Source organism: Corvus kubaryi, unplaced genomic scaffold, assembly GCF_017639235.1.
Source record: "Corvus kubaryi isolate FWS band 111438036 unplaced genomic scaffold, C.kubaryi_AGA036_p1.0 37354, whole genome shotgun sequence".
Classification (NCBI taxonomy): Eukaryota; Metazoa; Chordata; class Aves; order Passeriformes; family Corvidae; genus Corvus; species Corvus kubaryi.
In genome coordinates, this window is record NW_024581116.1 from 2,180,107 (window position 1) to 2,252,195 (window position 72,089).

The window sequence follows — 72,089 nt, forward strand, 5'->3', positions numbered from 1 at the left end:
CTTTAACCAAAGGTAGTGTGGATACAAAAATGCTGCTAGCAAGGATTTTCTTGCTATTTTCTAAGTCCATGAGAGACTTTTCTCTCTCACAGAAGAGGTAGCAGAGTTCTGTAAACAACCAAATACCTGCAACTTTGAGAAGTCTTGTTTATTGTATAGTAGAAAAATATTTTGACAATGGATGTTTTAGGATTTTAGCCAATCACCCCAAGGGGTGGCTGATCCTTTGTCCAATTAGGCTATGAAGAAAAAAGTCTATCAAAGAGTTTGTAAAATGATTAAATAAATCAATCTTGCTGCACAATTTCTGCCTGTTGGATCTTCTCTCCTCCTCCCTACGGCTGTGGGACACGGTAATATACGCTAGGGCATTTTTTAATAAGACAGAATTAAAAGAAGAAGAGAAACAAGGGATGGAAGGAGGGAAGGAAGGAAGGAAGGAAGGAAGGAAGGAAGGAAGGAAGGAAGGAAGGAAGGACGGAAGGAAGGAAGGAAGGAATTCGGAAGGAAGGAAGGAAGGAAGGAAGGAAGGAAGGAAGGAAGGAAGGAAGGAAGGAAGGAATTCGGAAGGAAGGAAGGAAGGAATTCGGAAGGAAGGAATTCGGAAGGAAGGAATTCGGAAGGAAGGAAGGAATTCGGAAGGAAGGAAGGAAGGAATTCGGAAGGAAGGAATTCGGAAGGAAGGAATTCGGAAGGAAGGAAGGAAGGAAGGAAGGAAGGAAGGAAGGAAGGAAGGAAGGAAGGAAGGAAGGAAGGGAGAGAAAAACTGAATCCAAGTGAAGTTGTCTAGGAGCGGTGCCAGGACAGAACCTCTGTGAGCAGCAGGTTCTGTGCTGCAGGAGTAGCTGATCCCTCAGCCTGGGAGACCAAGGCAGGTAGTTAAAGGAACAAGAGGAGCCACAGCTTCCTCTCCTAATGCCCCAAGAGGGACTGCCCTGGCCTAAGGGATCGCCATTTCCCCAGGACAAGTCAGAAGTTTCCTGGGGTTTGTAAAAACCTCATTTTAAGTCCCTCAGTCTCAATAATCTCATCCTTTGGTGTGAGAACACTTCTTGGGGAATCCAAACTGGATCACCTGGTGATCCATGTCCAGCCCTGGAGGTGAATTTCTATCACCCTGAGCTGGTGCAGCTCTGTCTTAGCGTGTGTCCTGCTCCCTCCTCCTGCCCTGCTCAGCACTAATCCTCTCCAGAACTCTAACTAGAGGGGTGCCCTTCATGATCCAAAGTCCACTTGAAATAGCAATGATCAAAATGACTTTATCTTGCCTTAAACAATCTCACGTGGGTTCTCACAATCCAGCTCTGTTTTCATTGTTCAAATCCATAATATCGGGCTGGAGCAACTCCTCAACAAAGCTGCTCTTTCCTGACCCCTTGACATCTTGGGCAAGAAATATAATGGCCCCCATTGATTCAGCTGCTGGTAGCAAGAGTGAAGGGGAAGAGGTTTCCCATTTCCTCCCCAGCGAGGCTTCTAGGTTGGTGGAATTGTTAAAGGATTTTGTTTTCTGTCCAAGAGAGTCTTTGCTGGTGCCAGGGTTGCGTGCCGGAATAAAAACAAGGAACAGAGACGAGGGGGAGACGAGTAATTTAGATGAGGGAAGGATTTGCTCCATGCAGGATGTCTGTCTGTTTGGAGACAGATAGAGCTGGAATGAATCTCATTTTGTGGAATCGCTACAGCAAACACAGGCTATAAGGGCAGAGCGCAGCACAGAGAGAGGAAATTTGCGTTCGGTCTGATAACTCAAAGTTTACTCTGGAGGTTAAAGAGAGGTGGAAATTGCATCCAAGAACTTTAATGGCAGAGCTGGGAGAACAGGCACCCTTCAGGTTAATCTGCAGGAGGTTTGGATATGGAGTCCTCAACAAAAAGGTCTCTGCACTACGTGAAGGACCTCTCTAGAAGGTACTAGAACCTGCTCAGACCCATCTGTGTTGTCACAGCAAACACTCCCAGCATCTACACCCTCACAACACCCCTGTGAGCACAACTCACATTCAGGTAACAACACCTATTTGGTGGAAACATAGAAGGGAAGATTAATAAAACATAACTAGTGGAGGAGCTGGGTATAGTCTCACTTTATATGTTTTAGCAGCTAAAAATAAAACCACTTTAAAATAGGTGATACATTTTTATAGCCTTTTAAAAGAAGTGTCAGACAGACTGAATCAAATAAGGGAATCTTGCTGTAAATGCAAAGCAGGTCCACAGTTTTACTTTTTTTTTCCCTTTTTTTTTTCTGGTTTGTTTTTGTATCTCTACTTTTAAGAAATACTTAGGAATACCTGAGAAGATCAAAAGGCTTCTATAGCCTCCTCAAATGTTTAGCAAACAAAGTGTAACTGGAAAGAATTTCTACTTCCTTTATTCTTCCTTTCATTACTTTGTCTCCTGCTCAGTAGTGACAGCTATTTATGCATTCCATAGTGTAGTGTTGCAAGGATATCTTCTCTGAGTTTACTTATTATTCCCATAGTGTAACTAATACATATTGATAGATGTATTTGTGATCAGATACACAGTGTGTGGTGTAAAAATACAGCTAGACAGGTGTGCATGGGAGGAAAAGAGGAGCATCTGCCTTGCCTGCTGTGAAGTGCACAAAAGAAAGAAACTCTGGGATCACAGAATCATGGAATGGTTTGGGTTGGAAAGGACCTTAGAGATCATCCAGTTCTAACCCCCTGCCATGGGAAGGGACATCTTCCACCACGTTGCTCTGAGCCCCATCCAACCTGGCCTCGAACACTTCCAGGGATGGGGCAGCCACAGCTTCTCTGGGCAGCCTGTGCCAGGGCCTCACCACCCTCATAGGGAAGAGTTCCTTCCTCATATCTAATCTTAACCTGCTTTTTCAGTTTAAAGCCATTCTGCACAGGATCACAAGAAGATATTTGGACAAAGTTAGACCTGATGAGCACTATTAGAGGTTTTTATGGTTTTAGCTTGTGAGATGCTTTGAGACTTGTGACATTTCTTCCTAGGTTGGGATGGGATTATTTTTAAAGGCTGCATATTTCTGCAGCCTGGAAAAGCTGCACAGCTCCGCAGTAGTGCAATCAATACAAGTTAAAGTCAGTGTGAAACATTATGTGTTTGTGAGTCAATTAGATTCATCCACCAGAGGTCATTAGATGATCAAATGACACTTTCCTACAGTCTTTATAAGTAAAAATATCAGCATTCTGTGCTATAAAAAAATGCATTCTCATTAATAATAAAAACCTTAAAGGAGAAATAAAAGTGTTATGAAGTAAATGATCACATGGTGAAGTTCATGATTTTAAATAGCTTTGATAAGAAAACAAAAATAGGTTCTGAATAATATTACAAAGAGAAAATAGAATTCTCATGAATTCTTATTCCAAAATGATGGGAGTCACTTAAAAGGTAAGTTTGACTTTCCATTATTCAAATGACATATTTCTAATTGTATGGTCTGAATGGCATAAACTCTGCCAAGAATGGCCCACGACAATATAAAATAAGAGGCAATATGAGAGAGGTGCCTAATTGTGCTTGTAATGAGGTGGAATGAATCTCCCAGGCTTTTGTTGCATACCTTTACACCAGTGGAAAACAGAAGTCCTTCTGCCAAGTAAAATGAAGCTGATTTAGAAACAGAGAAAAGCTTTCTGGTTTCTCCCTGTCTAGTTTCTCCCTATCCTCACTTTGACTTTTTCCTTCCCTTAGTTTCTCTACTTGTGATAGAACCTTTTTCTTTCTTCTCAAATATCCTCTCATTTCATTTCACATAACATCCTTCTGTTCTGGCTTATGCTCTTCAGCTCCTCCATTTCTCATTTTGTCTTTACAATTTCATTAATTTGAGGCCTGATCTTGCAGTCACTGCTGAAAGAAATGAGCTTCATGCAGGTTTATTAATGTATCTGAGGATTTCAGGTCTTTTGGGATCACTTGGGATTGCTTCCCAGTTACAGTTGTCCTCTTCAGTGTATTAAAATTGGTAGAAGATAATAGCAGATACTTGTGATGGAGAAATTCATAATCTGTCAAATCCCTTTCATCCAGGTTTTCCTCAACATATTCTCCTTCCCTTCCCACCAAATACCAGGTATATTGTTCACAAGGGAAGCAATATTTTAATTTTTTTAATATTTTAATCAAAGAGTGAAGTCAAAGCAGCTCAGAGGGATCTGGCAGCTGTGATTTGGGTTTGTAGCCAGATCTCAGGCAGTGGGACAAGCAATGAAGTAAAAATGAGCAGAGTCCTTCTTCTGTCCCAGGCAGATAAATGATACTGGTGCTTGGGATCTCCATCTTGCCTTAGAGATCATGGTTCTTCTTGACTCTCATTTGGGAGCCTAGTTAGAAATGTCAAATTTTAGCCACTTTAGCCCAGATAATTTTTCACTTTTAGTCTCCATATGCCATCTACTCTCCTACAGGGGTTAAAACTATCTGGGTACAGAGTCCCATCTGTTGCTGTGCAAAGAAGTGACTAACTTTGCAGAGCAGAGAACAGAAATTCTGGGAAGGGGTGGGAGGCCAGGGTGTGCTGAGGCTTCATATCCAAGAATGATCCTGAGATGACAAAGGGTTATGGGAAGAAGGACTCTGGGATTGAAAATTTAGCAACTTCTGGTGGGCTCCTGGAATTTCTGTAGTGGACTTGTAATTTTTGCACAGGGAAAGTAAACCTACTACCAGAAAGTGAAATGTTCTGATTTACCTCCATAATTCTTCCAGAAGGAGTCCTTGATTCCCAAAGGTGCAGGATACCACCAATAGAAGAGATGCAAGTCCACCTATAATATCATATTTAAATTAAAGAGCAGTGGGAAAAAATATAATTTGTGGGGGGGGGGAAAGGAAGATGGAAATCTGGACGTGAGGAAAAAGCCACTCTGGATTCCGTAACTTAAACTTTTATTTGTTTAAATGTATAAAAGAAGGGGGAGGGAAATAGAATCTCCTTACTGGTTAGTCATGCCTGAGGCTGCTGGTGAGAAGTTTAGGATCATGAACAGTCCAATTAGCTGCAGGAGAATGATTCAAATTAGCATCATCTGTACCTGGTAACAGGGAGTTGAGCTGAGCTCGGTCTGAGAAATAAAACAAAAGTTGAACGTATATATACATATGTACAGTGTTTTATTCTTTTGAATGTTTAGAATAATAGAATTGTTAAGGTTGGAAAAAGCCTCTAAAAGTGTCAGGTTCAAGCACTCACCCAGCACTGCTAAAGCCACCTCTAGCCCATGTCCCCAGATGCCACCTCCACACACATTTTGAACACTTCCAGAGATGGTGATTCTACCCTGGACAGCCCCTTGCAGTGTCAGATTCTTTCATTACCCACCCAAAGTATTCCTGTACCGCTCTACTTTCCCAATCACAAAGAGTCACTGCCCTTTCTCTTCAAATTTGGCTGCAAACTGAAAAATTTGGAAATTATCAATTCAGATTTTGTCCCCTATAACCTCTTAGCAGTGAGTGCCTGCAGCAATGAGCCTCAGTGCATGTCCAGGCAGTCTGGATTGTTTTCTCTATTTTTGAGCATTCCTTAAGCTGTATGCCTTTATCTTGTTACTAACTGTACAGAGGAGTGCTGGAGATCTGTTCTCTATAGTTTTTATTGGTGTCTAGGAAAAAAAAATAAGGCTTATAAAATATGACCATCTTTAAACTCCAAACTAAACTCAGTCAAGTCTTACAGTAAAGGCTCATTTCTGCCTCTGGCCAATATTAAAACCACTCAGCGAATAAAATAAAACATTTATATTTTTACCTTCTAAAGGTGCAATTATAGTAGAACTTCACTAATGGCAGCTTGTCCAGTCTGCACCATTTGTGGTGGACGGACTCACAACCTCCCTCCACTTAATCTTTTACCCCCATGGAAACCCCAGCCCTCCCCATTCCTCTGTGGGTGCTCAAAGATGACCTCTCCAAATACTTTGCTAGTGACGTTCTAGGTGTAGTAGATAGAGTATGATAACCTGGCTTGGCCCACTTGAGGCTTAACAGGTAGTTTAGGCTATGAATTTGTATTAAATTTTCAGAATTGGATCGTCCAAAGACAGAGAATGTAAAAGTAAATCTCTAATTTCAGTTAGAAACTCACACATTGCTCAACAGCATCATCTTCTCCAGTGACCAGATTCTAACTGGAATCAGAGTAAGATGTTTCAGAAGGAGACTGCAAAGTGGATGATTTTAAGATTAATCTCCTACAACAAGTGTGGGATATTAGTTTATCTGTGTGTTTCTGGCTTGTTGGTTACATGTTATTTTTTGGTTGGTTTCTACACTGAAAAAAAAAGAGGGTTAAACCAAAATCTCACCTCACTCTAACGAGCTCTCTCGGGACCTCCAGAAATGTGTGTTATGTCATTTTAATGGGGCAGAGCAATTTGCTGTATCAGAATAATGAAACATAGACTCCTAAGGCTGGAAGGGACCTCAAGAGGTCACCTCTTCCATGGCCCAGCCCTAGGGCAGGATCAGCTCTACCTGTGTTGATTCTCAGAGCTCATCCTCTAACCTGTTTGGAAAGGCTTTTAATGAAGGAGATGCCACAGAAGGTCTAGTTTGAACACCATCACACAGCATTATTTCATCTTGAAAAACACTTAAGTGACATTTCTTAAATAAAGTATGCTAGCAGAAGCCAAAAAGACGTGTACAATTTTAATATTATGGGTACATGGTAAAAAGAAAAAGAAAAAAATAAAAAAATAGGATTGTGAAATCCAGGAAAATATTAAGAACTCATCAAAATAATCTAGTGATTGGTGAATGAAACTGATTACGAACTGTTAGAATAGCTTCAAGTGCAGTTTGACATAAGCAGTGTTTATGGGAATGGAGTTTATCATTGAAACACAGAACCACAGAATGCTTTGGGTTGGAAGGGACCTTGAAGATCATCTCATTCCAACCCCCTGCTATGGGCAGGGACACCTTCCACTATCCCAGGTTGCTCCAAGCCCTATCCAACCTGGCTTTGAACATTTCCAGGGATGGGTCATCCATAAAGTAGCCCTATATATGCAGAGGTATTTTGCTGCAGTAATGGAAAGTGACAGCAAATGCCATGGATTAATTACATGTCAAATTCCTTCTTTTGTTAATTAAACAGTTTTGCCCTTAAAACCCATTAAAAAGTCTCATTTCTACTCTTTCTTCAAAAATGAAAGACCGATGTATGTGTCTGATTTACCTCCCTTATTTATATACCATTTTTTATCCTTTTATTATTTGTAGTCATATTTGTTAGCTCTGTTTCCATCTTTTCCATTCTTCTCTATTTTCCCTGAGACAAGGATCAAAACTGAAATTTGGCTGAAGGAATGGTGGGGACTCTTGTAGTCATGTCAAATGTGTGGGGTTATGCTCCCTTCATACCTCTATGTAAGTGGCAGTCGCATTTTACCAATTTTTCATTAAAAAAAAATTGATTGGGTTATTTATTTTGCCCTTGAAAAGCTTAAATAATCATGATTGTCCTTAGTCCCATTGGTGGTGTATTGATACAGGCTATTTCCCATCTGCTTTTTTCCCCTCCCTGCTAACAGTTTTCCCATTTACCTCATGTCTTGTCTTTAAATATTAAAGATACTCCCCCTTTGATTTTAAACCTTCATTTACTACTTTCACCTGAACAAGCTTTATTTTGTGGCTCTGAGAATGCTTAATTCTGTGGCCTGTATAATAAACAACATTCAGAGATGCCAGAAGATCCATCTTTTTCTGGGAGACGTTACATTTGTCTCTCCTGTGCAGTTTTTTTTCCTGGTTAGATTCAGCTTAGGGAAATCAGTCTTCCTGCAGGCAGGGAGGGTATGGGCAAGGAGCGAGGAGCACATCCTGCCTGCAAATCACAAGCAGAATTAGGTCAGGAGGCCACATGCACCCGGGCAAGCATCAGTTTTAGCTTTGCGATCAATTCAGCATCATCCACCCTCACTGGGCTTGTTACAGCTTCGTGGTAGTGATGAAGGATGGGAATTTCAAACTGCTTCCATGCAGGGAAGGGTGAACTGTTCCCTGGGATGGTGAGAGCAAGAGCAAGAAGCAATGTGACTCATGAGTTTATCACATGAGGAGGGTGTGGGCTCCTGCCCCTGTTCAAAGGATTCTTTATTTTGCATTAAACAGTTATTTCGTATAACAGAGAAACAATGCTGGGAGCAAGGGCTGGAGCAAAGGCCTCTGTGCTGAAAATGTCATCCCCAGTGTCAAAACTTTCCTTCCCTCTGCACTTCTGAGTTAGCAGGGTAAAAACAAGAACAGAGCTTTTCTGTGATATTTGAAGGAGGAAACACTTTAACACATCTTTACAAAAACCGAGTTGAGATATTGGCTAACGACTTAATTGGCAACTGAAACTGGTTTGTTAGCAATGAAATTCTCTTGGGAGTATGAGGTGGGATACACCTGCAAGGACTTTCTTGATACAGGTCACTGTGGGATTGAAAGGGCCACGGGCTATATAGACAAGATGTAGGGTCTTTTGGAGGAGAGGAGTAAGGCAGAGTGAGGGGGAAAGAAGTAAAAGCAGTTTGCAGGAGGGCAAGAAAGGTAAAATGAGATCCTCACTTACCTACAAGCACAGACCTGTATGTACCTCTTGTATCATATACCCTGATGTATCTCTCTTCAGAAGCATCCCTGCCCATGGCAGGGGGTTGGAACTAGATGAATTTTAGGGTCCCTTCCAACCCAAACCATTCTGTGATTCTATGATGGACTTTTCTGTGCAAAAAATATGATGATAAAGTGTTATTTTAACTTCTTATTCCACTAAATATAGGGGTAATTACATTTCACAGGGATGTGTGGTGACTCTACCTCTCTCATACTTAGAATGCAAACTCTCTGAAATATCTGCAATTTGGGACAGGAGATTACAAGGTCATTCAAAAACAGGAACTCAAGGAAACAGCATGAAGGTGTGTTAGGGGAGATTTAGACTGGATATTAGGAAAAGGTTCTTTGCCCAGAGGGTGCTGGGGCACTGAACAGGCTCCCCAGGGAATGGTCACAGCCCCAAGGCTGCCAGAGCTCCAGGAGCATATGCTCAACTCTCTCAGGCACGGGGTGGGGTTGTTGGGTTTGTCCTGTGCAGGGCCTGGAGTGGAACTCAATGATCCTTGTGGATCTCTTCCAACTCAGGACTTTCTATGATTCTTTAAAGGAGCAAAGCCTGAAAAAATTGTGTTAAAGAAATGCAATTTTTTTTCTTTCAGACTTTTCAAAACCATCAAATTGCAAAGGCAAGACATGACCTATTCAGTCTCACCACTGCTCCTTCATCTTCAAGGCACTCCTGTTGCAGAAAGCTTGTTCTGATTAGAATAATAATAATAACAATAATAATAATAATAACCACAATAATTCTTATTTATCAGGAATAATTTGCAGAAGCAATGAAATTTGCTTGGTGCAGGGCTGCACTTGACTTCAGGCAGACAAGAAAGCAGACCCTTAATTCTGACACAAAAACCATCTCTCTTCCCTGTTAAATCAGAAGCCTGGAGCTGCTGAAGGGTATTTACACCTATTTGAACAGAAACACTATCTTATCACCATATGAAGATAGATAGTAAATAATGGTAACCACGTGTGATAAGGATGTTTTCCTATATGTATATATATAATATATATACCTCTGTATACCTATAGAGTAGGTATATACCTATATAATCCCTAAAATCTTACATGTATATATATGTATATGTATATGTATATATGTATATATATATATGTACCTATATAGTACTTCAAATCTTACACATAAATCTGTGCAATTCTGCATCTTTACATGCATATCATGTACGTGTATATATATATATGTGCAGATCTATATATACCTGCAACTATCCAGCTGCAAATACATACACTCAGTGGCAGACACACGTATGCAATTTACATATTAACAACAGATTCTACTCTGTGAAACATCTGTGTAAACACTGAGTTACTTACTGACCTCATAGAAAAGCCAGAGAACAAACTCTGGCCAAATATATTCAACAGACACGAAAAGAACCCGAAATGACAGGTCTAAACTCAGCACCATTAAAATACAAAAACTGAGGGGGTTAAAAGAAGTCAGATGGTCGGCACCTGAGATGGGTTATGTATTATGCATGTGCTTCATACACTTCTGTGTGTCGGTGGAGTGGTATCCAAAGAAATAAGTTAAAGTTGCGACCTGTCCGTTTTTGATTTACTGAGGTCAAAGAGAGCGGATACCTCTTCTTCACGGAGAGTTATACATGTAAATCACTGCCCAGATAAGCCCAGTGCGGGCAGTACCTCCTTGTTACTTGGGAAAAAATTCCTGCTTGGCTCCCGATTGCTGCTGCTCTGATGCAAAGTTGGATTTGCTGGACTTTTCCCTTTTTTTTTTTTTTCCAGGTGGAGTTTTGCTAAAGGTTTATTCATGGAAAGCCTGGATGGGCTGTGAGTGTTTCATCTTCCTGAGCAGGGGCATTGCTCAAAGGGACAGAAAACGAGCTCCATGTGAGTGTCAGCCGAATTCTCAGAACAGCTCTGCCACAGTGAATGAGAGTCCTGGGAAATGTTTGTAGCCTAACACAAACGCAAAAAAAAAAAAGAAAAGAGAAAGGGGGTTGGTATCTGGGCCAGAGGGTGAGAGCTGTTACATGTGTCCCTGTCTCCTGCTGCTTGGGGCCACCGGAGTTCAGGGAATAACAATAAGGAATTAGAGAGCAAGAGGCACGTGTGCTGCAGCTGATTCCGCCTGCTCCGAGCCGAGCCATTCGTCGTGCCCCGTGCAAATGAGTTATCGGGACCCAGCAGATGGGACTCCGGGTGTGCATGTGCCTGGCAGACAAGGGGACTTTGGTGTCACTTAACTTCTGCTTTATTGTCACAGCAGCTCTTTCTATGGGATCGTCTCACTCATGGTTTTTTAAATACATCAAGCTTTTTCTGGAGAAGTAAACGTGAGAGCTGAAAGAAGAAAACAAACAAAAAAGCCCAAGCCCCAAACATTAACCAGACGCTGGTAATTGCATTTACTGTGACACTTTTGGCATTTCCTCTTCTTATAAGGGGAAAGCTGCATCTAGAGTGACAGTGGGAAATAAAGAAAGGGTTTAAGTGTTGATCTTTTGTTTTAATGGTGGCTGTGGAGGAAAATGCAAGGCAAAGCCTGTGGGTGTCACTGGAATAACTCCAAGCTTGAGTTCAGACTCAACCCAGAATAAAGAAATAATGTAGGATTAATCCTTTCAACATTAGCTAGGCAGAAGTTAAATATATCAAATATTCCTAGATGTTAAGAAGAAATTCCTTCTCCCCTGTGAGGGTGGTGAGGCCCTGGCACAGGTTGCCCAGAGAAGCTGGGGTTGTCCCATCCCTGGAAATGTCCAAAGCCAGTTTGGACAGGGCTTGGAGCAACCTGGGATAGTGGACAGTGTCCCTGCCTGTAGTAGGGGGCTGGAACTGGATGATCTTTCAAGTCTCTTTGAACCCAAACCATTCCATCATCCAAGCCAAGCTGGTTGTTCTCTACAGTCATGGAGGACACAGGGACAGAAGGGAGAAGGTTCAGTGCCCTCAGGAGGCAGCTCTCACTCTCACAGCTGGTCCTGAAGTGAAGCTGTGAGCTCAGGGCACTCACCTGGCATGTACATCCCAAACTTTAGGGACAAAGGAGTCACATTTGATGCTGGCTCCCATTTAAGTCAGGTTATTAGCCAAGTTTTCCTTTTCTGTTAGCAGGATGAGCACTGGGAACAAAGGCCGGGAGCAGTGGGCACCGTGGCACATGCCTGTGAATGCTTTTATTGGGGTTAATGGTGCCACTTGCAGATTAAAAGGCTGCAGGAGCTTGGACATGTGCACATTCCCATGGGCTTTGTGTCTATCCTGAGAAAAACTGCCCCTGTGTCAGGATTACAGAGGAGCAAGGCATTAGCATAGCAGGGCAGTGAATAAACAGACCAGGGCTGAAAAGTTTCAAAAAAATCTCTGGAAGCGGTTGGCTGTTTGTTGAATCCACAGGTTTTCTCAGAAAAAAGATATTTTAGCTAGTTTAATATTAAAGAAATATGAAAATAGGGATGTCAAGAAGTACAAAACCAGTCCAGTTGGAAATTACTAAATTTTAAAAATAGGGTTTTTTTTTTTTGGTCAGCAGACATTTTCAGTTTTGAGTTTCAAAGCAATTTATGGTAAAAGGAAAGACTGAAAAGAAGAAATAATTTATATCCATTAAAATGAAACGGTTCAACACACTAATCCATATCCATTCCTGGAACCACTGGCATTTATGTTTTTCCCTGTAAGTTTCAGAAGGGTCAAAGACCTATGGTTTTATTTAGCCTTCTGAAGAATTGCCCTGCATCTTGGTTAATAACCAGGCAGGTCAGGATCTTCAATATATTCATGGATTAAAGAAATTGAGCAGACTGAATTATTTCTGGTTTTGTGTTTGATAGATACATGGGCATACTTGTATATGTATGTAGTGTGAGGTTGGGCAAAAAGACAACAAATCTATTATAAAATAAAGTAAAATAAAATAAAAAATAAAATATAAAATAAAATAAAGATACTTTGCATTATTCAAGCCACTTCCCCGAACACTTACTGACAAAATGTCCATCTACTCAAAAAAACTTATCTTCACTCTGAAGCACTTTCAAAACATATTCTTCAAGCCATCATAATTATTCATGCTATCTACCCTCTTTTCATATCAGCTTCTGCAGGAAAAGGAAATGGCTATTTCTTTGTGGTTAAACCTGCAAACTCATCCTATTGTAAAACTACTGGTTCTACCCTATCTGCTTTGGAAAATTAGTTTGGTTGGCAAATTGTTGCATTTATTCTCAGGATCAAGAGAATCATCTAAATTTGAAGAAAGTACAGACTTTTCTCTTTTTCAGTTTTATTAAAAATTACCTTGAATATTGTATTTACTTCTCTTATCTCCATTTCTTTAGCCCTAAGGAGGAATATCATCAGTTTGATTCTAATAATGCCTAGTGGGTCTGCTGTAAAAACTCTTTGTAAAAATGATCTCTCTACCCAAAAGACAGCAGCTTAAAAAGGAGAAGCAGATAAAGTGTGATTAGAGCTGGTTCTCCTTTTCCTGAAATATAAACAAACCTTGATATCAAACACCACCTTCTCCTTAAAATGCTGACTTTTTGGAGCAATCCTATTTAAATCTCATGAAAGGTATTATCAGAATATTTTACAAAATTTTGTTGCATATTGAAAAGCAACTGTCAGGGATTTTTTTTCTGTACCTTTTTGGGAAAGAAAGTGTTCCCATGGACAATTAAAAGCTTGCATTTGGGTGACCAATCCCTGGAAGTGTCCAAGGCCAGGTTGGATGGGGCTCTGAGCAACCTGGTTTAGTGGAAGGTGTCTCTGCCCATGGCAGGGGGTTAGAACTGGATGAACATTAAGGCCCCTTCCAACCCAAACCATGCTGTGCTTCTGTGATGATTCCATGAAAATTGTGTCTCACCCTCAGTGAGACAATAAAAGTAACAATAGAAAAATATGAGAAAAATTCTCTTTCCCCGCATCCTTGGGGAAGGATGAAAGAAATATTAACTTAATATGGGTAGTCAACATGTGGGACACCTTTGCAGTTTTCTTTTCCTTTCACCTACAAATCAGGAACTGAATGTTGCCAGCGGTGCTTGAGGGGTCACCGGTTCAGCCTGGTGAGACAAATCCTCACTTTTCTGTGTCTGCATTAAATGGTCACATTCAGGATGACCTGATGGCCCTGATACTCCCAGTTTCCCATGCACCTCACCTGCCACAAACTCCCAGCTTGAAGATGGGGACAGTGCTGTGTTCCCTAACTATGAGCACGAGTAAATCCAGGGAAGGCGTAGCACCATTTAACTGCAGAGAAATGCTTAGCTCTGACAGCTCATTAACGAAAGCACCATCTTTAAAGGAATTGATGCAAAAGAGAACATATGAAGCCTAACCCTGAGGTGGATTTGGCAAGGCAGAGCAATGCCAAATGTCCTTTATGGATTGCACTAAGAATCTGTGGCCTGTGGTAAATGCCAGGTCAGGTGTATGGAGTCTGTGGCCTGTGATGTGTTTGCAGTGGATGGCAACCAGCTTATGCAGAAACATTAAATAAACTGGAATTTCCCTGAATAAGGACAAAGCTGGTGCAGAGGAACATTAGGACACAGTAGGTCAGACAAATGATAAAGAAATTATAAAAATAAACATGCACTCATATCAAAAGTCCTCCTGATATTTCTCCGGTCTGTTGAGTAACTTTGGGCAAGACATTTTGATAGATAGAACCACATGACTTTACGTGAGACTTCTGCTCCCAAGTCATGTAGGTTCTTCTGAAAATCCTACTTTTATGTCTTTCTACTTGATTTCCCAACCATTTAAACTAATATCTGGGTATCTACTTTCCTTATGGGTTCTATTTTTTGAGTTTGGGGTTTTTGGTGTGTGTAATATAGAGCTTTCAAATCCAAACTTTATTTTATATAAAATAAAGACCACTTTAATACAAAAAATTGCTTAGAACAGGGAAATAAATATTTTAATCCAATAATTTTAAAATAACATGTTTTGACACGTCAGCATTATTTTCTCTTCTCTCTTTTTATTTATTTCTTTCTTACTTATTACAAAATGAGAATTGGTAAACATTGTAATTCTATTTAGAAAATAAATAATCAAAGTTTGTGTTATGAATAAGATTGTTCTTTAGGGGAGAACAACCAAGCAAATATCTGAGCTAACCCAGAAGATACACAGGTGAATTAAACACTTCATAACATTGTCAGGCACTAGAATTCAGTTTTGCCTACTGTTAAATATTTAGTGTTTCCTGGACATCTAGAACTGTTCCCCAAAGTGTTTGGGTCTGGCTCAGGAGATGGAACTGGACATGGATCCTTCCCATGGGAATTCTGGTTATGGTCATCCATGGTTTCAGATGTTCAGAAGATTAAAGAGTTTGGTGCAGGAATTTCCATGCCAGCTGGTCCCAGCACAAGACAACTGTCAAGTGCATCAAAGCACAGGCAGCACCAAAATTATTTTGGAAGCTGTATTTGCTGTTGTAAATACATTGGGGTGTTGGACTGCTTTCCATCCTGCAATCCTCTCAACTCTCAGCATAAGTTCATTAAACCACAAAGAAATGCAGCCCTGGCAAGTGGTCCTTGGCAGTGATCTGTACTTAAAGGCATCAAGGGTTAAAGTTTGATTTCAACTTAATTTTACTGCCTTGCAATAATTTTTAATTCCCTCCAACTTAGTTTTTCTCACTCTACATAAAGGGAGAAAATCAGTTTTGACCTGCAAGCTGTTCCAAGCTCTAGCACAGGCTTCCCCCTGGATTTTGGATGAATTGGCTAATCCTGTACAACAGCTCCTGCATATCACCAAGAAACAAGTGGTGAGCAGCCACTGTCAAGCCTGATTTTACGGATTTCCTACAAGTGTAATTAGGAAATGCACCGACTGACAGGTAGGCACGTACATAAAGTTTGAATTATAACACACACTGGTAGAGATTTGTTTCCTAAGAAAATCTGTCTGAAGAAGCTAATATAAAGGAACAGAGGTGGGGATATCTTAGAATCACAGAATCACTGAATCACAGAAGGGCTTGGGGTGGAAGGGACCTTGAAGATCGTCTTTTTCCAACCTCCTGCCATGGGCTGGGTCACCCTTCACTCTCCCAGCTTGCTCCAAGCCCCATCCAGCCTGGCCTTGGATACTTCCAGGGCAGCATCAGATTGCCTGAGCAGCCTGTTCTGGGGCCATCCAGTGCCCTCTCTCCCTGTGATGGTGCAGTAACTGAGGTTTTATTGGGGGTGCATATTCTAGTACATCAAATAATAATCTTACAGTAGCAGGGCTGTGCCACTCTGAAGAATCATTGGGTTCCTGCTGATCCTGTATCTATCAGTCCCATAGGAATGCCTTGGATACTCCAAGGAATTAAGGATGACAGTACCCATACACTTTTAGGCAGTTAAATTGGTTCCTCCATGACGAGATGGCCATGACAATCACGTGTCCCTCCTGCATCCTCTTTTTCAATGAAATACTGTTTAAGCCCCAACTGATGTAATTTTCTACTCTATTCATGATCATTATTTTACCTTTGAATACTCAGCATCTTATCCAGTAACTACCTGCACTTTTCTGCATTTTCTGAGGTTTTAGTTTGGAAAGTTCTCTTGGAGATAAACTCCGGGATCTAATTATACATCTTGTCACTGATTTTGATTTTGCCAACTTGATTTTTACTCTTCGCATTGAGTGACTAAAGTTGAAGTTTTTTAGACACTTTCTTTGGGCTACTGAGTGTTTTACAGACATGTTTGGTGTCTGACTAGGTGTGTATGTACCCAAACTCATTACACACACATATGTTTTGTAAGATGTAAATAATATATTTGATTTGAATATACTAATATATATAATATCTATTAGTATATGTACCATGGATGGATGGTAAGGTAGAGACAGATACTGATATGACCCTAACAGTTTTTTATATATTACTGTAAAATATATAATTGCCAAGTATTAGACTCAAAATCTAGTTCAGCACATTAATTTACACTGGCTTGACTAATAACTCTATTGTATTGTTGAAAATGTAATGAAAACCCTCAGCAAGAAGCTAATGAAAGCTGGAGCTCCCTTGAATAATATGAGAACAGTACAGCTGTCCTAGTGAGATCCTCTTGCTTATACCACATAGCAAAATAAAAGTTGGAAGTTCTCATTATTGCTTTGGAGGAAGGTTATTGTAAATAGCAGGTTATAATTGCTTTTGCAAAATACAATCAGTTGATACTTCTTTGAAATGAGGACGCTCAGTTAGAAACTGAGGGCCACAATAAAAACTCATCTTAGTGAGAACATACTGAGGACGGAGAAGTCACTTTAGGGCAAAGGGGAATAATACAGAGGGGCACAGAGGGAATACATTGGCAAGAAATGGGAAATAAAGTTCAACCTGAAAAACTCAAGGTAAATCACCCTGAAAAAAAAAAAAGAATTAATGCAAAAAAGATTGTGTGGCAAGTGAGACTCAGGCAAAAAAAGGCAAAATTACCTGAAATAAAAGTGATCTGTAAAATAACCATGAGGTTTTATCAGGACATAGAATATAAAATATGTTTTCAAAGATAATATTTCAGAGTTTCTAACTCATTTCCTTGTATCATTCACCAAAAGAAACCACACAAATTTTAAGTCCTGCTCCAACACTGAGTGAAGTCAGTGGCAGCTTTGATGGACTTGTCAAGTTTGGAATTTTGTCCACACCCTGTTTGGGCTGGATGGGCTAACGCAGGAAGAGAACTCAGAGTTCTGCCTGTGTGGTAGTGAAGAGCAAGGCTGAGATGTCACTAAAGAGGCTGGGGAGGGCTGTCTTATGAGGACAGATCTGAAAAACTAATATCCATGTAGCTTGGCTAGGAAATGACTAAAAAGAAATAGAAAAAAATTGCCTACAGTCATTTGAAAGGTTTAAATGCCAAAGAAGGTGAAGAATTATTTAGGGTGTGGACATTGCCATAAGCAGTGGAATTAAATTAATTAAATGAACATAGAGGCTGACTACAGGAGGGAAAAAAATAGTCCTAAAGTGACTTTTAAACAACCTGTCACTGGTGGAAGATCTACTAATAGGGTCATTTAAAATTGAAAGAAAAAAAAGATAAAATCCTATTGGGGATAATTATTCAAAAGCCAAGGTATGAGACAATGTGATCTAAAGACTTTAGGGACAGAGGAGATCATAATAATCCACTTGTTATACAGGAGGTCAGGTAGGAGAATTCTAATGGTCACTTCTGGCCTCATGCACTATGAATCTAAGGAAGCAGAGGTGGACAACCACTTCAGGACAGCTCTCAAAATTGTCACTCCCACTAAGCCTGAGACAAACTGCTGGTTTTATGTGGAATGGGAAGGGAGAATCCTAGAAGCATTCTTTCTTACCTTCTCACTGAACACATGGCCATATTTTGCTCTTTGAACCAAAAAGCTGGGTTCTGTCACTGAATAGGTTATCATTGGCACAGTATTTGTGTATTAGGAACAGTGAGTGAATCCACGGCTTTCAGCCTGACCTGGTTAGTACAAACTGAAGTTGAATATGCTCTTTATTTCCCTAAGTTCATGTCTTCATTGACTTAATTTTATCCTACAGAACTGCCCTCCCACCCTACCCAGTCAATCACACCAAACAGAACAGGAGCACTGGAGCTGGGAATATTGGACGTAAGGAAGAAAACACTACAAACTGTAAATCAAAGATGATGTCTAGTTTATGAGAATTTTGCCTGAAGATATATTTTTTATTCCCAAAAGCCTCTTTGCTAAAGCATTTATTACTGATCCTAATTCCTCTTGCAAATTTAGTTAATACTCATAGATATCTTTTGCATACAGAGTAGCACACATGCAGCTACACTAATGTCTCTCAGTCGCTGATGGAGGCCTGAACAGAGCAGACTACAAAGTGCTTGGGCAGACAGCTGAGAGGAATATTCATCTAAAAATAAAAATGTTGCTGCTTGTGGAAATAATTTGCATTTAGTTCAATTTCTATTGTTCTAATTAGACATGCCAGGAATGTACCATAGCCGTACGGGTTTCCTCAAGTATCCAAACCTGTCTGTAAAGTGAAAAGGTGACCAACATTGTGCAGCAGAAGAAAAAGGCATTGACATGACTTTCACATCTTAATTTTAGCTAAACTCTTAACACAAAGAGCATTTCTTCTACCACCATCAGCATACATGAATCGCTTCCTCCCTAATCAGCCTTGTCCTTTTTTCTTGCATTCCTTTTTTTGTAATCATTGAATCATGGACTGGTTTGGGTTGGAAAGGACTTGAAAGATCATCTAGTTCCAGCCCCTGCCATGGGCAGGGACACCTTCCACTATCCCAGGTTGCTCCAAGCCCTGTCCAACCTGGCCTTGGACACTTCCACAGATGATGCAGCCACAGCTTCTCTGGGCAACCTGTGCCAAGGCCTCACCACACTCCTAAGGAAAAAATTATTCCTAATATCTCATCTAAATCTCTCCCTTTTTTTTTAGTTTAAAGCCACTACCCATTGACCTATCATGCCATGCTCCTGTCAGAAGTCCCTCTTCATCTTTTTTGTAAACTCCCTCTAAGTACTGAAAGGAAAAAAACTTCACTTTTTCAGAATTCACAGAGCCTCTACCTACACAGGTAGGAAAACCAGCTGAGTGATGAGGGGCTCAGGAGTCAGGGATGTAGTTCTAGCTCTGAGCAAACTTGTCTCACTTAATTGCCCAGTGTAGAAGTCTCTGTTTGGCAGCCCCGAGTGGTACTGGGATGGACAACTGAGTAAGATAAGAGTCTTTGGTAAAATTCTGAAGTTAGCATTCAGGAGCATCCAAGGACAGAAAGGTAGGACCTCTATGTAAGTCCAGGTAAATTCACCTGGAATAAGATTTTATTGTCAACATCATCAAAATAAAAAGGTGCTGACAACACACAAGAATTATTCCAAGAACAACGAGAAGATCAAAGCTAGGAATGGTGGTATTATTAGGAACAAGTACAAGGGTAGAATAAATAAAGCTTTGCTCATAGATGGTTAACAGAAGCATAATAAGGGTATGCAAATATTCAGAGTGTAATTGTCAAGGCTTGAACAGTGAGTATTTAAGAACTGAAAGAAAGCTTTCTTGGGATGCACTGAGATAGCAAGTGAAGCTGAAGGTTTGAAATAGCATTTAAATGGGGAACTAGAATGTGCAATAATTCCCAATTCAAGAGAATTTTAGACTTCCAGAATTTAAAAGCTCAGGTTAATCAAGTTACCCATATTGTTAGTAAATGGGAATAGCAGCTTATTTGGAGAAAATAAAGCTGGTTTTCATAAAAATAATTGAGAACCACTTTCCTGAAAGAAAAACCTGTGTGTAGTCTCTCCTTGTTATGTAGAGACTTATGACAGTACAATTCCAGTTGTATTCATTGCACTGGCACAGGAAAAGTTTAATGAATTGGTGTTTCTCTTGCTCCTATATGTGACTTCCAGAACTTTGGCTCAGTTATGACACTATTATCTCAGTTTGATTAACCCATGTGAAGTGTGTTATTGTTGGGACTCCGTGGGCTGGGAGAGAACGGAAATATTACCACCCAGACATCTTGTTTGAACAAGGATAAAGATAAAAGAAATCTTTTTGAGATGCTATCTCATGCTGGAAAAGTATCAAATCTCTGTGCAAAAACTGAAAGTGGATTATTTAGCCAGTGGGTAACGTCGTAAGAGTCCCCACCCTGATGATTAAATCTCCAGGTTTGGAGTCCTCCAGAAGAAGGAGTTGATGTGCACTTGGAAAAAGAAAAGAAACAAAGAAAATATTTTTAGTTTTCAAACATTAACTAACCAGAAGAGATGACTGGAATGAAATGTTCCTATCATGGACAAAATAAGTTTCTTCTTTAAAAAATGAAATCATTTATTTGGGGGATAATATCGAGTCTTAAGAAAAATCATCTGAAAACAGACGGAGTGGAATTTATTCTGATGATTATTAAGTGGTGATTTATAGAATCACAGGATCATTGCAGCTGGAAAAGACCTCTAAGGTCTTTGCGTCCAACCATCAACACAGCGCTGCCAGGTCCACCACTAACCCATGTCCCTGAATACCTCTATACATTTTTGAACACTTCCAGGGATGGTGACTCCACCACTTTTCTGGGCAGCCTGTTGCAATGCCTGACCATCCTTTCAGTGAAGAAATTTTTCCCAATATTCAGTCTAGAGCTCCTCAATTAAGTTAATGTGCAGAAGACCTCGATCAGAGAGAACAAGAGATGGAATAATGGATTTTATGAAATGTTACAGTCAGAAGAGACAAGGCATGTGGCAGGTCCTTCAACAACCTATCCTTTATAAAGGCTAGAGAATTTCTTTCAGTGATTTCTGGTGTATAAAGACCAAAGAACATCCCTTTGTCTGGGTTTTGCTCTCTGTAACATCATGGGATAAAGATATTTTGTGAAACAGTCAAGGGCTGCTGTAGGGCTGGAAAGAGCAGCTGAGACCCACAGCTTGACACCTTCCCCTGACACCCAGGTCCCTTTTCTCCATTCCCTCTGCCACTTGTTCTTCCCTCTGAAACAAGAGAGAGAGAAATGAGCACCACTTTTTTTGGAGGAAACAATTTTGGAGAGGGGTTAACCAGGAGCAGGCTGCTAAAGAAATGTAAAGGTGTGAAACTTGGGCCAAAATTCAGCCCAGCAAGTGCTCCACCCGTTGGCTTCACTTTGCTAAGCCCCATCTTGTGCAATCTTTGCAGGTAACAATCTCCACAGCTGTAATTTTATTTTGCTTTTCTTCCTTGTTGAGGATGAAACATGGCCCATTACCCTTGGTATGAGCTCACAGATCCTTATCAAACCATTTCTTTGTGATAAACAAAGGAGATTAAGTTTCTCCATTTTATTTCATGACACTATTTCAAGACCTGATTATGAACACAGACCTGAGAAGAGTTTTCTGGTCCTCATGATCAGAGTGCTGCAGTAGAGATTAACCATGACAGGTGAACCCTCCTGAAAACTTTTCAAATCCCTTCTTAAAACTTAGATTTTATTTCTTTTCCATATTATCAGTGCTAATCTCTTCCGGTGCCTAACACTTTTCACGGGTACAGACTCCTTATTGCATTGTGCCCTTGGGCTCTAACAGCAACCAAATAAATGGTTCACCTTAGGTGAGGTAGGTGATGTCTCTCATTGCCAAAAAGGTTAATTTTAGCAGCACCTTCTTTGAGATGATCACTTTTAAGACACCCACAGCCTGAGATATGCTGGATACCACTGTTACCCACACATGGAGTTATGTTCTCATCATCTGCATCTCACCTCTTTCAGAGAGGTAAAGCAATTTTTTTTGATTCAACTGCTAACTGAAATAGGATATTTAGATGCTTCAACACCTTTGTGCCAGAGTGTTCCACCTGATTTTTAGGCTCAGGTCTCTCTCATCAAATCTTCTGTTCATGTGTGGATATTGCAGATACTCTACTGGACCACTACCAGAATTATTGGCCTGGATTAGGCACCTGTGTTACCCTCTTAATATCAAATCACACAACCCTAAAGTCGATGCAAGCACAAGGCAAATCTTCCAATGACATTTAATTTCTATCAGTAACTTGCTATAGTTTATAAAAATTTCCAGCAAAAGTAATACCTGTAATATATTTTTTCTCCATGCAATCTGCCATAAATCACACAGCAGATTAATTTCCATAATACAGATTTTTAATTTTTTTTAGATGAAATTCAATTAATTTCATTTCACTTTGAGATGTGGCATTGCATATAGCTGATCAAAGCTAATCCATCTGAAATCTTACTATATTTAATGGATATGAATAGCCACTTTGAAAAAGTAATTTATTTAAAATTTTAGATATCTATTTCAGGATGAGAAAACTCACAATCCTGGAGTATTTTTTTTCCAATTTTGACTGTGGAGAGGACTTGCTGTGACTGATCTTGACACAGAAATTTAAATTGCAATGATCTACCTTCAGTCAAATGAATGTCACTCCTAATGTCTGATAAAATAAGGTTGCCAGGATGAATGCAAGAATTGTGGGGGAAACCAAGATCATTCAGAGATGCCTGAGCTAGTGCTAAATGTGGCTGGATCCTGGAAGCACAGAGGTGCTGGGATGACAGAGGAGCTCAGGGCAGTACAGTCAAGTCTCAGTGAAAATACTCTTCTTCATATGCTGGTAACGAGCCGGGAGCTTATGATTTTTGAAGGGTAGTTTTTAGGCAGATGTTCACCTCTGCAACCTTTCAGTTTAGAAAATGTCCAGTACCTTTTTTATGATAGAAGAAAAACTACCAAATTCTAACTGATACCAGTATGGAGAACCAGCTTTAAATGAGCACTGATATAGAATCATGGAATGGGTTGGGTTGGAAGGGACCTGAAAGATCATCCAGTTCCAATCCCCTGCCATGGGCAGGGACATCTTCCACTATCCCAGGTTGCTCCAAGCCCCATCCAGCCTGGCCTTGGACACTTCCAGGGATGGGGCAGCCACAGCTTCTCTGGGCAACCTGTGACAGGGACTCACTGCCCTCACAGGGAAGATTTTTTTCCTAATATCCTTTTTCTATAATCTCTTTTTCCCCTAAAACTATGTGGCTTTGCCACAGCCTTTTAGCAGGTGGCTGATTTCTGCCACTAGAGGTGGTTGTACCTCACTGAGAACAGAAAAAATTTACTTGGATTGTTCTATCAAACCAAAATCAACTTGATCTCCTTTTACTGGGAATGAACAGGATTTGTGCTGACTTATTGCAGAGGAAAATTTTGTCCTTGGGTTAAATTCACATTCTAAATGACCTGAGACCAACATGTTAAAGGAAACCGAATGTGATAGCATATGATGATAAGTAGGTGTTCAAAGATTTTTGTGCTTAAAAACAAGAATGAAAATTCTAAATTATATATAAGTTTCCAATATTTAGATAAAAAAATACTAATAGAAAATCTATTTTACTTCACTGGAAGTTGTGAAGTGAAAATTAAAAATGAAAACCTTAATGCTGTTAATTTTTTAAAATGATGGATATTTTTTAGCTTGATAAAAAAAATCAAATAGATTTCTTCCTATGAAACTTTTAGATTTCAGTAGATGTCCTCACCTTTTTTTTTTTTTTAATGAATGCTGTTTGAAATAGTCTTGTGATTACAAATCTGTAAATTATGTAGATGCGAAAACATGGAATGTATTGCGATTTGTGACAGTTTTTTCTTAGGGGTGAGTTCTGTGTCCATAGTTCCTGAACACCCAGTTCTGAGAGGGTTCACCTTATGTTTCAACACCATATGTTAAAAATATAATTGGGTGGAGGCATGTTTTTTGCCAGCCCCCACTCCATGCTGTTCTCTACTACGGTGTATTAGAGACCTGTGTGCTGTGCAAAATCACAGCATTGGTCAAAGAACCAGAGTGACTCACCAACAAACACCAGGCCAGTTATGGGATCTTACAGTATTTATCTGTCACAATATCTTGTGGGAAAGTTTGGTGTCGGAGTGAAATTTTTACTGCTTGTTACATGTAGTTAAGGGCAGAAAAACCCCACTGCTGCAGCCTCAAAAACAACTTTACCATATTCATTAGGCAGCACAAGGGTGATTGGAGCAGGGAATCACTGCGTTCCTCAAGAGGAAAGGCAGGATCTAACATAGCCTCCAGGAGACTTTTAATTCAGAGGCACAAACAGTTTGATGGCCATTAAACATAACAGCTGGCAACAGGAGGAGCCAAGAAGGAACGCGGAGCCAAGGAGAGATATTTCTACTTTCCTGGGATGAAGTGTGAGAGAGTTCACTGATACTCCACAGAGGATGTCCAATGGATGGTAACAGCAAGCCAGACACTCACACATGAGTCACTCTCCGTGTCTGCAGTGTAACAGTGATGGAAAGTGAACTTTTTGCGTTATGGGCTGGCAGAGGTTGTGCCGACTGTGGAGCTTGGATGCTGGGAGCAGCAACAAAGTTGGCAGATGAAGCAATGATTGGGTTTTACATCCTTAACCAGCTCCTGCTTAGGGGGAGGGAAAGGGGATCCTGCTCTATCTTGGGATGATTCGGCTGCTTTAAACAAAGCTGTGATTCTTGGGGATTAGGAGATTGTTCTGTCAGAGCTTACTTTTCACTCCAGCATTTGCTTTTAGTGGCTGTCAATCACTGTTTAGACACTAAATCTGGCATAATCCTTCAAACATTTTCCTTTTTCTTTAAACACAGTAAATGCCCCATCCCTGGAAGTGTTCAAGACCAGGTTAGACAGGGCTTTGAGCAACCTGGGATAGTGGAAGGTGTCCCTGCCCATGGTAGGGATGACCTTTAAGGTCCCTTCCAACCCAAACCATTCTGTGATTCTGTGAAACAACCTGGAGGTTATAAGAAGATAGAAACTGGTGCTATAGAAATGGCCTATGTTGGTGTCCAAGCATGGTCCTCACCTGTGGGTTATAAATCAATGTCTGCCTTGACAGGATTTCCAGTTTAGTGCTGAAGTTAAGAAAAATAGTGCAGGATTACTGCTATTTTGTAGTCTTACCCATAACTTCATGAGACTCATTCTGGAGAAGGAAGATTTGGACACAAAGTCCCAAGCGTGAGTCGGCTCTACACCACTCAGGCAGTGTAAAAGGGAGTAAAAAATGGGAACAAATATCCTTTTGCTCACTCACTGGCTTTTTGCACTACTAGAGACACATTAGGAGGCCTTATCATATATAAGAATTAGTTTTAGCTGCTTTTTAAGCTCTCTGATCTGCATACTCAAAATGATGAGCACTGGGAAGTGAAATCTGAAGAGAAACACACACCTGCAACAAAAGGATACACATTTTATATTTGATTTTTTTTATTTTTTTCTTTCTTTTCCTTATATGCAACAATTAGGTCTGGAAAGGGAGAGGTGAAGATATGTGCTAGCAGGGAGCTCTGCAGCAATTGAAAACACTCTCTGCAGTAGTCTCAGAGTTTATCTCTTACAGTTACCCTCTGTTGCAGGAGGAGTCCTGATGCTCCTGAGGGAGAAAAAATATCTCAGGAAAGAAGTTACCTCTAAGTATGAGCATGGGGACATGTACGTGGGCACATCTGAGAGCGTGTGCACGTGGTGAATGTGCCTTATGCTGAAACCTTCACATATAAAAAATGTAAAATGTGACATCTCATAATATTTTCATATTGGGTAACTACAGAGAATATTTTGGCAAGGGTGCTTAATCTAAAATGTTCAATTTTAATCAGCTTGAACTATGGTCTGTCTTTCTGCAAACTGAAAACCACCAATCAATTTTCCTTTATCTTTTTTTCTGTTTTTCTTACCCAAGGCAATGCCTTTTGTAAAAGGGTATTTATTTTTAATGGATTTTTTAATGAATTTTTCAGTCAAGCTATTAATAATGCCATTAATTATAGGCAGCTTGTATTAAAGTGCACGCTGTCCTCTTAATCCTGACCCCCAGCTATTGGCTCCCAGCTAATCCAGCCTGGTGCTTGGCAGCGGTGCCGGCCGCAGCCCCTGGCTGCTCGGGAACGGGGAAAAGACGGGACTAAAGGATAAGGAGGGATGGGGAGGAGCGGGGAGGGGGCGAGCGGCGCTTGGAGTCTATACTTCGCCAGAGGGGCTGAAGTTTAAAGCCAGATGATGTGTTAGTGCAGGGGGGATAATCCTGGAGATGCGGTGCCAGCACTTGGGAGGACCTTTCCCGGCGGAAGGCTTTGCTCTCCCGAAAGCCCTGGCAGGTTTGATAACCCCCAGGAGCCCCGCGCCGGCTTCACCTGGGGCGGTTGAGCGCGGCGGCCGCCCCGCTTCAATCTGCTTAAAAGATCGGGCAGACAGAAGGCTCTGGCCACATAATAGATTCCTTTCCCTTCCCCAGGCTGCTCATCTGACAGGATTGTTACGAAACTTGCTAATTATCGGCTGGTTGAAAGATAATGAAAGGGCCCCATCCTGTGCGGTCAGAGGAGAGAAACTCCTGTGATTAGGAGCAGGACCAGATCCAAAGAGTTTCCAGCCTTTGTGCACGGATGCACATCCCTGCGTTTTGATTTCTGGGGTGATTGAAGATGTTTGAGAGATCTTAGAATTCATCATTTCATGCCCATGAAGTTTTAACCCTTTTTTTCCACCCTAAATATTCTTTTTATTCCTGTACACAGTTTTGTTTGCTTTACCTTTTTCCTTTAAATTTTCTGTCTATGTACATGGCAAAAATTAAAAAAAAATAAAGCAAAAGACATATTATTCCCATTTGAAGTGCTTGTGGAACAGAGGATGGTGCGTTTCCCCCGCTGCAGATCTGTCTCTAGGCTGCTCTCCACGGCTGCAGGGTGCAAGTTTCATATTCAGGAGTTCAAGGAGGAAAAATCTTACCTGTTGAAGATCAGGCATCCATACAGATGTTAATCTGATTTTTTTTTTTTTGGTAACTAATCCGAGCATTTAAGTATGTGGTTTGGCCACTGGATTTGTTAAGGGTTTTTAAATGCCAAAAACATGAGGGGCATGAGCCAGATCCTGACCAAAGAAATAGAAAATTTGTAGCTGGGATGTTCTGGAGAGAAAATAAATGGAGGAGTTTATGTTCTTAGAGTTTTAAAGTTTCCCTAATTTTGTCTTTGTTTTTGTTCTTGCAATAATTACAGAAATGTGTCTTTAAGAATCACGGAATCACTAAGGTTGGAAAAGACCTCTAAGATCATAAGGTCCAGCCGTACCTCAGGAAGATGCTTGATCCCTGGTGTGTGTTTGGGGCTTCATTGCTCAACACAGACTTTGGAAATGTTGTCTGTGCAGCCCAAGCCCAGCTTTCCCCATGTTCAAAACCAATACCCCCAAAATCTTTCACTCTTTCCAATCACTGAGCAAGTTTTTCAACTGGAGCCCCAAACCTGGAGCTTTTTATGGAAAAAACAGTGGCAGGCTTGGGAAACACTTGGCCCCTCTGACACCATCATCCTGCAGTAATTCTCTGTCCCTGTTTACTTTCCAGTGGAGGATCTTTGTGTCTCAGTGATTGCCTCTGGATTTAGGGATGAGCATTTAACAGGATGGACACAGGTACGATTTCAGTGACTGCACAAGGAGTTATGCCTGGTAAGGACTTGCTCTCAACACTATTTCTCTATTTTTGTTACCTTTTTTTCTCTGTTGTAAACAGATTACCTTGAGTTTAATAGAATCACAGGAAAAATCAAAATTCTGTAAACATTTTCCCAGAAAAAAACTAGCATTGGATTTTGTAACTGATATTTCTCAGTTTCCTACAGGGCTTACAGCTTCTGCAGGTCTCTTACCAGTGCTGCTGTCACCACATCCTGTTAGACAGCAAATGCCAGGTAAGGAGCAGAGAGGAATAAAGAGTGGGGCACCACTATGGATGGGGGCCGACTCTCCTAAATCCCTCTCCAGAACATTAATGTGGGGAATTCTGGCACTTGTCTATTGTAAGATGTCCCTGCACATGGCAGAAGGTCCCTTCCAACCCAAGCCGTTCTGTGATTCTCTGGTTCTACATTGCAATGTTTCTGTTGTAAAACAACAGCAGATTAAGAAGGTGCAAATGCATCCCAGAGCTGTAGAATTTGTTGAATACTGTACCCACATTGCCAAAGAGAAAAAGGCAATCCCATGAAAAATTAATTAAAAATGCCAAGACATTGTTAGACTTTTTTCTTCAGTTAAAATTTTAGTTTTAGGGTTTTTTTCAGTTCGTATGAGGATATTCAAGATTTGCCTAGTGGAAAAAGAACTGAAACAAATGTATGGTCTTTTTAAAGAAAACCAAATAAATTATAGAAAGTATTTCAACAGCATTCTTTTTTTTTTTTTTTTTTTTGGGTGTATTTATTCTGAAATAAAATACACCACAAGACAAAAACTAAGTCATCTTTGTTATGTTTATGTACTTTAGATATTTCACACTCATTTCTTGTCAAAACTAGAACAACAGATATACAAGTGCAACAAGCTAGGAAGGACCTCAGGGCCTTTTATGGAATTATAGACTCATAGAACTGTTTAGGTCGGAAAAGATGTTTTAAATTTAGTCCAAGGCTTTACCCAGCGCTGCCAAGGCCACCACCAAACCATGTCCCCAAGTGCCACAAGTACACATCCTCTAAATCCCTACAGGGATGGTGACTCCAGGTCACTGGAAGTTCAGTGGATCAGTTTTCAAATCCAGGATAACCACTTGGCTAGCTGGGATAGTGTCAGCCATGTCCTTCCTTCCACAGTTAGTCCATACACTGGTAGATATTTGGCACTATTGAAATCATTGGTGTGTTTGTACCTTATTTTTAGATGAATCAGGTTTTTTGAAGATTTACCTGAAGAAAGTTCTGAAACTTTTGAGATTCACCTGTTGGTAGCATCCTCTCTGCTTGCCAGTTTTCTGAGAGAGCAGGGATTTTGCAGTCCCGAATGAAAAGGATATATCAGCCTGTTATTCTGAAGGTCAGGGTGAAACTCAGTTTGATCAGACAAGAATGAATGAATAACCATGTGTTCTGGCAAGATAACTGTAAACATATCTAAGAGAAGTGAGTGAGATGGTCTCAGCAAGCTTTCCTGAGCCATGCGATTTTTTTTCTCCGTCAGAAGGTTATAAATTACTTGGAAATTTGTTATGAGTTAAAAATGGCCCAGTTTGGCTCCAGCATTGGCTAACTTTCACTAAATATACATACACACATACATCATTCTTGATAAAAGTGAGGAGTCTGCTGATTGTCAGAGGCTTTAAACTTCAGTTTAATTTTACCCCCCCACACTGCTGAAGGAGCACTTTTACCAAATTTTATAGACGTTTAAAAAAGACAGAAGAGGGTAAAACTGATTCAAATTAATTTGGGGTATATATCTGTGTAAGGTAACTGGAAACTTTCTCCCACAAGATTTCTCTCAGTTTGGGATATTTTCTTTCTAATTCACACTAATTTAGTAATTGGTATAAGTGATCGCCTAGTTTGGAGGGTAAAGGGAGTTACACGTGTGCTCAAGCTCTTGCTAAATTGGATCTTGATTAATTTTTGTACATCTATCTTATTCCTGGCGTAGCTCAGGAAAGCTGTCAGTCCCTGCCTGCAATGGGAACCTGAAAGGCTTTCAGCACATTAGAGAGTTGGCTTTTCAGGTCAAGGCTGAGATCCAGTGAAAGGGACGAGGAATTGCATTGTGCTTGCTTGACCTATGCAATATTTTATTTTTGGATAAACAGAGCGCTGCAGCTTCCAGTTCTTTTCTGATCCGTCAGGCTTCACAAAGGCTGCATTCAGCAAATAGGGCACACGGTTTCAATATGTGCTCTGTTTCTCTTTCTATCCATCTCACTCGTTTCTTTTTGTAAACCTCCTTGTGGACTATATATGTTTAATTGCAGATCTCATTTGGTTCTTTTTTTTTCCCTTCCTTGCACATGAAATGGAAAAAAAAAAAAAAAAAAGAGAGAAGAAGAAGAATGATTGGTTTTGATTTTTGTCTATTTGCCTCAGTATGGGTCAAGGATTTATAACCTTATACCAAAAATTGCCTTCTGACAGGAGCAGCTTAGCTGAAATCAAGCAGTTGGATCATGTAAATCTGTGTAACTATATTAATTTAAACAGACTTCTGAGATTTATACCAGCTGAGGACCTGGCTTGGAGGAAAAACTTCTAAGAGAAAGTGTCCTCTAGCTGGGATAAGCAGTTTGGCCCCTAACAACCAATTAATTTTCTTTTTAAAGTAAAAAGTGATATAGTGCAGTATCCTGAGTTGTAGGATGCTTTTCCCCTGGCATTTCAATGGGAGCCAACTTCCAAAACACTGGCTTACAGAAGGGAAATAGGGCAAAGCATCATTCACACACTGCTCCTGGTTTCTCAAAAAAAAAAAAGAAAAAAAAGATAAAAATAAAAAATTCAATATTTGCCAAATAGAATTCTTCCTGTGAAACATTTGTATGATGAGTGGTACAACTGCTCATGTCATTCCTGAGGAGTTTCCATCCTGACTGATCTTTCCAAGACCAGGTGTAAAACCCTGAGGAGAAATAATCACTGGAGCTAAAAATGGTGGGACTTGAAAGAATGGATAATTTTCACCTGTACATGCCCTAATGCCATGGAATCTGCAAGTAACCTCTAATGGGTCACCAGAAATGACAGTGAGGTGCTGCCTATTTTCCTGTAATGAGCCGTAATAGCAGCATCTAGGGGCTTCTTTTTTCTGTACTGACAAATTCTGACTGATTCTCGTGTTTCTGAGTTTCCATTTTAGTCCCAGATCACAATATTGTAATGTTCTTTCATTTGTCAGGAGATACATATTTTAGATACATTATTTAATTTATTATTAGCATTCTGCTGCATTCCTGCACGTGCTCGAGAAGATTCTATCACACAAGGTTGCAAGACAGTGAAAAAAACCCCAAACAAATATATTTTAATTTTTTCCCATGAGGTAGGGTTGCAGTCTGTACTAATCCTTTATGTACAGTGAAACTCCCTGGTGTTTCACTCATACGTGGATGATTCAGACCTTCATTAGAGATACCTTAAAATTAATGAGATTTGACTCAACTTTACATTTTGATTTTGGCCTGTTGTTGCCCTGGGCATTTTGTGGCACAGAATTCACGTGTTTGAGGATTTTTTTCTTTATAAGATATGGATATTTGTATCATAGAATCTTAGAAGGGTTTGGGTTGAAAGGGACCCTAAAGATCAGCTAGTTCCAACCCCAACTGATACAAACATTTGTTACCTGCTAAACAATATGAATTTTTGATGCATAAACCTATATAACTTTATTGCTATTTGCAAGCACATATTCAAGATTCCATTGCATAGTTAACAAAACCAATATTAATTATAATTATGATGATGATGATGATGATGATGATAACACTCTATAAAATATCCTGGGACCAGGAGGAAATGTCAAATACTGGCACATTAACGGCACATCACAGACTCTGTTCTTCCACCAAGTCTGAAATAATTTGCAGGTTGAAGTCATTTCACTTTCACAACAGATGGGAAAAATTCCTGATTCTTCCCTACAGAATGAAGTGTTGAAAGATGAAGAAGCTGTTGAAGAGATTAAAAACATCAGAATAATTTGTTAAGCATTTTGACACTGTGAGTGTCCAACCACAGTTGTGTCCTTCTGGTGTAGAAGATAAATGGCAGTGAATCAAGATCTGGTAGTGACTCAGGATTTGCTGTGCCTCTGACTGGAAATGACTCTTTCTGAGGCTAAATTATCATGAAAAGGAGCTCAGCATAACAGAACAATTTCTCTCTTTGCCTTTTTTTCCTTTTCCCATTACTTCTTTTCTTATTCTAATAAGGACTTAAAAAATGAGACCCAAATGACCAATAGAAACCACAAAGCAGCATTTTCTAACATTAATATGCAGAATGGGCCACAGTATTAAGCTCTTTTTTTTTCCTCACAAATCTGCACAATGCTCATCATCTTGTGGGTGTGGAGGATGTGCATCTCTGTGGAAGTAAACCAAGTTAGAAGAACACAGGGGCCTCTTTAGGGCTTATGGCACCACTAGAAATCAGGAACTGTATCCATTTACAAGGTCTCAAAAAACATGGTGATAGGTTCTGCTTTACATATATTCCCTTTTCCCAGGGAAACTACAACCTCCTGCAGGACATGAGTAGCTCTTTGTTGAAGCTTCTCTAATGGCAGGTTTTCCTGTACCTACTCATTTTCCAATGCTTTTCCTCTGCAAACTACATAAAATCCCCTTATATGAGCAATGTTCCGACTCTGGAAGCAATCACATATTTTTATAGCCAGAGGAAAAAAAAGAACTCACATTTGTTTGTTGAATCTAATTTTCTGTGTAAAACAGGTGATAAAGTTTTACCTATTAACATCTGTTTTGAGCTAATTATCCATTTCTGGCTGAATCATATCCCTTGGTGAGCCAGTCTTTCTTTATATGAAAATACCAAAAATGGAGGCATTCGTGGGACCCCTTTGATGTTTATGTCGTGTCTTGGCCATGATAAACACTGGTGCTCTCTTCTTGTTTTTCCCTTGTCTAACTTCTCCATCTTTCTACCAGACCTCTCTAGTATTTTTCACAGTTGCATAAGAGGTTTACTTAATACCTTATATTTTATTTAAGAGACACAGACTCTAAATTAAAATCTTCCTACAATCTTCTTTGCAGGCCATTAGATGAAATGAGGCTCTTAATTATCCCACTGTAAGACTTTTCTCTGAACCACATCCAATTTAGAGCATCCCTCTAAGAGACAGACAGTGTAAAATGAGCTATGGTAGTCTGACCAATGCACTACACAAAAGCAAGACCAGGTCCTTGATTGTCCACTTTATTCCTCTTTCTTGTCCAAGGACTACTCAGTTTACCTGACTCAGCACAGTTTTAGACATTCTCATCCAGCTGATTTTTCTTTTGTGGGAGCTCTTTTCTCTGCTATCCAGAGATAGGACACCTGGGAGTGGTTCAAAGTTGCACCAGGGTAGTCTTAGCTTGGGCATTAGGAATCATTTCTTTACCTAGAGGGTGATCAAATGTGGAACAGGCTTCCTGGAGAAGTTGCTGATATTCCAGTCTGTCAGGGTTTAAGAGGTTTGTGGACAATGCCCTTAACAACGTTTGAACTTTTGATCATCCCTGATCCCCCGGTGGATTAGATCATCATTACAGGTCCCTTCCAACTGAAAAAATTCCACCTTTAAGGTGCTAGAAGGCCTTCATGGATGAACAAAGAGATCCCAAAAACACTCAAAAAAAGGCTCAGAAAACCTCAAAAGGAAGCGTGCAAGATCTGGAAGCAGGGTAGAGCGACCTAGGACAAGTGACACTGTCCAAGTTTAGGGACAAGGGTAGTAAAACAGAAACCCACCTGGAGCTGAATTTCACAGGTGATGTGAAGTGCAACAGGAAAAACTTCTGTAAACACATTAAGCAAAAGGAAGCCCAGGGGAAATTTCAGTTTGCTGTTGAATAGGGTTGGGGACCTGGTGACAAAGAACACTAAAAAAGATGAAGTACTCGATGCCTTCTCCATCTGTATTTACTAACCAGACTGCCCTTCATGAATCTCAGGGCCCCAAGAACAGGGGAAATTCCAAAACAAGGAAGACTCACCTTCAGTGGAAGACAATCAGGTTAGGGAACATTTAAACAAACTGAACACACCCATGTGCATATTAGCTGATGGCACCCGTGAGTGGTGAGGTATCTGGACAAGGTCATTGAAAGGACACTTTGGGTTTTCTTTGAAAGGTAGCAGCAGTTCTGCAGGGTTCCTGAGGACTATGAGAAAGAAAACGTCACTCCTATCTTCAAAAACAGCAAGGAGGAGGATCCTAACACCTCCAAGGAAAAAAAAGACTTAATAACATCTCAAAAACTCCACTTTGGATAGTTGAAAGAAACAGTCAGAATCCCATTTATCTTTCTGTTCTCGAGACAAACACAGTTCCCTCCACACCGTTTCATACATCTCTGCATGTTCCAGCTCTGTAACTGTGCTAGCAGTGGTTCTTGGACTTTCTCCAGTTTTCAATCTCTCTCTTCCACAAAGAAGCACAGAATTGGCAGACTATTCAGATGACTGAAAGCAGAATTTTCAGACTATTCAGAAGAGCCAAAGAGTGGGAAATAATCCCTTCTTTTGACCTACTGGCTGCAGTCTTTTTGTGGCAGCCTCTACTTTTTAGAAGGCTGCAAGTAGAAGAGCTATACCTGCACAGGCCTGGTATGGGTCAAATTCTATTTACTGTCCAAGGCGGAATAAACCTGGAATGGATCCACCTGGCTCCAGGGTGAGATACAAGGGATAATACATCAGCTTATGGGTGTCAATGGTCTGTGGGCATATTATTCATCTGTGGCAATTCTGCAGGTAATTTGTGCCAGCTTTAACTTATTTCTCTTGAAGGTAACATGATTCTCATTAGTTCAAATATGTCATGGGCTAAGAATGTGCACAAAAACTCCTACTGTGGCTCAGCTGACTTACAGCAACACTCTCCTCTGTGTCTGAGACCCAGTTTTCTATTTCTTAAGTCCTGGCAAAACAGGCGAGATGAAAGCGGCTCTCTCTGATATGTCACGAACATATCAGACACAAACCCTGGAAGAACTTCAGAGGCAGGTTTGGTTCTGAGCATCCTCCCTGGTCAGCTGCTTTGATGAACTGACCCAAAATCCTGACCTCAGTCACACACAAAATGTGGATCCAGGTCTGAACTGGACTCTGCCTGTAATGTGTAAATTCACATCTGTCTCAGCTATTAATAAATCATTGTCTGAATGAAGCTTGGACAGGTTTTCTCTGATCTCTGTTTCATTGATATCTCCTGAAAAAGAACTTCTTCTTTCCAAAAGCAACTTCTCTGTTTAATCTCTTTGCTCTTTTATGCAGCCATGAGAAACCTTTCTGTGGAAAGTCATACACTTTTCAATGTGAAAATTTGGCTAACTCTTTTTTTTAGAAAAAGAGGTGCAAAAAAAAAAAAAAAAAAAAGCTTAATGATTTTGTTCCTTACTGTCCTAAAAAGCAAATGTAATATGCAGAGGGAAATCCTGCTTGCACAGAGCAGACATATTTCTGGGCATCTCTGTAGTGAGCAGAGGGAGGATGTTCAATTAGTCTCTTTACCACTAGCTCCCCAGATAGTCTCCCTCTGGAAAATAGGTGAGAAATTCTTATATTCCTCTCAATATGTTAATCAGACAACTGGTATCACAGTTCTCTAACTGTGTAATACCAGTCCCCCTTGGCAGATATATTTTATTTGGATAATGATGTGAAATTTAAGATCTACGTTTCAATTGTAGAGAGCCATAGGCAGTTGTCAATTTTAGTGACAGACATGAACCTGGAGCTAAATTCCTGTGCACAAGCAAAAATTCCAACAGGCATAGAGCAATTCTGGTCCCTTAATAGAAATACATTTTCTCCCATTGAGGGGCAGTATTTTTAAACTGCTTGTTGCTTCTCCTGGCGCTGGCAAGGCCCAAATGTTCCCGGATGCTTCCTTTTACCTGGACAGTTTGGGAATTTCCTGTGAAATCGAACGGTTATCTGCCTAAAGTGGCCATTGCTTTGGTACCTAAGCACTGACACATGAATCTCCTGCACGTTTTTCCCATTGCTAAATGCAATTCTGCCTCGTCATGACCCTTTAAATCCTGTGTCTTCCTGGGCAGATCATAGAATGGAATCATAGAACTATTAAGGTGGGAGAAGACCTCCAAGACCATCAAGTCCAACCTTTGAATTTTATGAGTATAATGATTTCAAATGCACACCACACTCTCTGTCTCCAATTCACTTCAAAATGTCTTAACTGTAAGACAGCTTCTGTGTCCAGTGCAAAGGAGGGTATTCTTTAGCTCTAGCTAAAAATTTGAAGAGTTGTCCAGAGTGGTTTTTTAGACCTCTCTTTCCATTATTTTTTTTTTTTTTTTTACAAGCAATAGCCAACAGAAAATCTTTTCCTGTAAATGCCAAATTTTAGGTATAAAATTTCAGGTTTCTTCTTTGAGATCCCTTCCAACCCAAACCATTCTGTGATATTGTTCAGCTGTACTCACAGACAAGGTTCTTCCAGAGCCTCCTCTTCTCAGGGCTGAAATGAATCACTCCAAGCCTCTCTGTGGTCCTCACTGAGAGAAAACTCCCTGGAATGAATATTTCTGCAATATGGTGAGTCCTAAACTCCAGGCAAATTTCTTTGCTCCCACACAGACTGGCAGATCTCCAAGCCAGGGACAGATTTAGGCATCTGCTCTCTGGCTGAAGAACAACTTAGCAGGTATTCTGGAAATAGCCACACTTGTTTAGAGGTTAAGAGAAATAAATGGTGTGATCAGAGATAGGTGGTGACCACTAGCTCAGAATCTAGCAGCATTTAGTTTCTAGTACAGCTGCAGCCATTGACCACATGGGTGCTGGGTGGGTGTCACCTGTCACCAGAGCAGGGATTTGCATCTGACCTAACCATCTGAACCGCCTTCAGAGACACAGGAGGGGAAAAGGCTCTTCTGGGATGCAGTTTGCCTGATCCTCAGGCACGTTTCTAAAGCAGGTCAGATGGGTCAGGCCCTGGAAATGTCTGCTCCTCTCTGCGACTGTAAAGTGATGAAAGTGGACACGGATCTGCTGGAGGCGTCTGGAGGCAGAGGGGAACACGCACAGCCCAGGTGAGGGTGGGGGCCTCCATTTTTGCTGCTCCAAGTCCCCAGGCACCAGAGATTGAGACATGGCCAGAACAAACACAGCCCTCATCATGATGGGTGAAACACTTGGTGCCCATGCCACAGGCAAATGCCAGCCCTGAGCATGTCTCCCTCCCTGGGTGCCATGCTCAGGGCTGATTTTTGCTCTGGGTCAGCAATGAGCCTGTGGAAGAATTGTGTTCATAATCCCCTTTGCTCCTGCAAAACCTCAAATCCTCTCTTCCTTTCTATAGGGTAACTACCACAGTGAAGCCAAGAACTCATCTACTGCAGGAGCTCTTCAGAACCTTCCTAGACTTGTATTTGCCAAAATATTTAAGTACTGAAGATACAGAGTCAATATTCTTTGGAGCCAGACACGACTTTACATGTCTGGCTGCCATAATGCGCATTTTACAATGAAATTTTCTCATTTTGGGCACAATCTTGCCATGTTAACATCTGCAGGTGTTGTGATATAGCCGTGAAAGTGACAGAGACGTCACCATAACTCGTATTTCTGTCACAGAAGTAATTTGTCCTCTGAGCTGTTTCCCCACAAAGAGCCCAGCACTTCAGAAGAATGCAACGTGTGCTAGAAAGGTTTCCATTTTCACAAAGAATCAAGGAAACCACGGGCTTTAATCATATTTATGATTCCTTTAAACTAGATTAGTTGTTCCTGATGTTAAAAAGATCATGGTGCTTTTTGTCACGTTGGAATTGTGATGAGCTTTAGCATGCCTGGATTTGAGAACAGAAGCTGACAAGTTTTTGTTCACAATTGTTTTTGTAGTAGATTTTTCCTTCTTTTTTTTTTTTCATGATTCTTTCTTCTTCAGATTCCATCTCTATTGATCTTTAATGGCTTCCAGATGGGATCACGTTTGGCCATTTTATAGGCTGAGCTCTGAAAGACTAAGCAAATATGGTGTAAGCAAACAGCCCATTAGCTAATAAAAAGTAAAAAGGCACTGCAAATATACTAATAAAGTCTGTAATGTCATAATATATTAAGGAGATGACAACTGCGCAGGAAATGGGCCTGGCCTGGCTGCATGGAATAACGAGGGAATTTTAACAGCTTATGGTAGAGGTAACAGCTGCTGGGTAAGAGGGAAACATTGCCTACATTTTATGTTGTGGATGAAACAGTACATTAACTGGACTTCCTGCTAAGGCCTTGACTGTCAGCTAATCCTGGAATTCCTTTGTGGGAGAAAGCATCTTCCCACCCTTCTGGTTTGTACAAGGTTGGGGATACCAGAAGCAGGAATGAGTTGTTGAACATCACAATATTGTGCAGGTTGTGCCGTACAGCTCATCCCAGCCACAGATTGTTGGAGAGGAGACCCTTGTCCTATCATTCCAGGTCCTTGTCCCAAGCCCCTCCCCAGTTCTCTTGGAACCCCTTTAGGTACTAGAAGGGCCTCTAAGGTCTCCCTAGAGCATCTCTACTCCAGATTGAAGAGCCCCAACCTTCTCAACCTGTCTCCATAGGATAGGTGTTCTGGCCCTCTTGTCACCTCAAAACAGCCATTCCTGCATAAATCCTGCAACAAGTATCCTGGAAAAGTGACTTTCAGTTTGAGCAGCACATAGACGCATCGGCCTCTGTGTGTGTGTATGTGTGTTTGAATGTGCATGGGTTGGGAGAATGTCTATTCCAGAGCTCTTGGTGACCACTTTCATGCAGTGACATGGGAAGTATGGCATAGAACATTTTGGGGTGAGTCTCTCCTAGTCTAAGTACCTGATAGGACCAGGGTGCATTATAGGTTGTGGTGGCAGGTGAAAAAGCTAAAGAGAAAGAAACCTTTTCCAGTCCAAAACAGGCGTGTGCTCAGAGAGAGCTGCCTGGGTGTTTCAGGCAGACCTTCCCTCAGCCTAAATCCAAGGTTGTGGTTATCCACAGTTGTGGCAGAGCTCAGATCAAAATTCACATTTTGCTCTTGCAATTCTTAACTCGTAAATCCCAAATTTCTTTCCTTTGGAAAAAGCTTCATGAAATTCCTGAGATACAGACTTAGGCTACCTGCCACTGAGGTCTTGTGTGTCTTTACAGCGTCAACCCTAGAGGCCAGTATTTAAAAAAGCTGGGTATTTTTGAGCTGTGTTCTGTTTTACTGCTTGGAAATAATAAACAGTTGGTTTCCCTGTCACTTCTGGTCTCCTAATTGCAGTCCTAATACGAATGCATACAGTGGCACAGGGTTGCTATGTCTGTACAGAAAATGACAGTAAGATTAAGAACATGGGCTTGATTATAAAGGCGCCATTAAATTTTGGCGTCATCCGCTGCATGAACTCCACTCCTTCCCTTCACAAACACATGGTGCTGCCGTTTGTTTTCAGCTGCAGAAATCTTCATTAAAGTTGAGGAATTAAATATCACACTTTAGCTAATTAATTATGGTTTGATCACTTTGACACCTCCAAATGACTCAGCCACATACCTGGAAGCTTTGTCAACTCAATTGCATCTTTATTTTTGTTGCCTTTAACCAACCATGAAGACTAATGCCACTCTTTCTAGTTTTCAATCACCTCTACAGAAGTGCTCCCCTGGCAATGTGCAGGGACAGACCTAATTAATCCCTCATCTGCCCTGCGCCGTGTCTATACATCACACTGGCAGTTGGAACTGCTGCTTGTTTTAAGGCTATTGCTGGAATGAAACGCTCATCTGTTTTTCAATAATTTTACCACAGGTGGTGATTTGTAATTAGAAAGGGCAGAATCCGAATTTTGATTTTTTTTTCTTATTATCATTATTTTTGTTATTATTGTTATTTGTTAGGAGAAGTGAGGTAACAGTGGGAATGATGATAATAATAATAATAACTGCTGCACTGCAGGGAGGGAGCATTAACTTCTGGTACCACAAACAATAGTGGATTTTGAGCTCATTGAAAGAAAAGAATGAAGATTTGCACTGATGTGGCTGCACACTGGTTAAAGATCAAAGACATGGAGAAGTCAACAGAACCTACACAGAGCACTGAGAAGACCCCACTACTGATAGTCACAGAATCCCAGAATGGTTTGGGTGGGAAGGGACCTTAAAGATCATCCCATTCCACCCCCTGCCATGGGGCAGGGACACCTTCCACTATCCCAGGTTGCTCCAAGCCCGTCCATCCTGGCCTTGCACACTTCCAGGGATCCAGGAGCAGCCACAGTTTCTTGGGACAACCTATGCCAGGGCCTCCCCACCCTGACAGGGAAGAATTTCTTCCTAAGATTTAATCTAAATGTAGCCTCCTTCTGCTTAAGGCCATTCCCCCTTGTCCTAACACTCCATGCCCCTGTGGAAAGTCCCTCTCCAGCTCTCTCCAAAGCCCCCTTTAGGTAATGGAAGGAAGGTTTCTGTAAGGTCTTCCTGAAGCCCTTACTTCTCACTTTTCTACGTTTTTTTCCTACAATTTCTAGTCCCTTTTCTACCTTTTTTCCACCATCTGCCTCATCTGCTACTGTTCCCTGCATCAAAGAATCTCATGGCTGATCAGCTGTGGGTGCACAGGCTCTTACTTTCTGACACCACGTTTTGGAAGTGTGATTTACCTAACAGCAGGGCATGTGCCAAAATTCCTGGATTGCTTTAGAATAACTTCACAGAAACAGGGAATAGTTTGGGTTGTAAGGATCTTAAAGATCATCTCATTCCAATTCTTCCCTGGACCACTGCAAGTTGCTCAGACTGAGATTTTTAGAGACCTTGGTGTGTGTTATGTCTAGTAGCATTTTCAAGAGAACATTGCTTCTAATGCTCTTTTATTTCAGCTTATAGGAACTTGAAATCTTAACAAATATTTCTGTCTTTAGTACTCTCCTGAGCCCAGAACACTACCTCATATTCTTCTAACTTCATTGTTGACTCCTTGTTTCCTTTGAAAACCACATAGTGATACAGGAAAAGCTTTAGGTCCTACTACTTTCTGAATTGGCCTATGGTGCCTTTTAATGAAGACTTCCCTCACGTTTCAGGGTAAAGCTGAATTATTCAGCTTTTCATGAGGCAATGAAATATGAATTAACTTAAGGAATAAAAGGCCATAGCACTTATATTAGCACAGACCTGTGAGAGAGCTGGCTTGCAGGCCTTTCTTTAACTGTTTTGTATGAGCTGGAACAGTCTCAAAAATACAGGCCTATCCCACATCATCTTATTGTTTCAGGAACAGCAAAATCTTCAAGGGAGTAGAAAATCTGAGTGCAGTTCCAAGCTCCAAAACAGAGATTAATCTCTCTCTGCTGGTTATGAGGGGTGTATCACCCTTCTGAGAGGTTTTACCCTGTTGTGGGGATAAAGGGCTGAGTAAAACTGAGTTTAAAGTCTCCTCTTTGTAGTGTTAGATGTCTTTTCCAAACTTTGAGATTCTGTGTGTTGCTGGTAAGGAAAGGAGAGGAGTAGGTTTGTTTGCTGCTTCTGCTGCCAGCAAGGATGGGATGAGCAGGAGAAATTCACGAGTTTCCATTTAAGCAGACCCTCTCTCCATCTCGGCAGCCTCAATGAACTCGGTCTTCAAGGAGTGTACCTGAAGGATTTTGCATGATGGCAGCCTCAGCACCTTCCTGGTTTTCTCATACTTAGACCTGGCTTATGCTGGCCTGTTGTGGTTATTTGGTGTTAGGAAGAGCTTCCTGGCTGGTCTTCCAAGTGAGGTGGGTTCATCACCTGTGTTCACAATCCCTTTTTTAATGTTCTCAGTTCAATCTCATCTGTTCTTCTTGACCTTCTTACTTGTGGCCTCACAGTTCCCTGACCAAAATCTACCAGGACCTGAAAGACAGAACTGTGTGAACTCTAAATATTAGATCAGCCTAAAATTCTCGGGTTTGAGTGTTTTGTTTGTTTCCTTGTCTTAATTTTGGCCTACTAAAGGAGAAATAGATTGAATGGGAAAAAAAAATAAAGCCCAAGAGAGAGGACTGTACCTCCCCCTCCTCCCTGTCCCCAAACCAAACTCTTGAACTGAGCACCCAGACAAGTCACAGGCTCTGGTGATTACCAGACAGACCCCATGCATTTTTCTGGCTCAGCTTATTCCCGAATATTACTTTTCTCTTTCCCTTTTCCTCTCTCTCAGGGCACCTTGCCCATTTCCTAATGCTCTGAAATCTCTTTCTACGTGGCCGGGCATTTTGTTTTAATTTTTTTAATGAATTCAGCTCAGCGCCCACACATCCCCTTAACCATGGATTTGTACGCTCAAGAGAAGACATGGAGAGATGCTGATGTTTTTGGCTGGTATTCATGCCCTCAGTACCCTTTTTTTTTTTTTTTTTTTTTTTTTTATGAATATACATGTTTTCTTGGCTGTTTGCACCAGAGCCCATCTGTTAGAATGGCACCGTTCCTGCTCACAAGTGGAATCAGACCCTCGCTGGAGGGGGCGGGTTTCAGTCACTGACGGGTTTTTAAGCAGCAGGAGCCCTCCAGGAAGGTGATCCCCTGTGTCAGCACTGGCACCACCTGCCTCCCTCCACATCCACACACCAGTTGACACCACGGCACTGAAGGCCAGCGGGGCAAAACGGGTTAGGGGAGGAAGGCACAGGGCTTGGGAGCTGCCAGGAAAACCTCTGGTGTTGGAATTGCACCCTAGAAAGAACATGGGATGCTTTAAAAAATCTACATGTATCTAATAACTGAAAAGGAAAACAGCACTCGTGTGAGACAGAGCAGGAGACATCAATTCCTAGACAGTTGAAGGCGTCAGCTTAGATCTGAGGAGTTGATTTTTCTGTGTTTGAATAGACATCCGAGACAAATTGCTCCGGGTTGGGTTGGAGGAGGGGCCGTTTGCAGGCGACACACAGTAAGCAGCACATGAGTCATCCTTAGTCATTTAGGCAAAAGAGACCAGCAACTCTGCTGAGACAGGTGATGCAGGAGGGCCTGGAGTGTAGAGATGACTCTGGAGTATTTGGTTTTCATTAAAAACAACAACGAAAAAACCCAGCTTTTTTTCTTTTTTCCCCATTTCCTTTCAAAACCCCTTTCCTCTCCAGTGGGAGCTTCAGCAGAAACAATGCTGGCCAGGGAAGTGGTGGAGCCACCACCCCTGGAAGTGTTCAAAAACCATATGGATGTGGCATTTGGGAAAGTTGTTTAGTGTGAACACGGCTGGGTTGATGGTCAGAGCTGGTGTTCTCAGAGATCTTTTCCAACATGAATTATTCTGTCATTCTACAATTAAAATGTTTCTCCATTTGGTACCTTGTACTGCAATTAGTGGAATTTCAGATGAACTTCATAAAAGATGTGTGCCCTGAAAACCTCAATAAATAGAGACTTAGAATTTAGTCCATCAGTTTAAATTTCTTTATGGGGACAGATTACAGAACTGGCTGTTGGTGGTAATTCTTAAGACAGATTTTAATATGGTCTTTAGATTTCTTAAGAGAAGTTCAATGTCTGTCTGTTAGCCAAAAAAATATATTTTTTACATAATTTTTTACCTTTTTTTGGCCAAACTTCTCTTTCAGCACCCACTCAACCTGAAAATGGAAAGACATAGAAGGTGTTAGGAAAAGAAAATGGATAAATCAGAACTACCCACAGTGTGACCCTTCCTTCATAATCCTAGAAAACAAGTGTGAAGTGAAGGGAAAAAAAAAAAGTGAGTCAAAAGATTCCAAATTGATCAAACCAGAAAAACTCAAAGATGAAAGAGAAGGAAGTTCCATTTTTTTAGAAAGATAAGTGGACAAAAGTGCCTTTGGAAGCTTGGTTTCTCTGGCTGGATAACAGGCATGTCTTGTGCTCTCTGTACAGGTGGGATTTCCTTTGACACCTGCATGGATCTTTGCCAGGGAAAAGTACAGAACAGGGCCACAGTCAGCTCTCAAATGTAGAATATTTCTGATAAGATAGCTTGGTTCATCCCTTGGCTAGGGCAACAGCACAAAGATTTTCCCACTGACATTAAAAATGTTGATTTGCTTTCTGTCCCCAGTTTTTTTGAGTTTTAAATTTCAGATTCTTCAATCACAAATACAAAACTCTACATATTGTAGGAAGCAGTTGGTCTGCTGACAGACACATCCAGGCTTCCCTTTCTGGGAATGTGACTTAAAGTGTTTCAGGAGAGCAGTTAAAGATGTGTCCGGGTGGCTAGAGTGCTAAACTGGCGGCAAATATCTTCCAAGCACTGGGAATGAGATTATAAACGGTGAAATCCACAGAATGAAGACTTAAATTCAGGACTTTCCCAGTTTAAGGGTTTTTATTTCAGGCTTTTAGAGTAATTTCTTGCTGTATTAATGAGAGAAGAAAGTCCTCAAAATGTAGTGAGGAGGGAGCAGTAATTCTGCTGTTACACTAAAGCTGTATCTGTGGTCTTCAGTTAAATTGTGGATTTGTCCTTATGTTATTTAAATAAAGTAAAAGTTAAAACAAAAATGACCTGTAACCTTGCAAAGGTGGTGACCAAGTTAAAAAATAAAACCTATTAATAATCTGGAATGATTAATGGTTAATGGCCAGCAGATGCAGAGCCTAAATAACTCCCTGGTCTCTGGATATACATGGGGGGATCCACTCCCTTGGTTGCTCTAGGAAGTTTGTTTTTCAGCTGCTCAAACTGTAATTATTTAAGCATTATTAGTAAATTTAATATCTGACATTCTGGCTCCTTTTCCTTGTGAACTGAGACTTTGAACATGGTCTTAAACGGAAAGGAATAAGAAAACCTAAATTTCTGTGTGGTTCTTTCCCAACATCTCCTTTATCAGAAAGCAGCATCCCAATTAGTCTTTCAACTTGAAGTTCAGCAGCTTCTCATATGATTATGAAGCAACTTTCATTCTAGTTTATCCTGGATATAAGGAATAATAATTAAAGAAACCTAAGCCTCTTCTTACTACAACTTTTTTGTTTTTCTAGCATTAAGATTGATATATATTAATCAAACATTTTGAGTTCAATATATTATTAATTTTTCTCATCCTAAAAGGGGTCTCTGGGAAGCAGAGAAGCCTAAATTCTTCCCGCAGTGGAGTGAGAGCATGATTCCTCCATTAATTCAGGACATTGGTGGGACAATGAAGGAATTGCATCTTGGCAACTCACATTTCCTCTAGCCTCTGGATAAAGGATTTGAGTTTTGTGCTTGCTGCCAATCCTTTAATGATCTTACACACCCTATAATCACCCTAAAAATTTGGAATAAAAGGGGGAAAAAAAAGAACTGAAAAGGAAAAGAAAAATTCTGTGGGCTGCCTTAGCCAAATATCTTGGACTTGAGAGCTATGTGATCATTAGCCTAAGTATGGATAATCAGTGTAATGGTAAATAAAGAAATTATACACTGAAATGGAAAAATCTCTTGGTAAAAGCCCAAAGAATTATTTCTTTTCTGGAAGCTAACATTCCCAGTGAAAGGAAAATGCTATTTCCCTTCATTGTGTATCACTTCTTGAGGTGTTTCACTGCTGTGTGTACCTGTATTTTTATAACACTTCAGTGTTGGGATTTCCCTATGAAATGTTGTTTCGCCGTCTGCCAAAAATGTCGAGATGTACAGAGAAGCTACATATTCATCATGCAGAGCTACCAAACATTAAACTCAGCTCAGGTTTTTAATACTACCTATCTCCCACATTTGATTTCCCCTGGTTTTTTGGGGTTTTTTTTTGCCTGGTTTAAGTTTTGTCTTTAAGATTGTAGAATAAAATTGAAAATATATTTTCATTCAGGTTTGCATTGCTAATCTTTGTGCTGAGGATGCTGTGGAAGACTGAAGTGTGTTCACAAGAGACCAGTTCACAAGAAGCCACCGGAAGAGAGGTGTTAACTGTAGAATTCCAAACACATGCACATGTAGAAAACAGGGATTTGATCTCTAAGTCTTTGTAATTGGAGGAGGACAACGCCATGACAAGTTTTGACTGTTAATAGGCAAGCAGGGCGCAGGAATATTCAGACTTCACAGCACCTCTCTTGGTTATATCTGTGTCGCGGGTTCGGTTTGTTCCCGGGCGGAAACACCAATTTAGTGTAGTGGTTTGGTCCAAAATACTCATTACTGTTTATCTGCTGTGAGATAAGAGTTAGGAGAAATGCAAAACAGGCACCAAACTTGAAAGAATATAAAGAAGTTTATTAACAGACCTAAAAGAAGAAGGAAAAAAAATTATACCACCTTCAGAACTCTCCTCCTCCCCCCACCTTCCTCCCTTCTCCCACTGACAATGTGAAAAGACAACCCTTAAGATGTTCAGTCTGTTTACCACTTCCATAATAACCTTGTTCAGTCCATTTAGAAAGAGAAGTCTCTTCTTGCTCATGCTATGAAAACATTATCACAACGAGACAGCCACCCACTTCCAAATATTGTTCAGTCCATTTAGGAAGAGGAGTCTCTCTGCCTGCGTGTGAGTCCTTTCCCCCGACTTGCAGCTTTTCCCGCAACTGCTTTCGAGGGTCCACTCTTGAAGTTTTCTGGGGTACAATTTTAAGGTTGAGCCGTTCAGAAACAAAAACAGAGGCCCTTCTCCTTCCCTGGGAGCAAAGGGTCTTCATCATCTTCATCGTTAGGACTATCTCTGGGAGCATCTCTAGGAACTGAGGTTTTCTCCTTTCCCATTTGGAGCAAAAGTCCTCATCTGGTTCATCTCTACGGACTGAGGTTTTCTCCTTTCCTGTTTGGAGCAAAAGTCCTCATCTGGTCCATCTCTCCCTGTCCAAACTTCTCATGAAATTACAGCTGCGTCAGCATCTGCCTATCTCAGCGCAGGTGCTTTTGCTCACGAGTTGAACACTCCACCCCCCATATCTTCATGAAATTACAACAGGATACTCTGATATATCATAGCTTCACAACAGAATTTCAGCTTTAAGCATCTCCTCTCTCTCTTCCCTCAGGTTTTCAGCTCTTCATAGCAATAAAAGGGTTACTCTCACCTCGGCCTTGCAGCTTTGCAGCTGGAATGTTGAATTTTTCTTATCGCAGTGGAGAGGGGGGAGAGCCGAGCCGCTCCGGCTGCCCACGGCAAGGCAGTGGGGGGGGGGTTCCATGGCTGGAACAGGTCCATCGGCTCCAGGATGGCCGTGGCCCGGCCTGGCCTGGCCCAAGCAGGGCCTGGCCGGGCCCGCTGGCCCCCACACGGGGCCCGCAGCCACCTGTCCCAGTGCCGGAAACGAGAGAGAGCTTGGAGGGGGAGTTTGCCTATTCTTAAATGTGGATCACAGAGGTGATCACAACTTTAAGTGGCTTAGAGAATTGTCCATATTCAAACTGGCCAGCTGATAGGTTCTGTCAGTTCCCAGAGGAAACTGTAAGCACCCCTTAGCAAGGACGTCCCTTCCGGGACTATGCTTGCTAACCTATGACATTCTGCATTGAAGTTACAAGCAAAGGGAAAATCTTTGCCTCAAATAATTCACAATCCAGAAATGATCAGGAAGAAGGAACAAAATTAATACACATAATCATAAAATCATGGAGTCATAAAATGATTTTTGTTGGAAGGGACCATTAAAGGTCACCTAGTCCAACACCCCTGCAATAACCAGAGTCATCTTCAACTAGATCTGGTTGCTCGTAGCCTCAAAGGAGGTGTGGAGGAGACGGATAGAGATAGGTGAGGAAACGTGTCTGGAGAAATATGGAGAGAAATGAAGGAGACCTGTGGAAAACAACGTTACTGGAAACACAGCTGGAGAGGGCTCTTGGAGGAAGGTGCCCCGTGAAAGAGGAGGTGCAGCTCTGTGGGGACTGTGACCCATAGGTGACCTGTGCCAGGGCAGGAACAGACGCCTGCCCATGACAAATTAAAACAAACAAAACCAAAAAATTCTGATGCATACAGCATTTAAATCCTTTTATTTTTAAGTATGCTTGGCTGGATCAAGGTGCTGTAATACAGGTATGTATGGAATGAGGAGACATTCACATTGCTTTGAATCAGTGATGGTTGTGCAGGACTCTTAATCTTGACTAGAAATACAACAGTCACACAGCAGTGTGTGACAGATTAAAAAGATGTAAATAATTCCAATTCATACAACACTTAAATCCTCTTATTTTAAGTACCAAGTCCACACAGTCACTGATACTAGAAACAGAATGCTCTGGTGTCTTCTCAGTATTCCTCTGGATATTCTACCCCATGTGATGTGACCATATTTTTGGTGATTTGCTCAAACCTAATGAAAGAGCTTTTTAAGGCACTGGCAATGAAAGTTCAGCTCAAATTATCCAAAAAGTATCCTCAGCACCAAACCAGTTTTCTCTGCCTCATACAGCCTATTGTCTTGATAGTCTTTTTTTTATCAAATCAAATATTTCCCACTTTTAATAGACTACTGGACCTTAAAGAACAACCCTCTACCACAAAAATACCACAATTTTTAAACATCTTCTGGAGACAACCCCCATCTTTCTCACTGTTTAGCTGCAGCTCTAAATTTTCAACCTGTCTCCATCTCCTTTTTAATCTCAAAATCTCTTTTGCCCAATTTTAGATCACCTGAATTTGTCCTGGAAGAAAACAAAAGATGAAATTCTTCTTTACTTCAGGAAAACCCATCTCAGAGCTCAAATTAATTTGTGGTATTTAAACACTGTTATTTCATTAAAGTTGAGCAGTTAAATATTAATGCTAGATGTACAAAGAAAGCAGTCCTGGATGTGTTTCTTATTTTGTGTCACTTATCTCACCCGACAGTACAGACAGCAAATAATGTAACTATAATCATAGAATCATAAAATCATTAAGGCTGGAAAAGACCTCTATGGTCATCAAGTCCAACCATTAACCCACCACTAAACTGTGTCCCTCAGCTCCACAACTACATGTTTTTTGAGCACTTCCAGGAACAGTGACTCCACCACTTCCCTGGACACCCTGTTCCAAAATTCAGTCCAGTCATGGTGGGTGTGGTTTCATGCCGTGGATTCACCTTGGATGTTTGTGGTAAATATGAAGCAATATCCCCTTTCAAATTTAATAATGTACTTTGCAGCTACAGTCCAATTATCTATAAAATTCTGAAGACATAAGAGGGAGTATGATGTTGAATCCCTCTGAAATCTTGAATACTCACATGGAACCATGGTTGCCTTTATGCTATACATGAAATTTGTGGTATCACAGTCATATTGTCCTCATGATACCCTGTGACTCCTTTATACAGAGACACTTTTTCTAGTATGATGGGAAAAAAGTTCCACCTTTGTTTCTAGGGATTCAGTTTTCTGGAGATACTTGTCAGTACATTGGGCACAAAAGGCAGGGACTCTTCCACCCCATGAACTAAAATCCTAATTTGTACAAGAAATGTCCAACCACCAAAGTTTATTGAGACTTCTATGATCACACTGAGGGCTGTCTTTTGACAGTGAAAGGATGAAATGCATATTTATTTCTGGTAAAATAAACAAGATATAACTCCATATAGGGCAGTAATTAGTAACTATGTGCTAATCACAGTGTGTGATATACTGAAAGACACATTTTTTGCTTTAATAAAATTACTCTAAGTAGACAAAGGTGAAAAGACCAAGTCCTGGATCTCACACCTCTTCCTCCTCCTCTAATTTGTGTAGCTTCAACCGGTCCAAGAACCTACCAAGACCTGTTGCAAGACAAAATAGAAAATGGGGATTGAATAATGACAGAGATCTTCCAAGAGTGAGATCTGTGGGAGTAATTGAAAATCCAGTGGCATCCTACATGCAGTTAAACGTGGGTGGACAGAGGACTGGAGGACATTCCCATGGGTGCATAGAGAGAGCAATCCTGAGTTGTCAGGAGTGGACAGAGCACTGACCTTGGAGGCTTTTGCCATCTCTAATTTTAATGATTCCTCGAGCTGCATAGCCTAGAAATACATGTATTTAAATGATTCGTGAGGTTTGCACATCCAAGGAATATTTTAGCTGTTTTGACACACTGTAATGGGTTTGGCACAGAGAAGGCAGGGAAAGCAAACCATCCTCTCGGCCTGGATTTGCCAGAAAAGTCTCTGCTTTCTCCCCACTGATGAAAGTTGTCATTTCTCCTCTAGTTCTGTGTTTGTCACTGGCAGACAGGACGGAGAAGGAAAAGGGGGAAAGAAAATTAAAAAAAAAAAAAAAAGAAAACCTCAAATCCTAAAAGTCATCATAACAAACTTGCCACTGACTGAAGTTGCTGTTTGGCTGAGCATGGTGACTGCTGTGCTGTGACAGATCCTGTCAGGGAGGCACTGCCCCAGCTTGCAGGTGTAAGCATGACCTATCAAAATGAATGGGAGCTGACAGAAGGGATTTCTGCAACGTGAAACGGAGAGCTGACATGAAAACAGTGACGTGTGAGGGACCGAATCACTGCGAGCACAGCTGTCACAGATGATGTCCAGAGAAATGACAGGAGAATACTAACTTTACTTGATGTCAGTCTAGTTGTCCTTTGTGTTTGGAAGAGTAACTGCTAGGAAGGGAAAAATTTCAAAACATACAAGGGAGGAAAAAAAAACCAGTGAAAAACCCACATGCACATCCATTTCAGCTCAACATCCAAAGCAGCTTTTATGCCTTCTTGCAATATTATTAGCATAGACAATTTTATTTGTTGGATTTTTTTGACGTGCCTTCTTCTGGCTAGAATGGTAGGTTTATATAAACTATTTTAAGACTGATATTTTATTTAGTCTATTGACAACACCAAGGAAGTCCTGCTACGACCACTGCTATCAGCTAATTACTGCTACTTCTACAAGGATGAAATCAGTTACCTTTTCACAGCAAGAAGTGAATATTTTCAGTATTTTCTGAGTATAAAAATTACAACTGTTCCCTAAGACATCTGAAGTTTGTGCCACATTGTTTTGCAGACCTACTGTATTGAAAAACACTTCTGTTCCTCCTCCTTCTGTGCTTCTGTGTAGCTCTTTGACTCTCTGGGCCAGGAGCAATCTCTTCCTTGCACTTTTCTAAGTGCAATAAAATCTCATCTAGAATGGGCATCTCCAGTCTGTGTTTCATGGAAATAGGCTCACCATAGAGTAGAAATGGTTTTACCATGTTGAGATTAGAATAAAAACATAAAACTTCTCATCTTTTCATGGATTATTCAGACTGACTGGGAGTGCTGATGTTGGACAAACTCTAAAGACTCAGTAGTTCAAGAGACAGGACATGAATCATGACCTCCCTGCTGCCTCTGCCTGTGCCAGGTTGGATGTCAGGAGTGACATGAAGGCAGTGAGATGTGAGGACAGACCTTGAAAGGAAAAAGGATCCCACTTCTCCCATACTTCTGGTTTCAACTAGAACACCAAATGCATTTCTCCAAGCCTGAATGCAAAGTGGATTCTAAAATCTTTCCTTCCTCTGTGACCAAAGTGCCCCAAAGTAGATCCAATACCGTATTCTTATTTTTTTGAGCAAGCAGGCATTGCCCAGGACAAATTACAGAAGATGAGTAAAATATAGATTGGAGAGAGCCCCAAAAGGCAAATTGCTTGTTCTGTTGCCTTAGTGATTTGGTGTGGTTTAAAAACCAAGCAATCAAAAGGAAAAAAATCTCCAAAATTCAAACAACTTGATTTAGGTCTAATTCATATAATAGAAGAGCAGAAGCCATTAGAATTGATATTTTCAAATGAGGCCAGAATTTAAATTTTGAGGACAGGCTGAATGGGGCTTGGAGCAACCTGGGATAGTGGAAGGTGCCCATGGCAGGGCATGGAACAAGATGAGCTTTAGTGTCCCTTCCAATCCAAACCATTCTGGGATTCTGGGATTCTATGGATGGGGGTAACCAGAATATTTTTGTCTGACTTTGGGTAAGTCCCTTTCTCTTCCTTCACCTTTTCTCCCTGTATCTCAGCTGCTTGACAGAGAGATCCATTTTCTTTCTGAGTCAAATTCCAAGTCTACAGAAGTCTGTAGGAGTATTTCCGTTGACATCTCAGGGCTCTGGACCAGCCCATCAGGAATTGTGCCATGCCTCGTTCAGATGTGGAAAAATTGCATTTGAAGCCTCCAAATGCTCCTACATCGTAAATAATAGTCAACATTTCATCAAATTAATTCAGCTGGCTATCAAATCAGATCATGATTAGAGCTAATCAAAGCCTGGAACGTTTGTTTATAAGCGCTGTCTTTATTTTAATTTGTTCCAGTAAAGGAGGAAAAAAAGGCAAAAATTCAGAAATGTCTTAGAATGTGGAATTTCTGAAGCATTTTCTTTCAGAAAATTAATACAACCTTATTAAAATTCCATATATACCCAGACTGAAATATCTTTTTTTTCAGATGGATGACATATTGAAGTAAAACAGACAAAATTATTACATTTGAAACTATTGAAACTATGTCAAATTATTCTTGATGGGCCGGATTTTGTTGAATTACTGTACATCAACAGTATGTTAGAATTTAGTGAAACCCCCCATTCTCTGACAGAAAATGATTTTATCCAAAACCAATTGAGTCTTTTCTAACACCAATTAATTCTGATCATAGAACAAACCACATAATAAATGTGATCAAAGGTCTAACAAATTGCTCAGAAATGTTGAGATTATATGATAGATTTTCTTTCTTTGGGAATCATATGCAGATATAGCACCAGCCACAATATGATAAAAGACTTGGAAGAAACAAACTACCTGTAAACATTTCCCATTCATTATCTTGAGTTTCTGCTACTGTGTGACAAATCATTAGTTGTAGTGTAAGGCAAGCCTTAAAAATGTAATTACTTAATCATGCAGTTAGTTCCCCATCAATCCTACCAGCACTTGCTCTTAACTAGCTTTAAAGAACAAAATTAGGAGTAATTTGTAAGCAAAAGTAATTGAGGGAAGGCTGATATTGCCAAGGTGTTGACAGCACCGCACATGGTGTTTTTTCTTTTAATTCCCTGGCAAAACAGTGGCCTGCAAACTTTGCTGAAGAGCACTGCTGGCTGGTGGAGCCTTAAGACACATCCTGGTGTCCTTGCACTGAGGTCAGGAATGGGGATTTCCCTCACTTTGTGTCACCACCTTCATGATCAGTGGAAAGGAGGCATGGGATGAAGAAATGATGGATCCATGAGAGCTGGATATTAGTCCTGCAATTAATCCTGTTTGGTTTTCAGAGATTGCAGCATCAGTAACAGCACAGAGCCAGAAAAGGGAAAAGATATGTTGAGAGCAAGAAGAAACAGAGCTTGTAGACAGTGGATGTTATATTTCATAAACCTCCAGGGGATCTAAAATAAGATAAAGCAGAAATGGGTGGTGAATGGAGATTTTTTAATGTGATCGGTTTCACTGGAGAGCGTAGATTTATCAAAACTTACACTATCAGAAAGGAAAAAAAATATTTTTAACTCTACTTTCACCTGTGAAAATTCTGAAAAATGGTTTGAAATTATTCAAGAGTCTAGTCTTGTCATTGCCCAGGTTGAAAAAGTCTAGTGCCCTGATTTTAATCGATTTGTGAATTGCAGTGTCTGCATGTGACAAGAACAGTGTGGCCAGCAGGACCAGGGCAGGGTTTGTCCCTCTGTGCTGGGCACTGGTGAGGCCGTACCTTGAGTCCTGTGCCCAGTTCTGGGCTCCTCAATTCAGAAAAGATGTTGAGGGGCTGGAGCATGTCCAGGGAAGGGAATGGAGCTGGGGATGCAGCACCAGGAGGGGCGGGGAGAGCTGGGAAAGGGGCTCAGCCTGGAGAAAAGGAGGCTCAGGGGGGACCTTCTGGCTCTGCACAACTCCCTGACAGGAGGGACAGCCAGGTGGGTTGGGCTCTGCTCCCGGGGAAAAAGGGACAGGATAAGAGGAAATGGCCTCAGGCCGTGCAAGTATTTATGAAATCAGACAAGAAAATTAAAAATTAGATATATATTGGAGGTGGGGGGGAGGAACACGCAGATGGGATTTTTGCAAGGTTTCTTCTTCTTGGGAAGATTAAGGTTCCATGCAGGATGCTGCAGATGGAGGTAGACTGCTCAGGGAAATTCCTCTACACCTGTCAAGTATGCCATGGAGGAGAAAAAGACAGGATAGCCAAGTCAAATGGAAAAAAACCCGTGGAGTTTTCGGAAGGAAACTTGTCTGCTTTTTATCAACTAGTTCATGAAAACTTATTTCAAGATGTGTCACTTTTGAAAATTGGCTACTTCTTTTAGGGAAATTCGGTCCTAATTTGGGAGGAGGAGGTATTGGATCAATTTTCACTCTTTTGCAGCAGCCAGCAAAGTATGATGAACTAAGAAAAGAATGAAATTAAGAATTTTTTGATACTATGATCTTTGCCCTCCTAAATGCTTTCAGTGAGACAATGGGAGAGAGTGGTTTTTCAGAAAAGAGAATCCTTCTGGTCAGGGATGAGGTCTGGAGAAGGATATTCAAAGGGAATGTGATCTGAAGAAGAAAGTGGAAATGGCTGGTGAAGGTTAAAGTTCACTGTAGAAAGTGTCTCTATTCCAGCTTCACTGAAACTAATTAAGTGTGGTTGTAACCCATTTCTTTTCAATAATTGTGCCTGCGGGTTTATTTAGGACATAATGTTGAATGATCTCTAAAGGCACAGTCCTTGTGACATCTGATATGATTGCAGTGTGTTTGTGTCAGTCACCTCTTTTCTCCACCAAGGGTTGGGGGACTTAATAAGAACCACTCACTCAGCTCATCTCAATAACTTCTAATTACTTGAAACTCTGGCTATTGCAAATCTTTCCTTTTCCCCCTACTCTTGTCTTGACTGTGAGTTGCAAATAGGTAGGGAACAGAAGGAAAGTTACTTTGATAGGGCAAGGGGAATTTGGCTTCAACATGTAAGAAGATCGATTTAGATGAGATATTAGGAAGAAATTTTTCCTTGCAAAGGTGGTGAGGCACTGGCACAGGTTGCCCAGAGAAAGCTGTGGCTGCCCCATCCCTGGACGTGTTCAAGGCCAGGTTGGACAGGGCTTGGAGCAGCCTGATCTGGTGGAAGGTGTCCCTGCCCATGGAAGAAGGGTCAGAGCTCATTGGTCTTTGAGATCCCTTCCAGCTCAAACCATTCTAGGGTTCCATGAAGTGCTGCAGAGTCGCAGCTCCAACGTGGTGCTTTGCATCATGGCATTTCAGAGTCACAGAGGAAATCATCCCAAGCCATGCACTCAGGTAGTTGAACTTCTTTTCCTTAGAGACATTGTGTGGGTGGCCCATGATTTTCATTTGTTGTTTTAACCAGCAGGTATTTCAGCAAGAGAAACAAGAGTGTTTGCCTCTAAGGAGAGGGTTTTTGTATTCAGCAACTTATAAGGCATTTGAGGAAAGATGAGCCAACTTGACACATCCAAAACCAAGGAAAAAGGCAGAATGAACTCACCTAGCAGAAACCATTTGCTCCTCATGAGCTCTCACCCCAAACTCCACACTTTCTAAACACTGTCTGTAAGATTGGGTCTTGTTTAAACACTACATAATGTGATGGTACCCAGTATTTAATAAAAGCACTGAAACTCACGGTGCCACAGATTCACTTGCTGAACATGTCATGAGGCAAAATTTTATAGGCATTGTAAAATCTTTTTACCACACACAGCTGCATTAACCAAAATGACTCAAATCTGCAGGGCATCTGAAACACACACTACAGCAATAATAGACTTTGCTGCTTAAAAAGTGATTATGACTAATGCACAGAAACAATTATCACCAAGCTTAATTGCAAAGGATTAAGCACAGTATATATATGTATATAAGTATGCATACATACATATATATTTATATGCATGTGCATCACATTCCATATCTAGGATTTTACTAGAAAAGAGGATCTAACAAAAATAAAGATGAGGGGAATATGCGTATTTCTGGAGGAAATAAAAGGAAAGAATATAAAGCAAAAAATAACCCCACAAAACCCAGAAAGAGCTCGTTCAACAGAAGATATGGAAGTCAGCCAGAAACCACAGACAGTGATCTGAGTGTTCAGGGTGAAGAGGGGTTTACTGAGAACGATTATACCAAGTTCTGTTGGAGCTGAATGTTCATTGACAGCACACTCATTTTGGGAGTGATCTGCAATGGATCCTCAGGTGAAGACTGCAAAACAGGAAAAAGCTTAAATTCTATTTATGCCCTGCATATATATTCCCATCATCCAGGAACATAAGTTTAAAAGACTTTACAAGCCAGAGGTACAACCTGTGGCTTCATTAATTCCTGTCCCTGGAAGCATCCAAGGCCAGGTTGGACGAGGCTTGGATCAACCTGGCCTAGTGGAAGATGTCCCTGCCCATGGCAGGGAGTGGAATGAAATTAATTTTAAGATCCCTTCCACTCAAACTGTTCTATCTTTTATGATTTCTAAAGTCTGAATTAACTTGTCTTTCATATTTTTTTTCCAGCTCTTTTATGAAAGTGCTTATATTTTTTGTCTCAATAACCATATTTTCATGAATTGCCATTCCTAAATTATCTGCCTGTGTACTGATATTCTTCCAGGCTATCAAGATTGTCTGGCAGTATGATCTGGAGAAAGGTGTTGTATTCCTACACTGGCTAAATCTAGGACAGCACATGGCATTTCACACCTGGCTACTGCCCAGCCCCACCAGATCGAGTCAACGCAGTGTCTGTATAAATTCTTCCTATAAACCAGCAGAACAGGTACCAACTGCTTTATTACAATCATTGTTTGAAGAGGTTATTGTTATTTTTTCTGAGCTTCCAGCTGTGATGGTCCTTAAAGAAAGAGGCAGTTGTGATTAAAGCAGAAACAATTAGGAAAAATGAGCTAAACCCTCAACTGTTGCCAGCTTCATTGACTTCAAGAAAATTAGGTCAACTGATGTCAATTGGGGGCCCCACCAGTTGAGTTGTCCCTTCCTTCTGCTTCAGGCTTTTGCTGTGACCTTCAGTAATTACACCATGCAGCAGGCACACAAGTGGAGAGATTAAGTTGTTTAAAATGAGGTGGATAAAACACCAGAAAAAAAAATACAGTGATTATTATTAGTACGAATTGCAGTAAGGCCCATAGGCTGGAAAAGGCAATATTTGTTGTGTGCAATCAAACATGGATAGGATGATGCCTGGGAACGCTCTCTTCCACTGGCAAGGCTCTGTCAAGCAATCCTTTCACCCCTGGCTGTGGATCACTGTGTTAATAACTGTGTCAAGGCGTCCTTGATTGTGCTGCTACAGATGAGTCGTTTGATGCAGCTTCAGACTCCGAGGCTGTCTTTGAATTAGCAAACCTGCAGCAGCAGGTCAGAGGCACAGTGTATCTCCTCCCATTAAATCCTTAGCATAGACACTGGATTGTGTTTAGCTGTATTTTTACAGAAAAACTCACATGAATGATTTGGGCACCAGCACTGGAGCGCTCCCCATCAGCAATTTGGACTTGAGGGTGATGGTGGCTGGCTATGTGGATAGAAACACTGCTGTGCCAGGTGCTGTGACTCTCAGAATGGTCTCTGGCTCTGTTTAAATACGCAACATGGGAGGTTGAAGAAAGTCCAGTGTAGCTCTGTGGTATCTATTTACTCTGTACTCAGACATCTCGTGATGAAAACTGAGGTTCCTGAATTTATGGTGGACGAGAAATGTAAGTATTGACATAAAGACCAGCAAAACACAGGCTTTCTGCTTGGCTGCTCTACAGGTATGGATCTGAGGATTGTTTTGGCTGGATTTATTCTTTTTTAAATGATTAGAATGCCAAAAATTTGGGGCCCATAGTGATCTTTCAATATTTATGTTTTATTAAAGATTGATTTCATTTAATCTAAAATTTAGGCATGTGGCATTAACTCAACAGCTGCTACAGTGAAAGGAAAATCAGACCTCTTCATAAGAAAATTTGCCCCACATCTCTTAGATGTTTCTCTCCAGATGGGACAAATTTCCTTCTGGATGTGCACGTCCTCCTCTATCAACCATTAAGGGAGCCCAGATGAGTTGCTTGGAATGTATGCCTGGTGTTTTAATGATAAAATTAAGGCATGACTCACAATCGGAGACCTGGGGTTTGCTAAAGGAGGCTAGAACTTCCAAAACCCTACAAAATTTAATGGGAATTAAGTGTTTAAGGACAAACTTTGAGTAGATCAGGGCTGGTTCTCCTAGAGAAATACAGATTTTTTTTTCTGATTTTTTTTCTAGTCAGACCCACTCTTACATGACATTCTCGTTAGGTAGAACTACATCTTGAACGTTTGAAGGATATCTTAAAAGTTCAAATTCAATTGTTCAGAAACTAGAGGTAAAGTTATGCAAAGCTTAAAAAAGTTAAAAATTGCCTTTATTTTTTTCATAGGCTTTTAAATATATCTATGTGAGCTTTTTCATATTCATGTTATATTTGAAAAATTAATTCTGGGGGTTTTTTTACTTGTGATAAACTAGACCTTTCTTGTTACAAATCTGGTGTCTTTTAAAAATTCAAAGTTTGAGAAAATGTCGGCATAAAAACCTGATATTTTACTCAAAGGCTGCTGTGTTTTGCATTTCTGATGGAAAAAAAATCAGGAAAAAAATTTATTAGCTCTTTAGGAGAACATCTGTTTGTGATTGACTTAAGTCATTAGTCTGGTGTTTTTGTTTTGCTGTTGTTTTTTTTTTTTTTTCTCTTGAAAACCAATCTTCAAGCTTGTTTCTATTCTTTCTAATAAAAATCTCTGATTTTCCTCTATCATTTTTGAAAAGACCAAAACTCTCCATTTTCACGAGGGGGAGAAAATAGCAGTGATTAAGTCGAGCTCTACACCTCTCAATAGAAAACAGATATTTTTTATAGAAAGCAGCCACAGCTGCACATAACAACATGCATTAGTGCATCTTGCAGGGAAATGAAATCGAACAGCAAGACACGATCATAAGCCTATCTTGGAGTGTAGTCAATTTGTCCAGTAAATATTGTGGCATTAACAGTTTTATTTGTTGATCATTTCTGATGTTAATGGTAATGGGCCCCTTTGGTATTGGGATATTTATGTCTGACAGCGTGGTGCAATTTACATTAATAAGACTCATTAATTTCAGATGGTTTCTACTATGGAGGAAGGAAATATTAGAAGTGTTTTGTGGGGGTTTTTTCAGCATTAGTCTCTCTCTCCATGCAGCACAGAGCCACTAAGCTACATGGCTGCACAACAATGAATGCTCCCTTGTTGTTGCTATTAATGATTTCCTTGCCTGCTAAAGTTGAGGGTGGATAGCTGCCTCCTGGAGGAACTATCTTGCTTCCATGTTTTCTTAGACTTTTCTTTTTTTCCTTAATTTTTCTTTTTCTTCCCCCTCCCCTTTTTTTGGGGGGGGGGATGGGTTTTTACTTTTTGTGGTTTTGGTTTTTTTTTTTAAGTTGCTCAGTTCACTGGCTTTTTGGTGTCTGTAGAATTCATAATCTCAAGCAAAACCAAGAAGAGTTTCTATTTCCTCCTCCCATTTCTTACATCCTCTTGGCTTCCATGATGATGACAACCCTGGCCATCATTTAGAATCTGGATGCTAAAATTAATTACAACTTTGTGGGAGGATCTATAAGAGAAATGACAATTCCTTCCTTGAAAATGGTACGAATGACTCAGTTCTTTCCTGTGTTCAATTTTTATAACAGGAAATAGAAAGCTAATTACTGGTTATTAAGGGCTTTCTAAATCTCTCTCTCTTTTATTAGTTGGACAATGAACAGTTACTTCTTATGAGATGAGAAAAGTCAAAGCAAATAATTTATTGGGACTGATTTCCATAATGGGTTTTCAGGCACAGACTCATGGCACTGGCAGCTGACATGACGGCCACTGTCCTGCTTTAGCTGCAAAATGGTTTTCATTCTTTGTGAAAATGGAAAATTCAGTATTTTAGCTCTTTAAAATTGAGACAGACATACTGGACCAAAGTGCACTGACTCACAATGTCTAATTCCACAATGCAAAGATTCTGGTTTCATTAGGGCTGAGGAGGTTTTTTTGCAATATTTTCTCTTATTCTCTTTTGCAGTCTTTAAAAAAAATTAATTTGAAAATGTGCTCCTTTTCAAGAAAGCCAGAAAACATGAGACTTTCTTAAGGAACTAATCTTATCTGTTAGCTGTACAGGCAAAGTTGAGGAATAGGGATTTGGAATTAAAATGTGAGGATTTAGTGCTGGATAAAACCCCCAAAACAAACACTGAGGGTTTCATTAGGATCTGATTGAAAAAAAGACAGCTAGGGTTGTTCAGTCTGGAGAAGAGAAGGCTTCAGGGAGACCTTAGAGCCCCTTCCAGTGCCTAAAGGGGCTCCAAGACAGCTGGAGATGGACTTTGAACAAGGACGTGAAGTGACAAGACAAGGGAGAAAGGCTTCAAATGGACAGAGGGCAGGGTTAGATCATAGATGAGGAATAAATTCTTCCCTGTGAGTGTGGTGAGAGGCAGAGAATCTGTGGCTGCCCCATCCCTGGAATGTCCAAGGCCAGGATCATACAATGGTTTGGGTTGGAAGGGACCTTAAAGGTCATTTCATTTCACCCCCTGCCACAGGCAGGGACATCTTCCACCATCCCAGGTTGGTCAGGGCCCCATGCAAACTGGCCTTGAACATTTCCAGGGAGGGGACAGCCACAGCTTCTCTGGGCAGCCTGTGCCAGGGCCTCCTCACCCTCAAATATTTCATATACATTCATATACTCTCCAGGTGATTCTAAGCACCTTCTTTTTCCATCAGTTATTCTTTTACTGATTGAATAAAGAGACGAGGTTTGATGAGCACAAATAGCCCTGCACAGATTTCCCCCTTTTACATAACTCGTTGGCAGTTTCATTATTTCTGTTCAAACGAACTGGAAGCGTAAATTCACGCTCTTCCCTTTTGCCTGACTACGGGCAGATGCTGAACAGTAGTGGGAAAAATAACTGTCTTCCCACTTCCCTGAAGCAAACCAAAATTGCTACCCCTGGAGCTGAGTGAGATTTCAGGGGCAAGCTGAGAAATGCACATTTCTCATGATGATGTGCTGATTAAACTTTCCTCTTTGTGTGTTCACGTCCTTTATTTGCATCAAAGACCAAAGTGGCTCTTTGATGCAAATAAAGTCTGTAATGCAAAGTCCCCCTCAGTGGGTACTTTCTAATGCTGCCAACAAAAAATGTAATAAAACAATAAAGGGAGATATAAAATAAAAATAACAATGCAATGGAACAAGTTTACTATGCCAAATTAATGTCCTTATGGTACCATCATATTAACACTCCTTTTCATATTTACATGGTGACTGCAGAGAAATACAGATAAGTTTTACTTTCTCCCAGTGTCACTCTTTCTTTGCAACCATACAGTTGTTGCTCATATGAGCAGCTTGTGGGTGTCACCTACTAATTCCCCAAGATAGAACTTTATTAATGCACCACGCAATAGAGTAAGTCTTCTGCAGGCTGGGGGATGAACAGACCAAGAGCTGCTCTGTCAAGGAGGACTTGGGGTGCTTGGGATGTTTGGAGGTGCTGGTGGGTGAGAGCTGGCCATGCCCCATCTGTGTGCTCTGGGACCCAGAAACCCCCGTGCTCTGGGCTGACCCCCCAGTGTGGGCAGCAGGGCAGGGGGGGATTCTGCCCCTCTGCCCTGATCAGGTGAGACCCCACCTGCAGAGCTGCCTCCAGCCCTGGGGCCCAGCACAGGAAGGACCTGGAGCTGACATGATCCCCAGGACAATCAGAGGGATGGAGCGCCTCCACTATGAGGAAAGGCTGAGAGAATTGGGATTGTTTGGCCTGGAGAAGAGAAGGCCTCGGGGTGACCTGATTACACCCTTCCAGTAGCTGAAGGAGCTGACAAGAAAGGTGGAGACAGTCTATTTTCAGGGGCATGTAGTGATAGCACAGAGGGGAATGACTTCAAACTGAGAATAGGTTTAAATTGGATTTTAGGAAGAAATTCTTTACTCAGAGGGTGGTGAAGCCCTGGCACAGGTTACTCAGAGAAGCTGGGGCTGTCCCATCCCTGGAAGTGTTCAAGGCCAGGTTGGACAGGGCTTGGAGCAACCTGGGATAGTGGAAGGTGTCCCTGCCCATGGCAGGGGGGTTGGAATTAGTTGGTCTTTGAGGTCCCTTCCAAGCTAAAGCATTCCATGATTCTATGATTCTAATAAACCAAGGTCAATAACCCATCTTAATCAAGCCAAGGATGTACCTGAAGATAATTTATCTGTTTAGGGGTAGATTTAACATGTATGAGAATTAAGACCTAATTCTGGCTGTCTTCCCCAGCCAAATCTTACCAATACTTGAAAGTGATGTAGTGTTTAATGTGAATGAATAAGAATCAGAGGCTTATTTTGCACTTTTTATGATAGGCGTAGATGGGAAACAAATCAGATTGCATCCTAGTATAAAAATCTACAATTATTTATTTGTAATTTTTCCAAAGTTGGGATATTTGGAAAAATAAAATTTCTAGAAAAATTATTTCTCCAGAGCCATTTACTTTTTGCTTTGGTTTTGGCCTTTTTCCTTTTGAAGGGTAGTGAGTTTAAATTTTTTTTTTTTAAGCTTTTGAAATGTTTCTACTTAAAGGTCTTCTATTTAAAAGAACAAGAAGAAAGACTCATGAAGATATTATTAGTCCTGCTTGAGGAATCACTTAAAACAAGATCAGGGATGTTGCTCATGTGAAACCTTCCCTGATCTGGCCAAATTATAAGTTTTTGGAAATTTCTCAGTAATAAGACAGTGGAATTATCCAGTGGTTTCGTCTGAACTCAGCATGATTCAGCCCCTCATGTCTCCTAGAAGACTGTAGATCCTTGTCTACTTTTCCTAGCTCCTTGGTCTCAGGGCTGGGCAGCCTGGGACTGGAAGTCTGTAAAGTACATGGAGACAAGGGCAAACCTTATGAGCAGCTTAGCAGGGGGCTTTTGATGTGGTAGTAGAGACTTGCAGCCAACTCTTGCTGTTGGATACCTCTGTCAATGGGAGCTGAGGTTTGAATCCTGTGGGTAGATTTGTGCTGGCAGAGTGCAGATCAGAAGAAGGAAAAAGAAACTGTGGAGTCCATTAAAAAAAAAAGTTATGTGATGGAGAAATATGAATCTGATTTTGTTGTTGTTTCTAGGTTTTAAACCTTAGGTGATCACCTGGACAGAGAAATTATTCAGGTTGTTTTCTCTGGAAACCAAACCACACCATGCTGTTGGAGCCAATCCAGAGGAGAGCATGAACATGCTCTGAGTGCTGGAGCCCCTCTGCCCTGGAGACAGGCTGAGAGCTGGGATGTCCAACCTGGAGAAGAGAAGGCTCCAGGGAGACCTCAGAGCCCCTTCCAGTGCCTAAAGGGGCTCCAGGAGAGCTGGAGAGGGACTTTGGACAAGGGCCTGTAGGGACAGGACACAGGGAATGGCTTCCCACTGCCAGAGGGCAGGGATAGATGGGATACTGCGAAGGAATTCTTCCCTGTGAGGGTGCTGAGGTCCTGACACAGGTTTCCTAGAGAAGCTGTGGTTTCCTCATCCCTGGAAGTGATCCAGGCCAGATTGAATGGGTCTTGGAGCAACCTGGGATAATGGAAGATGCCGCCGCTCATGGCAGAGGGGGTGGAATGAGGTAATAAAACTTCCAACTCAAATCTTTCTCTGAATCTATGATTCTATGCTAGCACATTCTAAAAAATTATCTTAAAGAGTAGCTGTATGCTAAAACCCTTCATCCTGGAACTGTTAAATTTCAGAATTTTCATATTTAGCATTCTGTGAAGATTCTTTATTTGCTTAACTTTTTTTTTCTGAAATTTGTGTCTGTCACCATCCAAGTGAACCCACCAGTTTTTCCCTGTATTTCTGAGTCTATCCATGTCCCATTTCAAAGTGGAGGCACTTGGTTGCTGGGCTTCTCATAGTGCCCTAAAAGCTGTAGCCTGTTTTCTCCAAGAAAACTGAGGAAAAGGAAATAAATTAGTTGTAACCACTATTAATACCACTTATCAAGTCCATGTTTTATATAAATATTGCCTTCTCCACCCAGTGACACAGACAGCTGCTTACAGGTAGCAGCACAGAAATCACCTTCTGGAGGGTACTCATGTCCTTGAGGAGAACACCAGGATATTTTCATGGGACAGCTGCTTCTGCAGTTGTTCCTCCATATCTGAACATATTCCCTAAGTGGATTTGCTGCTGGTTCTCTGCTGAAAACAAGGTTCCCATTCTCAACGGTGACACAGCTTGAAATAAATCTACGTTACTTTAAAAAAAAAAAAAAAGCCACTGTTAAGAGTAAATTAAAGCAGATACGTGGGCTTTGATCAGGTTACAAGCAGTCAGAAGTGTTAATATACTGGAGCATTTTCACAGCGGAAATGAATTACACCATGGGCCATGCAACTGTAAAGTCGAGCGGAAATTGTAACAAAAAAAAACCAACGACTGAGTCTAAACTGTGAAGGATGTTGGCAAATGTCCAGGAAAAGGTATGGCTGGTGCCAAGCTTGCATAAAAGAATAGTTTAACAGTCACTCCAATTGCTATAACTGCCGCTTTTTTTTTCTTTTTCCTTTTTTTTCCTTTTAGCTGTTGTTCCTATTGTAACTAATCTCATTAAATAAGGCCCATTGTCTCTCCCCCTCAGACAACAGGCTCATTCAGAGAGGCTGTGCCACGCACTGAGATCCTTCAGCAGGGTCTGAAAGGGACAACAGCACATCATAAAAAAATAGGATGGATTGAGTGCGTTCCACCCTGAAAGGCAGGAAAAAGCCTTCACAGCATGTCTGAAATTCAGTACCATTTGAAGACATCTATTGGAAAAGCTTGTGTGAAATCCTATCAATGTTTAAGATTATTGGAAGGTGGGAGAGAGAAGCATTTTGGGCATGTCTGATGATTCCATAAACCTATGGCAGCGTGACAAAAGAAGGGATCAGCTACCAGGATTAGTGTGGGGGTGACAGAAGGAAGGCAAAATTTAATGCAGAGAAAGGTCAGGTTTGAGAATCTGGTACAACTCCCTCAATAGTAATGGGAAGTTTTGCATTAAGTAATTAAAGAATTTGAGCAACTCTAGTTTTATAGTACCTCATCACTTATCCCCCCTCCCTTTATTTCAGGAATACTTGGTTAAATGAATGCTGGTCATGAAAAAGCTTCTCAAAAGGTAAAAGAAATAACCCAAATCTTAGTTCTAACAAGAACACAGAGGTGGGTAAATTACCATCTTCATAATTATTACTATGTGTAACTAGTATTTGAACTAAAATTTCAAGACAAATCTAACTATTTTGACTCATTCTAACACCCTGGAAGAAGAGACCAACCCACCACCTCACTATAAGACCCTCTTTTAGGCAGTTTAAAGGTTCAGCTCAAACTCTCTGCACCTCATCTGTAGGACCTTATAGAAGAACTGATGGCCAATAGACTGCATGTTCTATCTAAAGGGAAAAATAATTAAGAATTTGATTTAAAATTTGTTTGTCTGTCACAGATACCTTTCAATTTTACTACAGAAAGTCAAGATCTTTTGGACTTCTGACCATCACTGAGCAGCATATGCTTTGGTTGAGGAGAAATTCTCTGGTTAGGAAAGAAAACAGAATATGGATGACGAAACAAATGTATGGGCAGATAATCTTCATGTATAAATACTATCCTCAGTGCAATGACAGCTAAAATATCAGCTTCCAGGCAAGTTTCCATTCAATGTTGCACCTGTGGAGGACAATAAGTGGGATCCATGTGAAATAAATAATTTGTATTCTGGAGAAGGATGTTGTCATAAGGAAATGCAGCACAAAGCAAAACTGAAACATCACAGATCCTGGCCTGTAGCAACAGCAGTAAACCACAAATATTAAGTAGATTAATAATAACTGTCATGTTACATCCAAGAAGTTTTATCCCTCAGCCTTTGCACTTCTTTCCACAGTGGTTTTCATTAGTGGTTGCAGTTAAGAACAGCAAGAATCTCTTTTTTTCATTTCCATTAATATCTTAAGAAACAGAGGCAATGTGGGCAAATCAAACTCAACTGGAACATGAGGTAAATCCCTCACCCATAGCCAATTTGGATCTCATTTTACACAGAGCTAATCTAGATTTAAGCCTTCTGAATTAGACTTGATTTGCAGTCAAATCAGCAGTCAAATTTGCAGTCAAATCAGCAAGAGCTGACTCAGATCCTCATTATCAGGTATAAGAAGACTCTGGATGCTCATCTGGTGTGAGCCACCTATGCACAGCACTGGAGTCAACAGAGCTATTTATATTTAATTATTTATATATAGAGTTCAAATTATTCATAATTTATACCTGTTGGTCTGCATTATCAGTGGTTTAGCACTTTACATAGAAGTTTAGTGCCTGGACTGTTGCTGTATGATACATCTGGTCTGGTGGTTCAGTGACAGAGATGGTTCCACTAACAGTAGCTTAAGCTGTTTGCAGAGCCAGGAAAAATATTGCTGATTACTTTCAATATTTGGATCCTCCAATAAAGTGTTTAACTTTAATAAAAGTACTTTCCATGTCTTGCCTGTGACATTGCATTGGTAATCTATTAGTAAGTGGGAGTGCCCTGAAGAATTATTTGATAACATCATGGATCTCTCCTGAATATGTGTGTACTGAGATAAATTTTGAATTCTTTTATTAAAAAAGTTGTGGTTGGGAAAAGGTATGGCCTTACCACCTATCTGGAAATTCCTTACAGAAATTCTGAGATTTTCCTGCCAGCTCCCACATGTGAATTGCAAGGTAGATAATTTCCACACATTGACATTCTTTCAAATATTTACTGTCCTTTGCATTCATTTATACAAAGAATTTGTTGGGTTTTTTAAAGGAAAAAAATCTCACCCACTCACTGTGAAATAGGAGAATGAGAGTTAAAACTTTATAGGATGCAAAGTCTTTGGAGAAGTTATGGTAACTTTGTGGCTCTTACACATAACAAGGAGCAAAAAGGAGCCCTTCTTGACAAAACACCAGGAATAATGTGCATAATAAACAGTAATAATTCACACCCTCCCGCACATTATTAGTACCAGCTCTTATGTAGGCTCACACAATCAGAAAAGTCCATGGTGTTCTTCACCTTTCATCCTCTGCTGCTGTCAGGCAGCACTTCCATGAGAGTGGTCCACTGGCTTTTGGTGTAAGGTCAGGCTGCTCCAGAAACTCACTCCAGCAAATCTGAGAAACACAGGATCACAGAATGGTTTGGGTTTAAAGGAACCTTAAAGACCATTTAGTTCCACCCCACTGCCATGGACAAGGATGTCTTCCCCTCTCCCAGGCTGCTCCAAACCCTGTCCAACCTGGCCTTGGACATTTCCAGGGATGGGGCAGCCACAGCTTCTCTGGGCAGCCTGTGCCAGGGACTCACCACCCTTACAGGGAAGAATTTCTTCCTAATATTCAATGTAAATCTACCCTCATTCAGCTTAAAGCCATTCCCCTTGTCCTGTCACAGCTGGCTGTTGCAAAAATTCCTTTTCCATCCGTCTTGAATGTTCCCTTGGGGTACTGTGAGGTGCTATAAGGTCTCCCCAAAGCCCTTTCTTTCCTTATCCATCACCGGAGTGAACAGCATGGTTTGGGTAACTAAAGGATTATTTCAATTGAGAAGTTCTTAGACCTTTCCCTTGTTTATTTACAGGCAATTTTTCTACTCCTCACCCATAGTTCAAATACATTTACCCATGTGACTGGTATAAGTGTGTTATGAATACCTGACATTGCCTATTCTACCCACGTGCCAAGAGGATACGATGGTATTTGGCACAGGAAGAGTGGGACAAACTTCAGCTAACTCCTTCAGCCACAGAAATAGATTTTTAAATCTCAGCCATTTACCACGTCTCCTTGTAACTTTAAAGCATCAGCTCTGCTCTGAGGATGTTAGTTTCAAGCATAATATTTTTAATCACTCACAGGTGTTTCCACACTGCCTCACTCCTGTCAGTGGCACTGAGGCAGATTTTGGAGGGCAGCTCAGCTGTGTGAATGTACAGTCTTCCTTCAGGATTCATTGTGACATTCTTCCCACCACATTGACTGAATTAACTCGCTCTTAGACTGAAACTGGGATCCAAAATACTCATGTGGGCACAAATATCATAGATGTCTGGAGTTAGGAGAGCTGAGTCACAGCTCAATGATTAGGTTAGATGTAGTTGTCTATACATGGAGTCACTATTCTGCTCAGATTTAATTTCATTTTAATTAAATTTTGATTTCTTTAATATATACTTTTAAAATTGTGTCTGGTACCAATTGTCTCCCAACTTTCACTGCAGTTGAAATAAATGGTTTCTAAGTGCAATACATTTGCAGTTCTGAACCTGACTTGCAGAATAAAACTCCAAACCCAGAAGAAAATCTGATCTCTTCCAACCTTCTGAAGAAAAGTACACCCTTTTTATTGAACTTCATGCTCTGCTCTCGCTCACTCTTATTATAAACTGTTGTTGATTATCCAATTCTTCTGGGCATATGAGCAATGCCGGAATGTCGGTTTTACATTAAAAGGATGTAGTTTAAAAAACAAAACAAAACCCTAAATACAGAAATAAAATATGTGTTTAATTAGGGCTTTAATCTTTCCTGAGCTCATTAAAAAAAAAAAAAGTGGGGAATGGATGCCCATAGGGTCTGATATTTTCCTAGAGTGAAAACTGCTCCTACAATATATATTAGTAAACATCCATTTGTGTTAGTAATTAACTTCAGTGTTTTGATATCCATTTATTTCTCCTGATTTCATGTTCTGGTCCAGATCATTGTTAAATGAGCAGCACTGTAATAGCCTTGATAGAACTGTTTGGACAATTGTTTTCCAGTTAAAGCTGATCTCTATTTGCCCCACAGCTGGGCTTGCAGATCACTCCAGACCCTTCCTTTTGGGCAGATGAGCTGGACAGAGAAAAATTCTATAAAAAATTAATATATTTTGAGGCTAGTGAACCCAAATTTTAGAATATTAAATTTCTCCAGGAAATAAAAATAGAGTTTTCATTAGGCTGCAATAACATTTAAAAAAAAATATAAAGAAGAACAGGAAAAAAAAGATAAATAAAAATAACCATTTCAGGGAAAAGATGTTCATAATACACAGAAAAAAGGCTTCTAGTATATAAATCTGTAACCACAAACTGATAAGAAAAGCACATGTGGCATAAGGAAGCAAGTGAAATTCCTTCCTCCATTAAAGGAGCCTGATGAAAATATCTGATGAAACCATAAATAAATAATCCCAGCACATAAATCTGAAGGAAAAAGGAAAATACATTGAAGGAATAAGGATCACTGTGAAATTTTCAAATATTATCCTGAAAATCCCTGAGATATTTTTCAATCACAGATCTTGAAAGAGTTTCACTGGCAGGTAGTAAAGGTATCTCAAAGACAGGTGAGGAAGGAAGTGAAGGAAATAAATATTAATAAGTGGTTTAGAGGAAACTGAAAATTCTTCACTGGTTCTGTGAAGGACCGAAATAAAATATAAAATTAAAATTAAAATGTTAATATTGTTCCTTAAATTATCAAATCAGAGCATACCTATACATATGTTTATGCCTATATCCCTTGTCTACAGACTTGTGGTGTGCATATTAAATGAGAAATGCAGAATTGTGTGTGTGTTGTTTTTATGTAATTAAACTCTTCTTTTTCTCAATTCTTTTATAAAATAAGTATTTCATATAAGTGACTTACTATGAAAAAAATTTGCAAAGTTGTGAAAGCTTTAAATATCTCACTAATGTAAGAAAGTTGGAACTGTTCAAAACACTTCCACCCACCCAAAAGAAAAATGAGCAGCAGATATTTTCAAACCATCCTGTCCAGTCAATTTTTGTTTCAATTACTTCTTTCTTTTCACTTGAGGTAAAGGTGTTGCAAGGATCTCTTATGAGCAGGCAGCATCCTGGTTTGTTGTGTGTGAACTCTCAGCCTGTTCCTGGTAATTTTTTTGATGACTGCCAGGCAGATTTTTCCAAAACCTCAGCAGAGAGCAAGCCAACAATTACAATCTATATCAGACTTTGGAAAAATATCTCAGTCTGTGCTCTGGCTCCTGTTAACTGCAAGAGACAGAAAAGGGTAATGCTAATTTTCTGTGTAATATTGTCTGAGCCAATTAGGTTTTCAAACCTTTGTGCCTGAAGTTAAGCATATAAATTATTTTTAAGGTATTTAAGTAAAATTGGCTAGGTTTTCGGAGAATATTCTCAGTCAATTTGCTTTAGACTTCATTAAAACTTTAGGTGGTCAGTGTAGCAACATCATCCATGTCTGGGTTAAACTGAGACTTTTCCTTTTTATATTTTAAATCCCAATTTGGATTAGGAACTCAATTCTGAATTATGTCCTGAGCTTATTTCTAGACTTGCCAAGAGCAAAATTATTATAAAACATCACAGAGAGATATCTTCTTCAGGACAGGGACTTAATCCATATAGGAAAACAAGAATTATCCTGCATATTTTAAAATGGAAATTTCGGCATGTGTTTTCATTTGAAACTAAAAGTTTTTCCCTTTTTTTCTCAGGGCAAAATAAGATGCACTTCCTTTCTCTAATGCTTCCTACACTTATCTGGGAAGTGGGCACCAGATGCACGATTTTGCTTTTATTTGAGTAAACTGGGATATCCCAGCTGACTTTGGTTACTGGTATTATTACTGAGCTATTGGCATAATTGGTATTGGTATTGGTATTATTACTGGAATATTGATATCATAATCTGAATACATTTAGACTTTTAAATCTGACCACAGAACTCTTTGCTAGATTTGAGGAGTTATTCCAAAATATGTAGTATGACATATGATACATTTCTGTGGGAACTTGGTCTTAAATAACTGGTCTTTTCCAAGCACAGTGTTTTATTCAGATTTCTAGGGTCTTGGAATTGGCATTTTATGACCTATTAGGCTAATTGCTTGGGATCTCCCACACTCTTTGAAAGATCTGTTTTCAACAGGAATGGGTTCTGCCTGTAAATTTGTCAAACAGACACAGGGAGATCAAGTTTATCCAAGTGCTGCAACGTGGTAATGTGACCCCATTTATATGTACATACAACACATAGCAAAGGGGAACCTTGGTTCCTTATTAGACCCTCTGAGTGCTGTGACAAAATAAGTGAAAAGGATCAAAAAGACAAGAGAAATGTATAAATGGATTATCAGAGCAGCCACAGCTTCCCCTGAGATTGAAACTTTATTGCTTTAGACATTGTATGTAGATGTAGTAATATGGGGTCACTGCCCCTGAAAATCATAGAACCATGGAATGATTTGGGTAGGAAGGCACCTTAAAGACCATCCAGTCTCAACTCTCTGCCATGGGCAAGGACACCTTTGTCCTGGTTCTGGCCAGGACAGGGTTAATTTTTGCAGTAGCCAGGAAGGGCATGATCAGGACTTGGAGATGATTTTATACCACCTCACATCATTTTCCGGGAACAGGACATGTTCCTCCTTCCAGGCCAGGGTAGTGTCAGAGACATCGGGTATTTTCTGTTGTTGGGGGGCTCCTCAGGGCTGAGAAGTAACATTTCCTTTCTTGTACCCTCTGTCATCACAGTACTGCGGCCGTTACTGTTCATTTTCTTACCTCACTGCTGTTTCCATTAAATTGTTCTTACCTCAACCCGTGATCTTCACCTTTTGTGCCTCCAATTCTCTCCAGCCCTGTGCAGGGGAAAGGGGAGAAGGAAGTGAATGAGTCATGCATGGTTTAGAGTGATTTCAGTGGGACCGCTAGACTGGAGAACATCATTCCTAAATCATGACACGTTCCACCAGACCAGATTGCTCCAAGGCCCATCCAGCCTAGCCTTGGAGCACTTCCAGGGATCCAGGGGCAGCCACAGCTTCTCTGGGCAACCTGTGCCAGTGCCTTACCGCTGTCAAAGGGAAGAATTTCTTTCTAACTACAACTGAAATTAGTACCAGAATGCATAACCTCTACAGTAGATAATTTGCAGAACCACTTGCCAAGAATTCAAATAAATTCATCTTCAAGAGCAATCTGCTATAAAGAAATATCTGTGTCTTTCTGGAAGCTGTGTTTCAGCTGAATGAGAAGTGATGAGCTTCATGCAAGCACTTGAAGGTAGAAGATGTGAGACTCATCTTGCACCTTACTGAAAAGTTGTGCACGTAACACCAAATTCTCCCCATGGCCTGTGGAGGTTACTCCTCTTTTCCTAACAACAGTGTCTCAGATGGATGGGATGGATCACTTCCAATAGAATGTCCTTTTCCCAACATTTTGGCGAGCAGCAACAGAGGAAGTGAAACCTCCCTCATAATCAGCTTTATGGAGCCCTTAACCATCAAGGTGGTGGACTTGCTTGGCCCCTGACAGCACTACTGGTAA